This window comes from Lactuca virosa, chromosome 6 (assembly GCF_052849685.1).
Source record: "Lactuca virosa cultivar CGN04683 chromosome 6, Lactuca_virosa_CGN04683_v6, whole genome shotgun sequence".
NCBI classification, from domain to species: Eukaryota; Viridiplantae; Streptophyta; class Magnoliopsida; order Asterales; family Asteraceae; genus Lactuca; species Lactuca virosa.
In genome coordinates this window covers 259075405-259147493 of record NC_136431.1, presented here as the reverse complement: position 1 = coordinate 259147493, position 72089 = coordinate 259075405, and the positions used below count along the sequence as shown (strand labels likewise).

Genomic DNA, 72089 nt, shown 5'->3' with positions numbered 1-72089 from the left:
ATTAGAGAGCACTTCATCACAACATTCTCTCGCTGACTAGTGGGTACTACAGCTCCACGTAGTATCACAATGACCTCTCACTGAATAGTGAGTACTACGGCTCCGCGTAGCATCACCACACCCCTCACTGAATAGTGAGTACTACGGCTCCCCATAGCATCACCACAACCTCTCGCTGAATAGTGAGTACTACGGCTCCCAGTAGCATCACCATAACCTCTCACTGAATAGTGAGTACTACGGCTCCCCGTAGCATCAGCACAACCTCTCACTGAATAGTGAGTACTACGGCTACCCGTAGCATCACCACACCTCTCTGCACTGACTCATTGAAACTGCAGCTCCCCGCAGTCTTACCGCACTTACTCTTACCACTTCACAATCTCATCCTCAGGTTGACACCATACTGCGATCATTAACTCATGCTCTGCGGCCCAGCATAGATAGGTACACACACACCCATCCGGGCTAAGCATCACTACTTCGGACGACCACCATCGTGACAAAACCTCTTTTTCTCGCTGCAATTCACATTCTCAAATAAATCCATTTGATGTTAATTAGCTGAAGGGCCCCCACCGGAACCATAGACACTTGATACACCACTCGACATCTCGAACTCAAACTCAAAACAATCCGAGATTTTAGGACATTAAACTCGGATACTCCGGAATACCATCACAACGCCTCGCAGTGTCTCGACTCTACCACTGATCTCATACTCATGGCATCATACTCAGATACCGCATTGCTTCCTCGGAACCTCACAACCGGTCTTTCTCTCGTGCCACTTGTAACCCTGGAATACTCCATCCCCCAATTTAAAACACGGAGAAATTGCCAACGACTCAGAACATGTAGTTAACAATCCGAAAGTTCCTTCTCTATTGCTCAAAACTCATGCAAGAATACTCATAACGACCCTGAAGTTGGTTTCCCAATCGACTTCTTCGCTTCCCATACTGCGTATAATAGCCCATACTCTGAACTAGAAATTCTCAACCGCCGAACTAACCTCACAAGCCAACCACCTCGAATTCACCATTTAAACCTTGAAGGATTCCTAACCCCATAAGGTCTCCGACCAACGACCACTTGTCGTGGAGACACTCATCCTTTCTCAAGCACGTACCACATGCACTATCTCACTCTGCACCTCTCATTGACCACCAATAACCCTGGTCTCAGGAATCCATACCACAAGCCTCTTAACCATTTCTCTAACCGTTCTTGAACCAATCTCTTATCTCCTCAAAAGTACCCGGTTCTCCCCCACTCAGGGTTCAACCCATCACCAATTGCTTCGCCAACAATCTAACCCACAGACTGATTTTACCAATCCCATCGCACCTACTCTTGGAAGGTGATATGCAATGCTTGATGATCCCCCCGATGGAGGTCAAGCAATTCCAGATACCCCGAATCTCCGATGAAATCCTCAGAAACTTCTCATCATGACTACCTTTAGTCCTTCAGAATCTCGTACCATCCCACTACCGGACATCTCAACTGTCCAGTCGTAGCCCTGACTCTCAGTCTGAAAATAACGAACTATCATATTCCTCATCATCGACTCTTCAACCAACGTTCCATCACGTGGGTTGTAATAAGAGTGGAGTCCTCATTGCCACACTCGATACTAGTCATAAACAATCAGAGCCACCGCCCCAATATCTTCTTCTTGATCGTCTGCCGCTGCCGCTAATACATGCCCTACTATGCTCAAATAGGGTGTATCCTTGTCCTTAATCATCTCAGTCCCCGCTGACAACCTGCTAATGCTCTAACATTACCTCTCGGCAGACATACTGCCCAAATACTCTGATGAAAGATTGTAACCAAAGCTACCCCACAAGGCTCACCCCCAACCTTGGAAACCGAAAATCTCAATACCTCTCCTGTTTCCCGCAGGAACAGAAATAACACCGCTCAGGTCACAGAAAATAACATCTCCACCATCGGCTGAATCCTCAACTCATGCCGTAATCCTCCATAACCGCCATCTCTACTCATTCTTGAGTCTTGCGACTCCGATTGGCATCTCACCAACAATCCCTCGGAGCTAACTCGATTTCCCTTTTAAGGGATGCTTCACTAGAACTCGTTCATTATGGCCCTCTAGCCCCATACTCTTTCACCTCTGATCTCGGTCTAACCAATCACCACGGAATAACTGGTAGAACCAATAACACTAACAGCCACGGGTCATGGTACTCGAACCATGTGGCCACCTCTCGATCTGCTATGAATCATGGTACCCGAACCATGTTATCTCTTCTCAATCCGCTACGAATCATGGTACCCGAACCATGACATCGCCTCTCGATCTGCTGCAAATCATGGTACACGAACCATGAAATCACCTCTCGATCTGCTACTTAAAACCTCTGAAATGTTCCCTGTATCTATTATGGGTCCTCTGCTTTCAGTAGTACGGGCCCATACTACCTGCCACATCTACCCATACGTTCCACATGGACCATCCCCGAGTTCCTAAGTAGCTGCTCGACCTTCTCAATCACCAACCCCGTCATGCGTGTTCGCTCCTCTGCGGATTATCTAAGTCTGTCAGTGTACTCATCTGACTAGGGTCACCCTTTCCTAGGTTCTTCCTAGGTTCTCACACCTCTCCGCCATCAGCTGCTAAAGAACTCCTAATGATGCCAGCCATCTACCTCCTGAATATCGTCATATTCACTTGGTAGCTAACTCCCATCATCGAGATTTCCACAAAGCACGAAGCAAGCAGCATTCGGGCATCGAATAACCTCATAAAAACTCTCTAGGCTATTATCCTACTTGCCCTCCTCATACTCGTAGGATATCACCGAACTCAAGCAACTTCACCCTACGCGGGCCTATGACTACCCTCTTAGAGGATTCCACGAATGCTCATCCAGGTATCTCTCCTAGATTACTCTTCTACTCAATCCCTCTCTCAAAAGGATTCCCTCTGGATACTCTTACTCAGCACATACTCGAAAGCATATCACAGATAACCGCAACTCCTAGGCTAAGGCATAATAAATCATGCCACTCTAGTCCTAAAATATGACATACCTAGCCTATCTCTAGCATGCATAATATCTCATAGAATATCTCATAACACAAAATAAGGGTATTTTGGGAAATCACCGTTCGGGCTCTGGCTGATTGTACACACTGCTCCTTCTCGTTTTCTCTTAGAAACTCTTGTTTGCTTTAGAAAAGTCATTTCTTTGAAAAAATTTCTCAAATCCTAAGTTTGAGTCCAGATTTACCCGAAGGCGCATCCGAATCCCTCAAACCAAGGCTCTGATACCAAATTGTAACACCGTAATTTTTCAAACAGATTTTTCATTTTAAAATCGCATACTTTTCATAACAAAATGTATGGAAATCTCGTTTATTCAAATTACAAAACACAACTCCATTAAAAATCTAGGATCCTCAAAACATAACTCTTTCTCTGGTGTATACAATCAAGTCGGTGCCTTCCCGCGATTCCTGAGAACAACCTGAAACACATAACACATAACACGGTAAGCACGAAGCTTAGTGAGTTCCCCAAAATACCACATACAACACATACGCCACTCGAGGCTACAGTACGACCCTCCGGTCGATGTGCCTCAGCGGGACCCTCCAGTCCCGTAGCTCGTTGGACCCTCTGGTCCGGTCATAGCTCGTCGGACCCTTCGGTCCAGTCTGTGTCGTTGGACCCTTCGGTCCGGTCTATATCGTTGGGCCCTCCGGCCCGGTCTGTTCAACACATAGCATACATATAACACAATGCACATAATCTCATATATACATAGCATACAAGACCCTCTGGTCTACACATAAATACTACTCTAGGTAATGTATAGTGAGAAGACTCACCTGACAAGCAGCAAGTAAATACCCTTGCACCCGGAACTCAAACTTGCCTCCGCCTAGCACAAAAGATGAATATCTCTAATCAATACTCTTCACACGACCCCAATAAATGAGGGCTATTCTTCTTTCTCCAACTCTTGAATTGGGCAAAAGATCATTTTACCCCTCCATGGTCTCCATTACTCATGTTGACCAAACCCCAGAGTCAACAGAAGTCAAACTCGAGTCAACAGTCCATGTCTGACCCGACTCGCCGAGTGCACCCTTGCGACTCGTCGAGTCCACTTACTTTCCTCAGAAATCTCGTGACAGTCCAGCTCCGCTCGTCGAGTTGACCCCCAACTCGTCGAGCTATCGCATGTTAAAGCTCATCGGGACAAACCCTCACTCACTCGTCGAGTCAACTCATGGACTCGACGAGTCCCCTCGGTCTGATTCCTCATTCAGACGTCCAAAGTCATATCTCTCATTCCAAACCCTAGATCTAGCCCTTTAAGACACCAGAGACACATAAAGTCTCGACCTTTACATTCATGCATGGCATAAATGCCTCAAAATGCCAAAACAAGCACTTCTTAAGGTGTTAAGCACAACAAACCTCATTTGGACGAATAAAGTTGGGACCTTTGGACTCTAGGGACCTCACAAGGTCCAGATCTGAGGACTAGGCTTCTAGCTAATCCATTTTACTCAAAGTCCCAAACCAAAGGTGGTAAAAGCCCTAGAACTCCAAACACATGAGATCTAACCAAAATAATGAGAAAGGTGAAGACTTTTACCTTCCTCAGAAGCTCTGGACGATCTCTCACTGGATCCAACTTTCCCCCTCTTGATCCTTGCTTGATCTCCTTCTCTTCTTCTCAAATGATGGACTAAAAATCCCAAGATAGCTTCTCTCTCACTTTCTAGCTCAAATGACCTTTAGGGTTTGCTTCCAGGGAAAGGGTGGCCGCAAATGAGGCTATAAGTGCCTTTAAATAGATCCTAAACCCCAGAAATTAGGGTTTCTCTAATCAGTGCCTACTCGGTGAGTCCCTCTCCTCGGACTCGTCGAGTCCACTCATTAAATCCACGGGAGAAACCCGACTCGACTCGGCGAGTTGGACCCTTAACTCGTCGAGTCCCTCCTTTAATCACAAGATTAACCTACACCATAATACCTCTGAAAATCCGGATGTTACAATTCTCCCCCACTTGAATTAGATTTCGCCCTCGAAATCACTCCTTAACCACTCACATAATGAAATCATCAACCCAAAAGGCACCACCGAAAGGATCTCAAACTACCCCGATATCCTTCTCTATGGACACCTGAAACCACACAAAACTCCCAAGACCAGAACTGAACCAACTCTTTCGTCGCTAATATACTCCTCCCTACTAACCGGAAGCTCTAGTGGCCTGACCCGCCGCCAGACCGCCTACTCAAGCGATCACCATGATATTCGCTCTTCGAATATCAAACCCTGATAACTCACTGATCCTCTGATTCTCACAAGACCAAACCCAAAAGGCACCACCGAAAGGATCTCAAACTACCCCGATATCCTTCTCTATGGACACCTGAAACCACACAAAACTCCCAAGACCAGAACTGAACCAACTCTTTCGTCGCTAATATACTCCTCCCTACTAACCGGAAGCTCTAGTGGCCTGACCCGCCGCCAGACCGCCTACTCAAGCGATCACCATGATATTCGCTCTTCGAATATCAAACCCTGATAACTCACTGATCCTCTGATTCTCACAAGACCAAATCCAACAATCGGCTACCGCACACTCATATCAACATGCTAATGATCCAAATCACGCCCCAAGAAGCGGAAGGGTCCACACCCCACCAGGGATCTGTTGGATTAATGTCTAAGTCCATAACTATAATTGGTAAGACTTGACCCGACCCGGCATGATCCATTTGGGTTGAATGGCATCATGCATTTGGATAGACTAAAATGAGAGAAATAACACTTAAGGTTTATTAATATATTATAAGTTCTAATATATTAATAAGGTTATTTAATTAGTATTGATCAAGAATTAATTTGGAATTAATTAAGTGATCAAAAGGAGACTAATTAAATATATGGGTTGATTGTGTAGATCATTCATTCTTTTATATGTGGGCTTGTGATCCAAGATTCCTTATGTTGGACTAAGTCCATGGGGTGACCCATGGATACTCCATGGAGGTTAAAATCCATGGAGCACAAGGAATGGGTAAAGTTATGAGTTACATGGTGTAACCCTAATAGCCACCATATAAAAGAATTCCATGGCTCAAGAAATCGGGGACTATGTGTGAGGAAAAAAGGGCTAGCCGATTTTATGAAGTGTTCCAATTTCTCTCAAGTCATTCCATGTCCATTTGATGTTGTGTGAACCATTTGAGGTGTCACACTTGGGGCACTAGGCACTCAAGCTTCATGAAGACATTCTACATCAAAGAGGTATGTAATTCTAACTTGAGATATTCATTTGAATCAGTGTTATTATGCTAGTTAGGATGAATACCTTGGAAAGTTCATATTTGCATGTATAATAGAGAAAACATAGATCCAAGGTATTTAGGGTTGCATGTACACTTAGGAGTGTTAGAATGCTCAAAACCCAACAGTGGTATCAGAGCCTAGGCTTGTTGTCAATTATACTTGATGCAAATTGCTGAAAAATGCTGAAAAAGTCGAATTTCGAGCATTCTGGGCACTGGACTCGCCGAGTCCACTGATGAACTCGCCGAGTCCATGAAGAAAATCATCCTACTCGTCGAGTAGGTTCATACACTCGACGAGTAGGAGCCCCTGTCAGCATATCTTCGAGTTTTTTGGCTAGAAATGGACTAGGAACATTACCATAAGCTGTTTTTGAACCTATAAACCTGTTTTTGATGTGGTAATGTTCATTCTAATCCAATTTCAAAGATAATTTTCAATAGATTCATGTTTTGTATTAGTTTAATGGTTAGTCTAATTACATGAAAAAGTTTGATTAAATTATCTTGTTCTTATGAGTTGCTTAGATTAATAGAAAAATTATTAGAAATTGTTGTTTTCAATCCATTTTAATCTAAGAGATGATTCTAAAATGTGTTTGTGTAAAGGTTACAAAATGAAGAGTCGTGTCTTCATTGAATGGTTTTATGACTCCATAACTTGTCCTCAAGTTATGGAGGTTCAAGAGTCACTTCATTAAGTAATAAAATGTGTAACCTTAATTAGTTCATAAGTTAAAAAAATAAAGAAAAGTTACATTCTTTCATTAGTTTAAAGTCTTCCATAACTTGTCCTCAAGTTATGGAACTTGAAGAGTTTTTTAATTAAAACTACTTTAAACACATAAGTTATGGAATTAATTAGTTTTGAATAGTTTCAAAACTTGCCCTCAAGTTTTGGAATTTGAAAAGTTTTCTCTTATGAATACTTTAATTCCAAGTTAAGCCCTTAGAATTTTAAAAGTTAAAATTCAACCCTTATACTTTATAATATTATAAGTTAATAATATATATATATATATATATATATATATATATATATATATGTATAAGAGAAAGTCAGTCTTACCGTTAGTAGGCCTCATTCGCGAAGCCGGTCTATAAAGGGGGTATAAGGTTACTGCCTATAAAATGGCAGTTTAATGGGTGTCCACTCTCACACACCGCTTCCTTGACTGGTGGAGGGTCGTTAGCCGAACGGGTAGGACAAGGACTATAATTCTCCCTTCATTAAAAGTATTAATGATAAATACTAAGTAACTAAACATTTATAAATTCCCAATCTTAGTTACTTAGGAAAATGTGAATTTGGTGCTAACCCATGAAATTACACTTTGCACTTTGTTTAAGTCGGTTAGTGGAGCGTGTGTGGTTAACCGGCACACTAACTCGTATTTAACAAGGTAGGCAAAGGGTAACTTATTGTTTATCATAGTATCGATGGAGCGTGTGTGGTTAACCGGCACATCGATTGAGGGGTAAACACTTAAGGGTACCAAGTATATTTGCATGGTTATTCATACCTTGTTTTGTGATCCTCGGCATCCCAGTCACAAAACCTGAAGGGCACACTCGAGATTGAAACATGCCATTGAACAGTTCAATGAATTTCAAAAGAATCTAGGAGTTTCAAAACCAATTAAAACCTAATAATACATTTCGTTTATCTTGGTGGAAATTGGTGAATCGTCATTCACCTACCTTCAAATATTTTATAGCTTGGATTACAGCATCCCTCTTCCAAGTTATAAAAGTATTGTGTTGGGTCCTAGCCTTAATATTTCATATTGGGTGTTATATTATGGACTTTAAATCAACTATCTTGAATATCTCCCAAAAGATGATCTTCCCAAATCTCTTGAAACAAGTTTTCCTAAAATGAAGATGATGTCCCATGGAAATCATACTTCTTTCACCTCCTCCAATTATTCTCCCTAACCCACAAGTTCCTGAAAAGTTTAAGGTCACTCAAGCCCTATTGGCAAGCAAAGGTCTATGTGTGATCACATCTTGGAGATGTAGTCACATATTGACAAGCCGGGAGAGTTGGGTGTCAAAGTCTAGAGGAAGCTGATGATCAATCACTTTCTAAGTCACATAGTGAGTTCCTTTGGGACTCCTATGAAACAGACTATGACAAGACCCTTAATGATCTTATCTATTTGCTAAGATCAACTTCCTAAAACTTTATGGACATTGACAATGATGACATTGGATATCCAGTAAAGCTCTCTCTTCCCAATGGAAAGGGATCGGCCATAGTCAACTAGGTTGACCAAATGGTAAAGAGAAAGGCTAAGTCTGAGATAGTCCCATTATCAAGGGTCCATTGCCAAAGAAAGGGGCATTGGTTGCGAAGCTGCCAAATTTACCTAAGGATGTTAAAGTCAATAAGTTTGACTCTACTTCAGGTAAAGTCCACTATCTAACTCTGCTAAGTTTCTATTCTGAGATTCTTGATACATGATGTGACTGGGTCACATGGTGATGTTTTAAGAATCAAAGAAAAAGTGAAGAAACTTAAAGAAAGAATATGTTGAATCTGATCGCGTAGATGGATTTCTATCACATAGTTTGAAGATCGGATTCTTGAGCTACTTCTTAGGAGTTATGATATTTTGCTTAGGAATAGATAACAACAAGTTTTCATATGGATTGTAAGGATGAGTTTTTCCGCAAAGTTTTAAAATAAAAGGTAAATCTTTTGATTTTATTTATTTTAAAATATCCTTACAATGGCATTTGTGAAAAACTGTGTTGCTTATAAGATTCCATGAAGAGCAAGAGTGGAAATATGAATTTGATTCTTTCATTTGTGGTAGTGTCTAAATTTACCAAATAAGGAAAGATTCTCATCACCCAAGTATCAATTGGACCGAAACTTGGAATCATGCAATTTGTAGAGTATGATGAATGAGAACCTTCAAGCATTGGAAAAATTAAGACTAACTACTTGTTCACATGGATGTGTGAGTCAAGTAACGGACTAAGGGATCGAGTACACATTCTTGTGCACTGATTAAGTCCACCACAAAAGATCGATAAGACTATTCGTCATGATTTACTAAAGTTTAGTAAATATGGTTATACTTACAGGCTTAAGTATAATTCTGAAGCATTGGAAAAAAAATTTCAGTGTATGGCGGAACGAATGAGAAGAATCAAATTAGGCAGAAGGATAAAAGTTTCTCAAATCTGAAAAGATGGGAGAGTACTTTAGTATCATGTTTTAAGACCATCTTAATGATTTTGAGACCTTATCACAATTCATCCTCTAAGTGCATTCTGATAGTTAAGAAGAGGAGTTATGAATTGTTGAAGTGGTTAAATCAAGAAGATGAGTCATATTTCATTCCAAAACAATTCTTAGAGTCATACTCCAAGATTGTAACTGTTGGATATAGTGTCTAAGTCCATAACTTTATTTGGTATGTACTTGACCCGACCCGGCATGGTCCATTTGGGTTGCATGGCATTGCAATACTTAGATAGACTAAATGAGAGAATAAGGCACTTATGATTATTAATATATTATAAGTTCTAATATATTAATAATAGTATTATTTAATTAGTATTGATCAAGTATTAATCTAGGATTAATTTGGTGATCAAAGTGAGACTAATTAAATATATAGGGTTGATTATGACAATCATCAATTCTTTTATGGTGGATTAATGATCCATGGTTTATGGGTTATGGATGTAACCATATGGAGCTCCATGGATAGTCCATGGGAGTTACAAATCCATGGGTCATGGGAAATCAAGAGTCATGACAATTAAGGGCATTCATGTGTAAACCCTAATTGTGACAACACTATAAAAGGAACCCTATGGCTAGCAAAAAGTGGACCTAGATGACCTAGTGTTACTAGAGAGGGCATAACCATTTTTGAGGCTAAGTGACATTCTCTCAAGTTATTCCAAGTCTTGTGGTGTTGTGTGAAGCATTTGAGGCACAAAATTTGGGGTGCTAGACTCACAAAGTCTTGAAGGAATCCAAGCAACAACAAGGTATGTATTTCTACTAGTTTTTATGTTTTATGTAATCCCCATGCCATGCTAGTTAGGAAATAACCTTGAAAAAGAAATTTGCATGTATATAGAGAAAACATAGATTCAAGGTTATTAGGGTTGCATGTACACTTAGGAAGTGTTAGAATGCTCAAAACCCATCAGTGGTATCAGAGCCTAGGATTGTTTTCTGTATACTTGATGCAAAACTGCTTAAAAATCGAAAATTCTGCACGCTGACGACTGTACTCGCCGAGTCCATGGGGAGGACTCGCCGAGTCCATGAACAAATTCATTCTACTCGCCGAGTAGAATAGTGCACTCGGCGAGTAGGAGCGTGCTGGGCAGTTTTTTCGAGTTTTGTTGCTGGAAATGGATTAAGATCATTATCCCAATCTGTTTTGGACTTGTAAAATCTGTTTTTCAAAATGATAATGATTATGTTAACCCATTTTACATGACTTTTATCAATTTTCAAGTATTGTATATGTTTATATGATTTCTTGAAATTGCTTGACATGAATTTGTGTTCTTATGAGTTTTTAGAAGATCATAGGAATTATGTGTAACCACCATGTGTGTTTAATTCATGATCTTAATGGCTATGATGGTGTCCATAACTTGTTCTCAAGTTATGGATAACCAAAAGTCACTTCTTTTAATTGTGATTAAAGAACTAAAGAGGTTTCATAAAATGAAGAGTCTTCATTTTTATGAACCATTAAAACTCATAAGTTACAAATTGAAGAGACTTGGAATAGTTTCAATTCTTGCCCTCAAGTTTTGGAATTTGAAAAGTCTTATACTTTAATACTTTAATTCCAAATTAAACCTTAGATTTTTTAAAAAGTTTAAAAATCAACACTTATACTATTATTATAATTTTATTATATAGATATGTATAAGAATATGTCATTCTTACCGTTAGTAGGCCTCATTCACGAAGCCGGTCTATAAGGGGGGTATAAGGTTGTTGCCTATAAAATGGTGACTTAATGGGTGTCCACTCTGTAAGTCCCCAATCTGCTTGTGTATCAATCAGATCCGTTTGATGGTGCGGAATCCCAATCAAACGGATGATGTCAGATCAAAATAGAAGAGAAGGAGAAGAAGAAGATGATGAATCTTGTATGTATTGATATGAATGAAGATCCGGATACAAGATTCATACACACTAACACACACTCTCTTTTCTCTCTCTCTAGAACACCTTCAAATACACACACTTAAGCTCCTCTATGTGTTCATCAATCTACTCCTCACACCCCTCACCCCTATATATACTCGACTGGGCCGGCCTTGGGTTTACGGCCGTAAACGGAGTTTACGGTCGTAAACACCCATTGGGCCGTAAACAGAGTTTACGGTCGTAAACCTATTTACGGCCGTAAACACTATCTGGCCGTAAACCTGACCGTAAACACATATAATATTACAGAAAATTACAATCAACTAGAAAAGCAAAGTATAAACCATATTTTCGACCCAACAATCTCCCCCTTGGTTTATAGCTTTCTTTTTCTTTTCTTAATTGACCCAACAAGCTCCCCCTAAAAATTAGCTGGCTTTTCTTCATAATCTTCATTGGGAGCTTGGCTTCAGCTTTAATCTTCAAATTCTTCACGACTTCAAGATGAACTTGATGAATCTTCAATGAATGACTTCATCTTGAGCAGTTGGGCTTTTCTTCAGAATTTGGCATTGAACGCACGTTGGGTGAGGAGGCTTTACGTACTGATTCTTGAAAAATAGCGCTTTCAGCTTGAGAATCTTCAGAGAGAACATCAGAGAGAACAAATCTTTTGGATCACTTCAGCAGGTTCAAGATAGCAGCGGACTGATTGAGGGGGCTTCAATGCAATCTGTCATATAATCTTCAATTGCAGCTTCACCTTGCTTCTGGGGTTGAAGGATTGAATGTTGAAAGAATAATCTTCATTTCTTGCTCCTTCGAATGAGAATTCTTCGATGCTCACGGATGAAACTTTGATTCAGAAATCTTCAACACAAACTTCCATGAGTTTCATCTTCACCGGAATTCACTATTCAAGACAAAACAAAACTAAAAGAAAAATTTAGCACACAATATTTTTGGATTTTTCATATTTTCTGAAAAAGAAATAAAACAGAAATAACACTATTTTTGGCTTTTTAATTTTTGATTTTTGTTTGGTTTTCAAAATTTTTTAATTCTCCCCTAATATTTAAATTAGAAGAAAACTATGAACAAATTTAACAAAAATAAAATGATATCTAACTTTAAGAATGATTTGGGATCAAAGTTTTTAGACAGGCTTAATCCACTTGTCGGTACCTTCTATCTTCAAGTCTTTGTCTGGTCGATCGCCGGTATTGTGGTCCACTTAAACACGAAAAATTATGACAGATTTAGGACATACTATTAGTTGCAAGACAAGGTGATCCTAAGTTCCTAGATACTATATCTTAAGGACCATTCAGCTGACGACGACCAGGGATATTGTTGTCCACCTAAATTGAGCAGCGAGATCTATAGACAATCTTTGAGTGTTCAATTTTAATTGTACTGGAACATGTTTCCCGCTTCCTGATATGCCCCAGTAATCAAGAACTTCCAGAGTACTCCTTACATCGGGTGAGCAGACAATCATTAAGAGAGAGAATGGATTCAGATTATTATTAATTATAGTTCTTAGAGGGATTGAGATGTAGAAGGGTGCATATACTGTGTACCAGGTCGGATTATGAGTCACGCAAAGGAGACAGTATATGGCTAACAGATAGGAAGAATTTCATAGATATAAGATGCAGAGAAATAGAATTGCATATGTTGCTGTCCAGGTCGGATCTCTTCCAATCACGTAAAGGAGGCAACATATGACTGACAGATAAGAAGAGAAAGAAAACAATTTTCTACAGACCTAACTCATCGGAATTTACCAGTCGCCCCATCAATACCGGAATTAAGGACAAAATCCGCACATCGAGGAAAAGTTAATCCATGGTTCCAAGTACGGGTTCATTTAATGTGACGAGTAGATTCCCATATATATCTCCCTGCTCAACCTATCCGAGCGTCGTACTGTCAGGCTAAACGGATCTAACTAGGTCAAGATTTGTCAAGTCTAATAATTTCTTAAGTTCAACTATGCCTAGTCAAGTCCCCTTAGAATCTTTCGTGCCTACAAGCGCATCGAACACAGAGCCTAGACAATTCAGATTCAGTCCCTTACACAGATTCAGATTGCCTGTTATCACATGATTATATCACTTCCCAAAACATCTCACTCAAACTCATTTCATTAACCAACATATTTTTGGATTTTCTGATTTTCTAATGTTTTTGGATTTTTTTTTTTTTTAAAACTTTCTACATTTTTTGTTTTGTTTTTATTTCTCCCCCTAAATTTGTGCATAGGAGAGAAACGAAAGTAATGCGCAAATTTAAACTATCCTAAAACAAAAATTAGTCTTTGAAGCGAATCAGAGTAAGATAAACTCAGGAGTATAGAGAAGAAAACTCAAACCGTAAGTCACCGATTGAATTTGCATCCAGAAGATCTGAGAACAGCACGCATAATCTCAGAACAGATCCGAAAATTCTTCATGTCATTAAGCACTAACCCCATGTGTGATCCCTTCTTTTCTTCCTTTCCCACAAAGGACACATACTCCCAGACAATGTTCTGAGTGTTGTACAGTTGAGAGATGTCTCCTATCATGTGCCATGAACAGCCACTACCAACAAACCGAAGTCTGATGATATGCCTCCATAGCTGCTCCGACACAGAGCGGGATCAGTTGGTCTTTGGAACCCAGTCCATTTTGAAACTGGGTCGACCTTTGTCATCCTTGCACGGTACTCTCTCCCATGACATATCATGTTTATCACAAACAGAAGATGAAGAAATATTAGAGTCATTAGTTGATTTGGGAGAGTGAGCCTTTGGAACCCATTTGTAGTTGGGTTTAACCCATTTCTTTTTCGATCTGATGGGTGGCTCAGTACTTGATTTGGAACTTGAAGCCCATCTTCGAGATGACTTTGATTTTGGCTTCACGGGAGCATCTCTTGGATTTGGCTTCTTGGCCGGCATTCCCTTCTTGTCCTTGTGGGTTTGATTCTTGACCTTCTGCGCGTTCCAGTCATCATGGTCTGAACGTGACCTTGAGGGGTTTCTTTTGGAGTATCTCCCTCTTGGCGCGTTCTGCCAGCCTTGTGCGTAGTAAGGAACGTATGCGCTATTTGGACAGTTTCTGGAAATGTGTCCAGGTGTTCCACAGTGAAAACATGTCTTTTTCTTCACTGTGAAGTTGTTTCTTCCTGCCCCTGGTGGCATATCCTTGCCTTGTTTCTTGCTTTTCCCACACGCACAGTTACAACAGGCACTCTGTTTCACTGGAATTGGTGGTCTGTATTTCTGAACAGCAGGTTGATCAGAAGCAACTGAGTTCGAAGCAACCGATTCAGAGTTCAAGGAGATGTTGGTTTGTTCAATGGTGTTCTCCTTGTTCTCATCCTCTACTACTTTACCTGCACATGTAACAGAAACATCAGGAGCATCAGGATTATCAACATTAATAATGCCTCCTGATACAAAACCAACTGGTTTGCCATATTGAAGATGTGCCTCCCTGTCAATTTCTTCCTGTGTCGAAGGGATGGATGTGTAGTTATGATTGAAAGGTGGAGGAACACTATCATACCCTAGACCCTTGTTTTGATTATCTTTGAATTTTAATTGGGTTTCAAATAAGGAGTCGACTGTCTTACTTGACGCAGTATAATTTTTGAAACTAACATCAGTTTTTCCACACTTAATTTTCAAGGCGTCAAGTTCTTCGGTTACAGCATCAAGTTGTCTCTTAATATAGTCATAATTTTCACACTTGTTGCTGAATTCTTCCTGAAGCTTCCTAAAGTCCTTTATTTTTGTTTCTAACTGGGCCTTTAGGGGTTTCTGTCCTTTCCTGAGTTGATAACCTTCATATCTCAGGTCCTCAACTTCTCTTTTTAATAAATCATTATGTTCACGAAGAAGTTTAATTGTGGCTTCACATGATTGAGAACATGAAACTTCACATGATTGAGAACAAGAAACTTCATTGACCGGAAGGTTTGTGGAACTCATTGTTTTTCGACAATTCAAAGCGTCAAGTTCTTCAATTACAGCAGCAAGACTAAGACGATTGAGATCTTTTGTCTTCTTAATGTCAGCCACGTTCATATCCCATGATTTCGGAAGTGCATTCAATAGCTTTTTGTTTATCTCAGATTTGGTCAAGAAGATCCCAGCTATATTCATCTCAGTAGTGAGTGTGGTAAAACGCTGCAACTGAGCTTCCAGGGTTTCTCCAGGGATATAATCGAACATGTTGAAATTTTGTCTTAACATGTCCTCAAAAACCATTAAAAGCACAACTAGAAGTCAAACTTAAATTTAAAAATGCCCTTTGACTAAAAAGACTCAAAAGTCAACCTCAAAAGTCAAATTTAAAAAGTCAAACTCAAAAGTCAAACTTAAAAGTCAAACCGAAAAGCTAAATTTGAAAATTTAAAAGTTAAATGAGAAAGTCAAAGTTTAAAGTCAAAGGTCAAACTTTAAAAGTCAAAGTCAAAATTTTAAGTAAAAAGTTAAAAATTAAAAGCCAAAAATTAAAATCTAAAACTTTTGGTTGAAATTGGAATTTAAAATGAAAAGAAATTGAATTTTGGGCTGAAATTGACAAAAATCCGAAAATTGGTGCGAATGACAATGTATTTGAATTAAAATCGGAAGTGATGAACCAAGGAGTTCGCTAGCTGAGTTGGTAAAGCGCTGAGTGTATGAACCAGAGGTCCAGGGTTTGATCCCCGGCACCCCCAAATCCGCCTACCCTTTTTAATGTGCGAAGACGAAGGCTGCTACTTAGCCGGCTTCCCTAGCCGTTCACCAAGCCGCGAATCCACCAAGCCATCTGCCGAGCCGAGGCCGCACACCGCTGCCGTAAACCGCCGAGCCGTATACTCCGAGCCGCAAGCCGGCGACCGTAAACTCCGGCGACCGTAAACTCCGGCGACCGTAAACACGTTTACGGCCGTAAACTCCGGACCGTAAACACGTTTACGGCCGTAAACTCCGGGAAACTCTAGCCGCCGCCGCCGCCAACCGTAAACCCTTCAAAGACCGTAAAGTCTTCGCAGATTACGTGAAAAACAGCGTTTTCACCTCTTTTTGCTCCAAACTCGATCAAAAACTCGTTTTTATCAAAAACGCGAAGAACAAACCCCCCCTAATTTTCAGAGATCTATCCAAAAACGCAAGAATCTTTCCAAAATAAGATCAAATCAGCTCCAGATCTGACAAAGATGAGTGATACAATCCAAGCTCTGATACCAATTGTAAGTCCCCAATCTGCTTGTGTATCAATCAGATCCGTTTGATGGTGCGGAATCCCAATCAAACGGATGATGTCAGATCAAAATAGAAGAGAAGGAGAAGAAGAAGATGATGAATCTTGTATGTATTGATATGAATGAAGATCCGGATACAAGATTCATACACACTAACACACACACTCTTTTCTCTCTCTCTAGAACACCTTCAAATACACACACTTAAGCTCCTCTATGTGTTCATCAATCTACTCCTCACACCCCTCACCCCTATATATACTCGACTGGGCCGGCCTTGGGTTTACGGCCGTAAACGGAGTTTACGGTCGTAAACACCCATTGGGCCGTAAACAGAGTTTACGGTCGTAAACCTGTTTACGGCCGTAAACACTATCTGGCCGTAAACCTGACCGTAAACACATATAATATTACAGAAAATTACAATCAACTAGAAAAGCAAAGTATAAACCATATTTTTGACCCAACAATCTCCCCCTTGGTTTATAGATTTCTTTTCTTTTCTTAATTGACCCAACAAGCTCCCCCTAAAAATTAGCTGGCTTTTCTTCATAATCTTCATTGGGAGCTTGGCTTCAGCTTTAATCTTCAAATTCTTCACGACTTCAAGATGAACTTGATGAATCTTCAATGAATGACTTCATCTTGAGCAGTTGGGCTTTTCTTCAGAATTTGGCATTGAACGCACGTTGGGTGAGGAGGCTTTACGTACTGATTCTTGAAAAATAGCGCTTTCAGCTTGAGAATCTTCAGAGAGAACATCAGAGAGAACAAATCTTTTGGATCACTTCAGCAGGTTCAAGATAGCAGCGGACTGATTGAGGAGGCTTCAATGCAATCTGTCACATAATCTTCAATTGCAGCTTCACCTTGCTTCTGGGGTTGAAGGATTGAATGTCGAAAGAATAATCTTCATTTCTTGCTCCTTCGAATGAGAATTCTTCGATGCTCACGGATGAAACTTTGATTCAGAAATCTTCAACACAAACTTCCATGAGTTTCATCTTCACCTGAATTCACTATTCAAGACAAAACAAAACTAAAAGAAAAATTTAGCACACAATATTTTTGGATTTTTCATATTTTCTGAAAAAGAAATAAAACAGAAATAACACTATTTTTGGCTTTTTAATTTTTGATTTTTGTTTGGTTTTCAAAAATTTTTAATTCTCCCCTAATATTTAAATTAGAAGAAAACTATGAACAAATTTAACAAAAATAAAATGATATATAACTTTAAGAGTGATTTGGGATCAAAGTTTTTAGACAGGCTTAATCCACTTGTCGGTACCTTCTATCTTCAAGTCTTTGTCTGGTCGATCGCCGGTATTGTGGTCCACTTAAACACGAAAAATTATGACAGATTTAGGACATACTATTAGTTACAAGACAAGGTGATCCTAAGTTCCTAGATACTATATCTTAAGGACCATTCAGCTGACGACGACCAGGGATATTGTTGTCCACCTAAATTGAGCAGCGAGATCTATAGACAATCTTTGAGTGTTCAATTTTAATTGTACTGGAACATGTTTCCCGCTTCCTGATATGCCCCAGTAATCAAGAACTTCCAGAGTACTCCTTACATCGGGTGAGCAGACAATCATTAAGAGAGAGAATGGATTCAGAGTATTATTAATTATAGTTCTTAGAGGGATTGAGATGTAGAAGGGTGCATATACTGTGTACCAGGTCGGATTATGAGTCACGCAAAGGAGACAGTATATGGCTAACAGATAGGAAGAATTTCATAGATATAAGATGCAGAGAAATAGAATTGCATATGTTGCTGTCCAGGTCGGATCTCTTCCAATCACGTAAAGGAGGCAACATATGACTGACAGATAAGAAGAGAAAGAAAACAATTTTCTACAGACCTAACTCATCGGAATTTACCAGTCGCCCCATCAATACCGGAATTAAGGACAAAATCCGCACATCGAGGAAAAGTTAATCCATGGTTCCAAGTACGGGTTCATTTAATGTGACGAGTAGATTCTCATATATATCTCCCTGCTCAACCTATCCGAGCGTCGTACTGTCAGGCTAAACGGATCTAACTAGGTCAAGATTTGTCAAGTCTAATAATTTCTTAAGTTCAACTATGCCTAGTCAAGTCCCCTTAGAATCTTTCGTGCCTACAAGCGCATCGAACACAGAGCCTAGACAATTCAGATTCAGTCCCTTACACAGATTCAGATTGCCTGTTATCACATGATTATATCACTTCCCAAAACATCTCACTCAAACTCATTTCATTAACCAACATATTTTTGGATTTTCTGATTTTCTAATGTTTTTGGATTTTTTTTTTTTTTAAAACTTTCTACATTTTTTGTTTTGTTTTTATTTCTCCCCCTAAATTTGTGCATAGGAGAGAAACGAAAGTAATGCGCAAATTTAAACTATCCTAAAACAAAAATTAGTCTTTGAAGCGAATCAGAGTAAGATAAACTCAGGAGTATAGAGAAGAAAACTCAAACCGTAAGTCACCGATTGAATTTGCATCCAGAAGATCTGAGAACAGCACGCATAATCTCAGAACAGATCCGAAAATTCTTCATGTCATTAAGCACTAACCCCATGTGTGATCCCTTCTTTTCTTCCTTTCCCACAAAGGACACATACTCCCAGACAATGTTCTGAGTGTTGTACAGTTAAGAGATGTCTCCTATCATGTGCCATGAACAGCCACTACCAACAAACCGAAGTCTGATGATATGCCTCCATAGCTGCTCCGACACAGAGCGGGATCAGTTGGTCTTTGGAACCCAATCCATTTTGAAACTGGGTCGACCTTTGTCATCCTTGCACGGTACTCTCTCCCATGACATATCCTGTTTATCACAAACAGAAGATGAAGAAATATTAGAGTCATTAGTTGATTTGGGAGAGTGAGCCTTTGGAACCCATTTGTAGTTGGGTTTAACCCATTTCTTTTTCGATCTGATGGGTGGCTCAGTACTTGATTTGGAACTTGAAGCCCATCTTCGAGATGACTTTGATTTTGGCTTCACGGGAGCATCTCTTGGATTTGGCTTCTTGGCCGGCATTCCCTTCTTGTCCTTGTGGGTTTGATTCTTGACCTTCTGCGCGTTCCAGTCATCATGGTCTGAACGTGACCTTGAGGGGTTTCTTTTGGAGTATCTCCCTCTTGGCGCGTTCTGCCAGCCTTGTGCGTAGTAAGGAACGTATGCGCGATTTGGACAGTTTCTGGCAATGTGTCCAGGTGTTCCATAGTGAAAACATGTCTTTTTCTTCACTGTGAAGTTGTTTCTTCCTGCCCCTGGTGGCATATCCTTGCCTTGTTTCTTGCTTTTCCCACACGCACAGTTACAACAGGCACTCTGTTTCACTGGAATTGGTGGCCTGTATTTCTGAACAGCAGGTTGATCAGAAGCAACTGAGTTCGAAGCAACCGATTCAGAGTTCAAGGAGATGTTGGTTTGTTCAATGGTGTTCTCCTTGTTCTCATCCTCTACTACTTTACCTGCACATGTAACAGAAACATCAGGAGCATCAGGATTATCAACATTAATAATGCCTCCTGATACAAAACCAGCTGGTTTGCCATATTGAAGATGTGCCTCCCTGTCAATTTCTTCCTGTGTCGAAGGGATGGATGTGTAGTTATGATTGAAAGGTGGAGGAACACTATCATACCCTAGACCCTTGTTTTGATTATCTTTGAATTTTAATTGGGTTTCAAATAAGGAGTCGATTGTCTTACTTAACGCAGTATAATTTTTGAAACTAACATCAGTTTTTCCACACTTAATTTTCAAGGCGTCAATTTCTTCGGTTACAGCATCAAGTTGTCTCTTAATATAGTCATAATTTTCACACTTGTTGCTGAATTCTTCCTGAAGCTTCCTAAAGTCCTTTATTTTTGTTTCTAACTGGGCCTTTAGGGGTTTCTGTCCTTTCCTGAGTTGATAACCTTCATATCTCAGGTCCTCAACTTCTCTTTTTAATAAATCATTATGTTCACGAAGAAGTTTAATCGTGGCTTCACATGATTGAGAACATGAAACTTCACATGATTGAGAACAAGAAACTTCATTGACCGGAAGGTTTGTGGAACTCATTGTTTTTCGACAATTCAAAGCGTCAAGTTCTTCAATTACAGCAGCAAGACTAAGACGATTGAGATCTTTTGTCTACTTGATGTCAGCCACGTTCATATCCCATGATTTCGGAAGTGCATTCAATAGCTTTTTGTTTATCTCAGATTTGGTCAAGAAGATCCCAACTATATTCATCTCAGTATTGAGTGTGGTAAAACGCTGCAACTGAGCTTCCAGGGTTTCTCCAGGGATATAATCGAACATGTTGAAATTTTGTCTTAACATGTCCTCAAAAACCATTAAAAGCACAACTAGAAGTCAAACTTAAATTTAAAAATGCCCTTTGACTAAAAAGACTTAAAAGTCAACCTCAAAAGTAAAATTTAAAAAGTCAAACTCAAAAGTCAAACTTAAAAGTCAAACCGAAAAGCTAAATTTGAAAATTTAAAAGTTAAACGAGAAAGTCAAAGTTTAAAGTCAAAGGTCAAACTTTAAAAGTCAAAGTCAAAATTTTAAGTAAAAAGTTAAAAAGTAAAAGCCAAAAATTAAAATCTAAAACTTTTGGTTGAAATTGGAATTTAAAATGAAAAGAAATTGAATTTTGGGCTGAAATTGACAAAAATCCGAAAATTGGTGCGAATGGCAATGTATTTGAATTAAAATCGAAAGTGATGAACCAAGGAGTTCGCTAGCTGAGTTGGTAAAGCGCTGAGTGTATGAACCAGAGGTCCAGGGTTCGATCCCCGGCACCCCCAAATCCGCCTACCCTTTTTAATGTGCGAAGACGAAGGCTGCTGCTTAGCCGGCTTCCCTAGCCGTTCACCAAGCCGCGAATCCACCAAGACATCTGCCGAGCCGAGGCCGCACACCGCTGCCGTAAACCGCCGAGCCGTATACTCCGAGCCGCAAGCCGGCGACCGTAAACACGTTTACGGCCGTAAACTCCGGACCGTAAACACGTTTACGGCCGTAAACTCCGGGAAACCCTAGCTGCCGCCGCCGCCGCCGCCGACCGTAAACCCTTCAAAGACCGTAAACTCTTCGCAAATTACGTGAAAAACAGCGTTTTTCACCTCTTTTTGCTCCAAACTCGATCAAAAACTCGTTTTTATCAAAAACGCGAAGAACAAACCCCCCCTAATTTTCAGAGATCTATCCAAAAAGGCAAGAATCTTTCCAAAATAAGATCAAATCAGCTCCAGATCTGACAAAGATGAGTGATACAATCCAAGCTCTGATACCAATTGTAAGTCCCCAATCTGCTTGTGTATCAATCAGATCCGTTTGATGGTGCGGAATCCCAATCAAACGGATGATGTCAGATCAAAATAGAAGAGAAGGAGAAGAAGAAGATGATGAATCTTGTATGTATTGATATGAATGAAGATCCGGATACAAGATTCATACACACTAACACACACTCTCTTTTCTCTCTCTCTAGAACACCTTCAAATACACACACTTAAGCTCCTCTATGTGTTCATCAATCTACTCCTCACACCCCTCACCCCTATATATACTCGACTGGGCCGGCCTTGGGTTTACGGCCGTAAACGGAGTTTACGGTCGTAAACACCCATTGGGCCGTAAACAGAGTTTACGGTTGTAAACCTGTTTACGGCCGTAAACACTATCTGGCCGTAAACCTGACCGTAAACACATATAATATTACAGAAAATTACAATCAACTAGAAAAGCAAAGTATAAACCATATTTTTGACCCAACAAAAAATGTAGAAAGTTTTAAAAAAAAAAATCCAAAAATATTAGAAAATCAGAAAATCCAAAAATATGTTGGTTAATGAAATGAGTTTGAGTGAGATGTTTTGGGAAGTGATATAATCATGTGATAACAGGCAATCTGAATCTGTGTAAGGGACTGAATCTGAATTGTCTAGGCTCTGTGTTCGATGCGCTGGTAGGCACGAAAGATTCTAAGGGGACTTGACTAGGCATAGTTGAACTTAAGAAATTATTAGACTTGACAAATCTTGACCTAGTTAGATCCGTTTAGCCTGACAGTACGACGCTCGGATAGGTTGAGCAGGGAGATATATATGGGAATCTACTCGTCACATTAAATGAACCCGTACTTGGAACCGTGGATTAACTTTTCCTCGATGTGCGGATTTTGTCCTTAATTCCGGTATTGATGGGGCGACTGGTAAATTCCGATGAGTTAGGTCTGTAGAAAATTGTTTTCTTTCTCTTCTTATCTGTCAATCATATGTTGCCTCCTTTACGTGATTGGAAGAGATCCGACCTGGACAGCAACATATGCAATTCTATTTCTCTGCATCTTATATCTATGAAATTCTTCCTATCTGTTAGCCATATACTGTCTCCTTTGCGTGACTCATAATCCGACCTGGTACACAGTATATGCACCCTTCTACATCTCAATCCCTCTAAGAACTATAATTAATAATACTCTGAATCCATTCTCTCTCTTAATGATTGTCTGCTCACCCGATGTAAGGAGTACTCTGGAAGTTCTTGATTACTGGGGCATATCAGGAAGCGGGAAACATGTTCCAGTACAATTAAAATTGAACACTCAAAGATTGTCTATAGATCTCGCTGCTCAATTTAGGTGGACAACAATATCCCTGGTCGTCGTCAGCTGAATGGTCCTTAAGATATAGTATCTAGGAACTTAGGATCACCTTGTCTTGTAACTAATAGTATGTCCTAAATCTGTCATAATTTTTCGTGTTTAAGTGGACCACAATACCGGCGATCGACCAGACAAAGACTTGAAGATAGAAGGTACCGACAAGTGGATTAAGCCTGTCTAAAAACTTTGATCCCAAATCACTCTTAAAGTTATATATCATTTTATTTTTGTTAAATTTGTTCATAGTTTTCTTCTAATTTAAATATTAGGGGAGAATTAAAAATTTTTGAAAACCAAACAAAAATCAAAAATTAAAAAGCCAAAAATAGTGTTATTTCTGTTTTATTTCTTTTTCAGAAAATATGAAAAATCCAAAAATATTGTGTGCTAAATTTTTCTTTTAGTTTTGTTTTGTCTTGAATAGTGAATTCAGGTGAAGATGAAACTCATGGAAGTTTGTGTTGAAGATTTCTGAATCAAAGTTTCATCCGTGAGCATCGAAGAATTCTCATTCGAAGGAGCAAGAAATGAAGATTATTCTTTCGACATTCAATCCTTCAACCCCAGAAGCAAGGTGAAGCTGCAATTGAAGATTATGTGACAGATTGCATTGAAGCCTCCTCAATCAGTCCGCTGCTATCTTGAACCTGCTGAAGTGATCCAAAAGATTTGTTCTCTCTGATGTTCTCTCTGAAGATTCTCAAGCTGAAAGCGCTATTTTTCAAGAATCAGTACGTAAAGCCTCCTCACCCAACGTGCGTTCAATGCCAAATTCTGAAGAAAAGCCCAACTGCTCAAGATGAAGTCATTCATTGAAGATTCATCAAGTTCATTTTGAAGTCGTGAAGAATTTGAAGATTAAAGCTGAGGCCAAGCTCCCAATGAAGATTATGAAGAAAAGCCAGCTAATTTTTAGGGGGAGCTTGTTGGGTCAATTAAGAAAAAGAAAAGAAAGCTATAAACCAAGGGGGAGATTGTTGGGTCAAAAATATGGTTTATACTTTGCTTTTCTAGTTGATTGTAATTTTCTGTAATATTATATGTGTTTACGGTCAGGTTTACGGCCAGATAGTGTTTACGGCCGTAAACAGGTTTACGACCGTAAACTCTGTTTACGGCCCAATGGGTGTTTACGGCCGTAAACCCAAGGCCGGCCCAGTCGAGTATATATAGGGGTGAGGGGTGTGAGGAGTAGATTGATGAACACATAGAGGAGCTTAAGTGTGTGTATTTGAAGGTGTTCTAGAGAGAGAGAAAAGAGAGTGTGTGTTAGTGTGTATGAATCTTGTATCCGGATCTTCATTCATATCAATACATGCAAGATTCATCATCTTCTTCTTCTCCTTCTCTTCTATTTTGATCTGACATCATCCGTTTGATTGGGATTCCGCACCATCAAACGGATCTGATTGATACACAAGCAGATTGGGGACTTACACACTCTCACCCACCGCTTCCTTGATCGGTGGAGGGTCGTTAGCCGAACGGGTAGGATACGACTTTAAATACTTGTTAAAAGTATAATGAATTATAAAGTAACTATACATTATAAATTCCCAATCTTAGTTACTTTAGGAAAATGTGAAATTTGTGCTAGCCCATAAAATTACACTTTGTACCTTACCAAGTCGTTAGTGGAGCGTGTGTGGTTAACCGGCACACTAACATGGACTAGTAAGAGTGGCAAAGGGTAACTTGACTTTATTATAGATCGGTGGAGCGTGTGTGGTTAACCGGCACATCGATTAGGTAATATTGTTAAGGGTACCAAGTCAATTTGTATGGTTATTCACACCTTGTTTGTGATCCTCGGCATCCCAGTGACAAACTTGAGAGGGCACAATCGAGATTCAAACATGCCATTGAAAAGTTCAATGTATCTCAAAAGATCTAGGAGTTTCAAAACCAATAAAACTTAATAATAAAATATTTCGTTCTTATGGTGGAAATTGGTAAATCGTCATTTACCTACCTTCAAATATTTTATAGTATGGATTACGGCATCCCTCTTCCAACTATAAATAGTTTGTTGGATCCTAGCCTTAATATTTCATTTGGGTGAATTATTAAGGATTCCTAATCTAATGAAACTTGTCTTTCTTTCCTTTCAGATGTCTTCCAACAATGCTTCTGGCTCAAACCCAACAGGCTCCTTTTCCCTTATGAACTTGTGTGGTAAGGTCATCTTTGATGGATCCAATTTCAATGAGTGGATCAGAAACATCAGAATGATTACCCGCTATGAGGACAAAGAATATGTCCTCGATAGGGAGCTTAAGGTTGTGATTGAAGCCACTGCTACTCCTGAAGAGTTTGCGGAGTTTGTTGCACATGAAAAGGATGCTACTAAAGTAGCATGCATCATGATGGCCACCATGACTCCTGAACTTCAAAAATCCTATGAAGATTTCTACCCCTATGAGATGCACCTGGATCTGATGGAAAGGTACCATCAGAGCGCGCGTCAAGAGAGGTATGAAATCATCTCCTCCATGATAACCGCAAGGATGAAGGATGGTGAACCCATCACCGGTCACTTGCATAAGATGCAAAGGTTCGTTGACCGGTTGCTGAAGCTAAATGTTGACTTTCCTGAGGAAATGGCGATTGACATCATTCTCCATTCCTTACCTCCAAGTTATGATCAGTTTCATATGACTTGTCATATGAACAAGGAGGAAGTCACACTTAGCAAACTTCAAGGACTCTTAAGGACAGCTGAAAATGGCCTTAAGGGTAAAGCGGTTGCTACTTCTACTCCTTCAACAGCCCCTGTTCTGGCTATTGGGCAGGGAAATGGTGAGAAGAGGAAAAGCCCTTCGAAGGGTACCAAGGGTAAGACTCTTGATGGTTCCTCTTCAAGTGGGACAAAGAAAGGTCCCATTACTCCTTCTTCAAACCCAAAGGAAGCACAGTGCTTTTATTGCCAGGATAAGGGACACTTCAAGCGAAGCTGCCCCAAATATCTGCAAGATCTAAAGGATGGGAATGTTAAACCCACCCATGCAGGTATTTACACAATATTGTCTAACAACTCATCTAATGCTAATTCTTGGGTGCTTGATACAGGGTGTGGTATTCACATTTGTACTGATTTGCAGGCACTAAGAAGAAGTGAGCAAGTGGAGCACGGGAAGATAAACTTAGTCATGGGCAACAGGAAAGCATCACCTGTTACCAAGATAGGAGTTTATTCTTTATTGCTTAATAATGGGTTAATGTTAGATTTGAATAAGTGTTGTTACTCGCCCGAAATGGCGAGAAATATTATTTCCTTTCATGGCTTGTACAAACAAGGTTTTACATTTTCATTTGATAATAAAAATGGTGCTATTAATGTTTATTACAATGATGTATTTCACTTTAAAGCATTACCTTGTGATGGTGTATATGAAGCCGTGAATGTTGTAGACAATCTAGGAAATAATGTGTTGTATATTGATTCTTCAGATAGCTTGGATAAAGCATCCTTGTGGCATTGTCGTCTTGGACATGTTAACAAGAAGCGCATAGGCCAACTCCAAAAGGCTGGAGTCTTGGAATCATTTGACCTCAAATCAGATGATAGTTGCGAGTCTTGTTTACTTGGAAAAATGACAAACTCACCCTTCACAGGTACTTGTGATAGGGGTGAAGGTTTGTTGGACCTTGTACACACGGATGTGTGTGGGCCCTTCAGAGTTGCTACAAGGGATGCTAATCGCTATTATGTGACTTTTACTGATGATTACAGTAGATATGGATATATTTACTTAATCAAGCATAAGTCAGAAACCTTTGAAAAGTTCAAAGAGTTTAAGCAGGAAGTTGAGAATCAATTGGGCAGGAACATCAAGATGCTCCGATCCGATCGAGGAGGAGAGTATCTTAGCATTGAGTTCCTTGACTATCTTAAGGAATGTGGGATTGTCTCACAATTGACACCTCCCAGGACACCACAGTTGAATGGTGTAGCTGAGAGGCGCAATCGAACCTTGTTGGATATGGTTCGTTCCATGATGAGTCGAGCTTCGTTACCAATCTCTTTCTGGGGGTATGCCTTAGAGACTGCCGCCCATATCCTTAATCTAGTCCCTACTAAAAAGGTTGCCAAAACACCTCACGAGACGTGGACTGGGAAAGTTCCCAATTTGGACCACATCAAGATTTGGGGTTGTGAAGCTTTCGTGAGGCGTGAGACTCATGATAAGCTTGAACCTCAAAGTGAGAGGTGTATTTTCATTGGCTACCCATAGAGATCCTTTGGTTACCTCTTCTACAGACCCAGTGATAATGTGGTTTTTGTAGCAAGAAGAGGAGTCTTTCGTGAGAGAGAATTCATAAGCCAAGGGGACAGTGGGAGGCAAATTGACCTTGAAGAGCTTCAAGAGTCAAGCGGTGAAGGAACCTCAAATGCTATCGACCAACCTGAGGAGGAAACTCCTGTTGATCCGATAGATGAGTCTGTACCTCCAAGACGTTCCACTAGGGTGAGGAAGACACCTGATTTTTATTATGGTTATCACATCACCACTGAAGGTGATACATTTATTAGTGATAGTACACTAATAGATTTGGATGAACCTAATAATTACAGGGAAGCCATGGCAGGCCCTGAGTCCGCTAAATGGAAGGAGGCTATGGACAGCGAGATTCAGTCCATGTATGACAATCAAGTTTGGAACTTGGTTGACAATGTACCAGGTCGTAAGACAGTTGGGTGCAAATGGATCTTCAAGAAGAAGACCGACATGGATGGGAAGGTACACACTTATAAAGCGCGACTGGTTGCGAAGGGCTTTACTCAAACTCCGGGAGTTGACTATGATGAGACCTTCTCACCAGTAGCTAAGATTAAGTCTATTAGAGTATTGTTAGCCATAGCTGCATTTCATGATTATGAAATATGGCAAATGGATGTCAAAACCGCTTTCCTTAATGGAAAGTTGGCTGAGGATGTTTACATGGCTCAACCAGAGGGTTTTGTCGATACAAGATACCCTAATAGAGTGTGTAAGCTTGATAAATCCATTTATGGATTGAAACAAGCATCTCGCAGATGGAATCTTTGCTTTGATAAGAAAGTCAAAGAGTTTGGCTTTTCTAGGAGTGAGGATGAGTCTTGTGTGTATGTCAGGGCTAGTGAGAGCATAGTTAGCTTCTTGGTGTTGTATGTGGATGACATACTTCTCATAGGAAACGACGTCCCAACCTTGCAGGAGGTTAAGTCCTGGCTTGGGAAGTGTTTCGCTATGAAGGACCTTGGGGAAGCTGCCTATATCCTAAGGATAAGGATATTGAGAGATAGGAGTAAGAGACTAATTGGACTTAGTCAAAGTACTTATGTGGATAAGGTACTGAAGAGGTTCAGTATGCAAGATTCCAAGAAAGGAGAATTACCAATCCAGAGTAATGCCAAGCTAAGTAAGACTCAGAGTCCGAGTACAGAGGCTGAGATAGCTGAGATGAGTCATATACCATATGCTTCCGTTGTGGGCTCGATCATGTATGCTATGACTTGTACTCGCCCTGATGTGGCCTTTGCTTTGAGCATGGTCAGTAGATATCAAGGGAACCCTGGCAAGGCACACTGGACAGCGGTAAAGAGCATTCTCAAGTATCTGCGGAGGACTAAGGACTGGGTTCTTACCCTTGGAGGCAGTGATGACTTGAGAGTGGAAGGGTATAGCGATGCTAGCTTCCAGACTGATAGGGATAATTTCCGCTCTCAGTCGGGCTGGGTCTTTATCCTAAATGGAGGGGCAATTACTTGGAAAAGTTCCAAGCAGGAGACAGTAGCTGATTCTACTTGTGAATTAGAGTACATAGCAGCAAGTGAAGCAGCTAAGGAGGCGATATGGCTAAAGAACTTCATCGGAGACCTTGGAGTTGTACCAGCTATAAAAGAGCCAATGGAAATTTTCTGTGACAGCGAAAGTGCGGTTGCTTTGGCTAAGGAACCAAGAGATCATGGGAGATCTAGGCACATTGACAGAAAATACCATTTCATCAGACATCGAATAGAAGAAGGACTCCTCGTTGCTAAGAGGGTATCATCAGATGAGAACCCGGCAGATCCCCTCACGAAGGGACTGAGCAGGGTTAAGCATTTACAGCATGCAAGGCGCATTGGGCTGAAGGATGATATTAGTTTCAATAATTAGATTCCTGAAACTTGTAAAATGTAATTGACATTTGATGATAAATAAAAGTTGTTATTTATTTATGAGTAAGGTGTTACTATCTTGTGTTGATTGTTTACTATGTTTCAATTTTGCATGTTTTTACTTCCAGAATAATTATGTTATTATTCAAACCATCCACAGTCAGTCAAACTTTGGAAGTAAGTATTGATTTAAGACTGTCATGAATTTGGCTTGTATGATTTGTCTAAAAGTGTTTTGGACAATGCAATGGTTGCTACAACATTCATGAGTACTCATAAGGGCTGAGTATTGGATCCAACCCACGCTCACTTGCATCACTTCATGGAATTTATCTCGAGTGATCGTGAGACGGTAATATCATATAAATCTTTAAACCTAGAGATATGAGTTGTTGACTATGAGTTGGTTATTCATTGATTGTACGAAAACGCATTGGTAACTCGATGTTATAAAACGTGCCTTTGTGAATAATTCAACAAGTAGTTAGTACAAGCATATCAGTCGAAGTTTATCTGTTCCTTCTAGAAATAGAAGCGATATCTGGGCCCCTCGATGATTTGGTTTTGACCTATGTACCGGGCCCGGTCAGAACCTAATTGATGTGTTCAATTTAGTTCTATGTCGAGACAAATCAGAGATCGAGAAACAAATGTTGGACAATAAGTAAGACCATGTTCCATGTGTTTGTCCGGCTGATATCATGAGAACAGAGGATTATATGATCACTTATCTGAAATGGCGTATCATCATCATCTCAGTTCCGAGAGACTTTGAAAGAGCTACGATTGCTAGTCGGATTATGAAGTCATATTTGCAAATATAGTTATTAGACTTATCCAAGTGAGAGACTGTTGGATATAGTGTCTAAGTCCATAACTTTATTTGGTATGTACTTGACCCGACCCGGCATGGTCCATTTGGGTTGCATGGCATTGCAATACTTGGATAGACTAAATGAGAGAATAAGGCACTTATGATTATTAATATATTATAAGTTCTAATATATTAATAATAGTATTATTTAATTAGTATTGATCAAGTATTAATCTAGGATTAATTTGGTGATCAAAGTGAGACTAATTAAATATATAGGGTTGATTATGACAATCATCAATTCTTTTATGGTGGATTAATGATCCATGGTTTATGGGTTATGGATGTAACCATATGGAGCTCCATGGATAGTCCATGGGAGTTACAAATCCATGGGTCATGGGAAATCAAGAGTCATGACAATTAAGGGCATTCATGTGTAAACCCTAATTGTGACAACACTATAAAAGGAACCCTATGGCTAGCAAAAAGTGGACCTAGATGACCTAGTGTTACTAGAGAGGGCATAACCACTTTTGAGGCTAAGTGACATTCTCTCAAAGTTATTCCAAGTCTTGTGGTGTTGTGTGAAGCATTTGAGGCACAACATTTGGGGTGCTAGGCTCACAAAGTCTTGAAGGAATCCAAGCAACAACAAGGTATGTATTTCTACTAGTTTTTATGTTTTATGTAATCCCCATGCCATTCTAGTTAGGAAATAACCTTGAAAAAGAAATTTGCATGTATATAGAGAAAACATAGATTCAAGGTTATTAGGGTTGCATGTACACTTAGGAAGTGTTAGAATGCTCAAAACCCATCAGTAACTTGAGTGACATGTCTTAAAGAAGGTTTAAAAACACTTGTCAAATGTAAGAGTAAAAGGTTTCTACTCTTGTACATTTGAAATTGGTAAGTTGTGATGTTTTGGATAAAACAAAGACCAACTAAGGCCAATTGTGTGAAGTGTTTGTCTTGATTAGAATCCACACTATCTCTTGAATATTTGACAAGAGAGTCTTATATGTCAAGAGGACAGTGGGAGTCTTAAAAGGTCTTGAAAGTATCAAGAACTAATCAAGAGTAAAACCTAAAGTTCTTCACTAGCACACGACTTGAGGTTATTAAACTATCGTGTTGACTATTTCTGTGTCCATTCCAATTAAAGTTGGCTTTGCATATGAGTTCTTAGAGTTCTCAATTGGTTGCACAACAACTTGGAAGCAATGACAGACCCTTGAGCTGCCAGATGGCAAGAAATTAAGATTAAGTTCAGTCCATATGAGTTTGAATTTGTCATTATCCTTGTCTTGTGACTATGGTTTTGACAATTCACGTGGATAAGAACACATACACCATTAAATCTAAGTGTAATAAGGTTTCTCTCCGATTCATGAAAATGATGGTGAGGAAACACTTTCACTAAGTAGATTTTAGCTAGATAGCAATTGTGATATTTGCATTCTCAAAGTCGTTAGTGGAGCATGTGTGGTTAACCGGCACACTAACATGGACTTGTGAGAAGTGGCAAAGGTCTAAACAATTGAGACTATGATTACGGCATCCCTTTTCATAGTTCTTAAAATTGTTTAAACACACAAGTGTGCTATCTAAGGCAATGTGTATGATTTTGATAAAGTTTTATCAAAGCAATCTAGTATCAGAAATCTGAACTTTGGTAAGAAAGTCAATAAAGTATTGTTTTTCTAGAAGTTCAGCTGATTTCTGAGTACATGTCAAAGCTAGTGGGAACATAAGTGTTATGCTAATAATCATCGTGTTAGTGGGAGCATGATAATTATGATAAAGGTTGCAAGTTAGCAATGTTAATTATAGAAAACAAAAGGTTTCAATTGGTAAAAAGTTGTTTTGCTATAATTAAGGGAGAGGAAATTATACTTCATCTCAAATCTAAAAGTTTAGATTGAGGTTTTAAATCGTATTTAGTCAACGATATATATATGAATTTCATGTTGGAATGGCTCAACATAACGAAATTCTATATATGGGTCCATTATTTGCGTTCTAAAATTTGATTATGATTACGGCATCCCTTTTCATAATCTGAATTATGAGAACTTGGCAAATTGAAATGGAAATATTATAGCAAAAGATTGGTTTAGTCTTTATGTGAGACATCATGAATCGTGTCCCATATGCGTCGGATATAGGATCGATTACATGTGCTATATTCATCCTTTCTAAAATTTTCCAAATGTCTGGGGCATTAAGAAGGGAAAAGGTCTAGAACTGGATATGACTAAAAGGATTAAGCAATTGTCGAGGACAATCTAAGGTTTACCAAAGATTGGTTGCTCAAGGACAGTTGGAAGTATAGTGTTAATTCTGGAAGGACCATATTGACATAATCTGTAAGGAGGCAACTCTTGTTCGGAAGTGATAGTCAAAATGGAATATGGAAATGTTTCAAAGTTAGAAATTATTCAATCTGTGTAAGATTAGGAAACTTAATGCAAAAATGATGTTTCCAAGGAGTTGATCTCCTTGGAATGCTCTGTAATGTTTGTTGTCAAGTCCTTGTGACTTTGTGCATAATCATTACAAGAGGATCAATGCATATAAGTTTAGAATCTAACAGATTTCAGTAAATGGCATGAATTTGGAATTCTTGCATTTGCAGTAAGGATTTGGGACTGTGAAAAGAGAATCATTGAAGTTATGTTCAATTGATCTATTTCACAAAGTAAAGATCATAGACAAACATAGTATGCATACTTGGTGTATGGCAGGACTAGTGTTTAGAAAACATAGTGTACATGCTTGGAGCATGGGACAACTATTGTTTTAATTCAAGTATAAAGTTGATAGTTTGAAACAGTATACAATGAATAATGTGTAATCATATGGTGATAAATAAAAGGTTTTTTATTTTTTTTCATAAGTTTTGAGACCATATTGGATTCGATTATTATTGTGTTTCACTTTGCATGTTTTGACTTCCAGAATAACTAGGTCATTCTTCCTGAATGATTAAGTTATTCAAACCATCCATAGTCGGTCATATGTTGGAAGTAGATATGAATCAAGACTGTCATGGGTTGGGCTTGTAGAGGTCTAATATGTGGGACAAGGTGGTGCTACAACACTCATGAGTGCTCATAAGTTCTGAGTATTGGATTCAACCCGCGCTCATTGGAATCACTTCATGGATTTTATCACGAGTGATCATGAGACGATAATATCTTATATTCTTCAAACCTAGAGATATGAGTTGTTACTATGAGTTGGTTATACATTGATTGCACAAAAACGCATTGGTAACTCGATGTTATAAAACGTGCCTTTGTGTATGATTCAACAAGTAGTAGAACAAGCCATATGAGTCGAAGTTTATCCATTCCTTTTACCTTCAGGATAAAAGCGATATCTGTGGGCCCCTCGATGATTTGGTGATGACAAATGTAAGTGCTCGGCCGGGCCTGGACTGATTTGATTTGTTCAATTAGTCAGTCGTCATAAATCGGAAATCGGGAAACAACAAATGGACAGAGAGAATGATTATAATCCATGTCTCAGTCCATATGATATCTAGAATGGAGGAATATATGATCCCTTATCTAATGGACAAGTCATTGACAAAGGTCAGAGATCATCGGCAAGGTCAGAATTCGACAGAAGCTTTTGAGAGCTACGATTGCCAGTCGGTTCTTGAAGTCGTACGCTATAATAGTTTTAGACTTATCCAAGTGGGAGACTGTTGGATTAATGTCTAAGTCCATAACTATAATTGGTAAGACTTGACCCGACCCGACATGGTCCATTTGGGTTGCATGGCATCATGCATTTAGATAGACTAAAATGAGAGAAATAACACTTAAGGTTTATTAATATATTATAAGTTCTAATATATTAATAAGGTTATTTAATTAGTATTGATCAAGAATTAATTTGGAATTAATTAAGTGATCAAAAGGAGACTAATTAAATATATGGGTTGATTGTGTAGATCATTCATTCTTTTATATGTGGACTTGTGATCCAAGATTCCTTATGTTGGACTAAGTCCATGGGGTGACCCATGGATACTCCATGGAGGTTAAAATTCATGGAGCATAAGGAATGGGTAAAGTTATGAGTTACATGGTGTAACCCTAATAGCCACCATATAAACGAATTCCATGGCTCAAGAAATCGGGGACTATGTGTGAGGAAAAAAGGGCTAGCCGATTTTATGAAGTGTTCCAATTTCTCTCAAGTCATTCCATGTGCATTTGATGTTGTGTGAACCATTTGAGGTGTCACACTTGGGGCACTAGGCACTCAAGCTTCATGAAGACATTCTACATCAAAGAGGTATGTAATTCTAACTTGAGATATTCATTTGAATCAGTGTTATTATGCTAGTTAGGATGAATACCGTGGAAAGTTCATATTTGCATGTATAATAGAGAAAACATAGATCCAAGGTATTTAGGGTTGCATGTACACCTAGGAGTGTTAAAATGCTCAAAACCCAACAGGATCATACACTAAACTGCTATCAGAACCCATCCGAACAAAGAATCCTCAACACTCTGCCCTTCAGACACAAGAGAATAACCAGGCTCTCTCAGAAGTGTCCTCAGACATCACAATCACAAGTCCCAGCTTCGTTCCTCATACCCCTTTTTAATACTGAGCACTAGGTCAAATTCTGACTTCACAGTTGAACCTCCAAAGGTCACCCATAACATATCCCGAAATGTCTTACTGACTTCCTTCTCATAACAACTATCTCGGCCCAGTGACACCCAAGTCACGAAGTTCTCTTTACCCCACGGATTCCACAATCCTACAAAATTGTTTCACCCTCGACCCCCGCCGAACACTACTCCCTAGATACGAGCGCCTCGCGGTACCTCCCGCACCAACGAACTGACCCACTCCGGTCCAAAACATCTGATGACAAACAATATTCCTCAAAATGGAACCCATCTCAGAATCCGGAGTCTCATTTCGCCTACTCAATGCACCACTAGAGTCAAACTCAATATCGAGAGTCTGGTCCGATCCAGAATTGGAACCACTCGTCCCAATGAACCACTCAACTCATGACTCATGACCCGCAACCCATGCGTACCTCACTGATTCACTTCCCTTGGCCACGAAAACCACTACTCCATTCGGAATACAACGACTTCCGACAAACATGGAGACCCCAGTCTCGCCCCTGGTTTTACTCCAGGCTTCCACAAGTCAAATATTAGAGCTACCCAAGCCTAAAACTCTCTTACGTCAAGCTCTGATCAGAGAGCACTTCATCACAACATTCTCTCGCTGACTAGTGGGTACTACAGCTCCACGTAGTATCACAATGACCTCTCACTGAATAGTGAGTACTACGGCTCCTCGTAGCATCACCACACCCCTCACTGAATAGTGAGTACTACGGCTCCCCATAGCATCACCACAACCTCTCGCTGAATAGTGAGTACTACGGCTCCTAGTAGCATCACCATAACCTCTCACTGAATAGTGAGTACTACGGCTCCCCGTAGCATCACCACAACCTCTCACTGAATAGTGAGTACTACGGCTCCCTGTAGCATCACCACACCTCTCTGCACTGACTCATTGAAACTGCAGCTCCCCGCAGTCTTACCGCACTTACTCTTACCACTTCACAATCTCATCCTCAAGTTGACACCATACTGCGATCATTAAATCATGCTCTGCGGCCCAGCATAGATAGGTACACACACACACCCATCCGGGCTAAGCATCACTACTTCGGACGACCACCATCGCGACAAAACCTCTTTTTCTCGCTGCAATTCACATTCTCAAATAAATCCATTTGATGTCAATTAGCTGAAGGTCCCCCACCGGAACCATAGACACTTGATACACCACTCGACATCTCGAACTCAAACTCAAAACAATCCAAGATTTTAGGACATTAAACTCGGATACTCCGGAATACCATCACAACGCCTCGCAGTGTCTCGACTCTACCATTGATCTCATACTCATGGCATTATACTCAGATACCGCATTGCTTCCTCAGAACCTCACAACCGGTCTTTCTCTCGTGCCACTTGTAACCCCGGAATACTCCATTCCCCAATTTAAAACACGGAGAAATTGCCAAAGACTCAGAACACGAAGTTGACAATCGGAAACTTCCTTCTCTATTGCTCAAAACTCATGCAAGAATACTCATAACGACCCTGAAGTTGGTTGCCCAATCGACTTCTTCCCTTCCCATACCGCGTATAATAGCCCATACTCTGAACTAGAAATTCTCAACCGTCGAACTAACCTCACAAGCTAACCACCTCGAATTCACCATTTTAACCTTGAAGGATTCCTAACCCCATAAGGTCTCCGACCAACGGCCACTTGTCGTGGAGACACTCATCCTTTCTTAAGCACGTACCATATGCACTATCTCACTCTGCACCTCTCATTGACCACCAATAACCCTGGTCTCAGGAATCCATACCGCAAGCCTCTTTATCCATTTCTCTAACCGTTCTTGAACCAATCTCTTATCTCCTCAAAAGTACCCGGTTCTCCCCCACTCAGGGTTCGACCCATCACCAATTGGTTCGCCAACAATCTAACCCACAGACTGATTTTACCAATCCCATCGCACCTACTCTTGGAAGGTGATATGCAATGCTTGATGATCCCCCCGATGGAGGTCAAGCAATTCCAGATACCCCGAATCTCCGATGAAATCCTCAGAAACTTCTCATCATGACTACCTCTAGTCCTTCAGAATCCCGTACCATCCCACTACCGGACATCTCAACTGTCCAGTCGTAGCCCTGACTCTCAGTCTGAAAATAACGAACTATCATATTCCTCATCCTCGACTCTTCAACCAACTTTCCATCACGTGGGTTGTAATAAGAGTGGAGTCCTCATTGCCACACTCGATACTCGTCATAAACAATAAGAGCCACCGCCTCAATATCTTCTTCTTGATCGTCTGCCGCTGCCGCTAATACATGCCCTACTATGCTCAAATAGGGTGTATCCTTGTCCTTAATCATCTCAGTCCCCGCTGACAACCTGCTCATGCTCTAACATTACCTCTCGGCAGACATACTGCCCAAATACTCTGATGAAAGATCGTAACCAAAGCTACCCCACAGGGCTCACCCCCAACCTTGGAAACCGAAAATCTCAATACCTCTCCTGTTTCCCACAAGAACAAAAATAACACCGCTCGGGTCACAGAAAATAACATCTCCACCATCGGCTGATTGCTCAACTCATGTTGTAATCCTCCATAACCGCCATCTCTACTCATTCTTGAGTCTTGCGACTCCGATTGGTATCTCACCAACAATCCCTCGGAGCTAACTCGATTTCCCTTTTAAGGGATGCTTCACTAGAACTCGTTCATCATGGCCCCCTAGCCCCATACTCTTTCACCTCTGATCTCGGTCTAACCAATCACCACGGAATAACTGGTAGAACCAATAACACTAACAGCCACGGGTCATGGTACTCGAACCATGTGGCCACCTCTCGATCTGCTATAAATCATGGTACCCGAACCATGTTATCTCTTCTCAATCCGCTACGAATCATGGTACTCGAACCATGACATCGCCTCTCGAGCTGCTGCAAATCATGGTACACGAACCATGAAATCACCTCTCGATCTGCTACTTAAAACCTCCGAAATGTTCCCTGTATCGATTATGGGTCCTCTACTTTCAGTAGTACGGGCCCATACTACCTGCCACATCTACCCATACTTTCCACATGGACCATCCCCGAGTTCCTAAGTAGCTGCTCGACCTTTTCAATCACCAACCCCGTCATGCGTGTTCGCTCCTCTGTGGATTATCTAAGTCTGTCAGTGTACTCATCTGACTAGGGTCACCCTTTCCTAGGCTCTTCCTAGGTTCTCACACCTCTCCGCCATCAGCTGCTGAAGAACTCCTAATGATGCCAGCCATCTACCTCCTGAATATCGTCATATTCACTTGGTAGCTAACTCCCATCATCGAGAGTTCCACAAAGCACGAAGCAAGCAGCATTCGGGCATCGAATAACCTTATAAAACCTCTCTAGGCTATTATCCTACTTGCCCTCCTCATACTCGTAGGATATCACCGAACTCAAGCAACTTCACCCTACGCGGGCCTATGACTACCCTCTCAGAGGATTCCACAAATGCTCATCCAGGTATCTCTCCTAGATTACTCTTCTACTCAATCCCTCTCTCAAAAGGATTCCCTCTGGATACTCTTACTCAGCACATACTCGAAAGCATATCACAGATAACCGCAACTCCTAGGCTAAGGCGTCACAAATCAGACCACTCTAGTCCTAAAATATGACATACCTAGCCTATCTCTAGCATGCATAATATCTCATAGAATATCTCATAACACAAAATAAGGGTATTTTGGGAAATCACCGTTCGGGCTCTGGCTGATTGTACACACTGCTCCTTCTCGTTTTCTCTTAGAAACTCTTGTTTGCTTTAGAAAAGTCATTTCTTTGAAATTTTTTCTCAAATCCTCAGTTTGAGTCCAGATTTACCCGAAGGAGCATCCGAATCCCTCAAACCAAGGCTCTGATACCAAATTGTAACACCGTAATTTTTCAAACAGATTTTTCATTTTAAAATCGCATACTTTTCATAACAAATTGTATTGAAATCTCGTTTATTCAAATTACAAAACACAACTCCATTAAAAATCCAGGATCCTCAAAACATAACTCTTTCTCTGGTGTGTACAATCAAGCCGGTGCCTTCCCGCGATTCCTGAGAACAACCTGAAACACATAACACATAACATGGTAAGCACGAAGCTTAGTGAGTTCCCCAAAATACCACATACAACACATACGCCACTCGAGGCTACAGTACGACCCTCCGGTCGATGTGCCTCAGCAGGACCCTCCAGTCCCGTAGCTCATTGGACCCTCTGGTCCGGTCATAGCTCGTCGGACCCTTTGGTCCAGTCTGTGTCGTTGGACCCTTCGGTCCGGTCTATATCGTTGGGCCCTCCGGCCCGGTCTGTTCAACACATAGCATACATATAACACAATGCACATAATCTCATATATACATAGCATACAAGACCCTCTGGTCTACACATAAATACCACTCTAGGTAATGTATAGTGAGAAGACTCACCTGACAAGCAGCAAGTAAATACCCTTGCACCCGAAACTCAAACTTGCCTCCGCCTAGCACAAAAGATGAAAATCTCTAATCAATACTCTTCACACGACCCCAATAAATGAGGGCTATTCTTCTTTCGCTAATTCTTGAATTGGGCAAAAGACCATTTTACCCCTCCATGGTCTCCATTACTCATGTTGACCAAACCCCAGAGTCAACAAAAGTCAAACTCGATTCAACAGTCCATGTCTGACCCGACTCGCCGAGTGCACCCTTGCGACTCGTTGAGTCCACTTACTTTCCTCAGAAATCTCGTGACAGTCCAGCTCAGCTCGTCGAGTTGACCCCCAACTCGTCGAGCTATCGCATGCTCAAGCTCATCGGGACAAACCCTCACTGACTCGTCGAGTCAACTCATGGACTCGACGAGTCCCCTCGGTCTGATTCCTCATTCAGACGTCCAAAGTCAAGATCTCTCATTCCAAACCCTAGATCAAGCCCTTTAAGACACCAGAGACACATAAAGTCTCGACCTTTACGTTCATGCATGGCATAAATGCCTCAAAATGCCAAAACAAGCCCTTCTTAAGGTGTTAAGCACAACAACCCTCATTTGGACGAATAAAGTTGGGACCTTTGGACTCTAGGGACCTCACAAGGTCCGAATCTGAGGACTAGGCTTCTAGCTAATCCATTTTACTCAAAGTCCCAAACCAAAGGTGGTAAAAGCCCTAGAACTCCAAACACATGAGATCTAACCAAAATAATGAGAAAGGTGCAGACTTTTACCTTCCTCAGAAGCTCTGGACGATCTCTCACTGGATCCAACTTTCCTCCTCTTGATCCTTGCTTGATCTCCTTCTCTTCTTCTCAAATGATGCACTAAAAATCCCAAGATAGCTTCTCTCTCACTTTCTAGCTCAAATGACCTTTAGGGTTTGCTTCTAGTGAAAGGGTGGCCGCAAATGAGGCTATAAGTGCCTTTAAATAGGTCCCAAACCCCGGAAAGTAGGGTTTCTCTAATCAGCGCCTACTCAGCGAGTCCCTCTCCTCGGACTCGTCGAGTCCACTCATTAAATCCACGGGAGAAACCCGACTCGACTCGGCGAGTTGGACCCTCAACTCGTCGAGTCCCTCCTTTAATCACAAGATTAACCTACACCATAATACCTCTGAAAATCCGGATGTTACACACCATTAGTATGAATCATAGCCGGTGATAAAGTTGTCTCCCTTTCTTGTTCTATCGAAAAAGTTTCTCAACATCTGTAGTTAATATAAAAAAAATCAACAAAAATAAAAGTAAAACTTAGCATTGTCGTGGAAGTAATGAAAAATAATTATGAATATATCAAGTTTAGAGACAGAACAAAGATGATCCAAATCTATTCCTTATTTTGTGTATGAATGTATAGAAACAGTGAGATAACAAAAAAGAAATAACTCAAAAACTTTACGTTGGTACCGTCTAAATGTGGTGTAAAGCCATTTTTTCTTTATTTACAATTGGCCCCTAGACTATAGTAATGTTGGCCAATTTAACTAGACTTTTAATTTTACTATCACATGTATCAACACTTTGAAAATTAATATACAAGATTTTTATCAATACTTTGAAAACCAATATAGAAAATTAGTTTTCAATACCTGGGTGTTATCTCTGTGTGATTTTTAATGCCATTGACTTCAACTTCTAAGTATAGATCAATATTACTTAGTTCTTGATGGAGACTAAATGCATCAAACATGATCTCAACGTCATTGTCATCCGTAATTGAGAGAGGAATATATTTCATTACTTTTCCAACAACCGATGGATATCTGCAAATTACTTTAATGAGCTTTTTTTGCTTATCAATCGACTTAGCAATATGGATTTGATCGATGAGTTCATTGAATTGTATTCCGCATTGAACCTTGATAGCTTTATTCGGAGACTTGTTGTAAGTTATACCTTCTTCTCCGTCACAAATTTTTCCATCCCAATAACATAATAATGTAATAAATTTTGATGTCATGGCAATAAAAATCTATAAAAACAAAAGTATTTATTTCAAAGGATTTAACATCATATTAATATATAAAACACATGCATCGAATACAAAACCTACTACCCTAAAAAAGAACAGGTATTATAAGAATCGCATAAGTTACTTTTGCAAGATCTTAAAGATATTATATAGTAAAAAAAACTAAATACAAAAGAAATGAAACTCACGCACAGTAGCAACATGTTTGAAGTGATGAAAGAACCATTAACATACATTACAGTGGAGTAAAAGATATACAAGAAACCTATAACAAGAAGGAAAAGACACATATTATGCAATAAAGCATTAACCAACAGAAGCCGATGAGAAGGACTTACCTAGGACTGGCAGACTTAGGGCGGTTGTAGGGTATTCCGGCGGTGGAAGAAGAGTCGTAGGCGATTCTTGCGATGGAAGCACAGTGAAGACGAGTACAACGAAGAAGGAGGGAACGCGTAAGAGAAAACCGTGTGAAGGAAACGGAGGCTACTAGTTTTTTTTTATTTTTTATTAAAAGTACAATTAGTTGGTAAATAAAGTTGAAACTACCTTTACTTGGTAAATAAAATTTTCGATAACTATGTTTATGTAAAAAAAACTCTGCATTTGCTTGGCACAATTAAAATTAGATAACTTTATGTTTCTAATAGTTAGATAATTTTGTTGATTTTCTATTTAACTTATTTTAATACAAGGGTATTTTGGTCTTTTATAAAAAATAAAAAAATTCCACCTTCCCATCTGAATTGTGAAGGATTCTAAATTAGATTTTTTCCATTTCACAACCAACCGTATCATGGAATGGAATCACGCATTCCAATTGTATTGGATTATATTGGAATCCGGAAAGTGGAAAAGGAATTGCCATTGAACTCACAGAGTTAGGATCAGAATTCTTTTTGGGAGCATCACCGGAATTGTTATTCCCCGGAAGAGCAATATACACGACCTTAAGCTTGATATCACTTTTCTTTTAAAGAGATATTTGTCTTTTTTAGCATTTTCTTTTGACTTATTTGGTCTTGCCGGATTCTTTCCCTTGCCGGAAGTGTCAGCAAACACCTGCCGCCCACTTAAAGGGGCTGTAAAAAATATAACATCACCAGACATAAGTAGAGATTTTATTTAGCCTCTTTATAAAGAATTTACAAGTGTGTTATAACTTATAAACCAATTGAATATTTTAGGAACAACAATTCTATTCCATTATAACATCCATCTACATTGTTTGAAAGCATAAATTACAAATCACAACATGAATTGGAATTGTACACTTCATATGTAATATGTACTTCTTCTGTATAATATTTAGTACTCAACAACATAAACTTTAATTGAAGAATTCATGGTAAACAAAAGATGCATAAATTGTGGTTTTTCTTGACTCAAACTAACGAGTAGAGGTAATGACAAATGAGAATTGTGATACTTAATTCTGCACAAATGATACAGGTGCTTGACAAAAAACTAAAATTCATAGAACAGTTTATTGTTGTGGCCTTTAAGTTCTAAAAAAATCACATCTAAATGCTCAAACGATACTGTAGGTTTCCAAAAGTTGTCATGTAATGATAAGAAACAAAGAACAAGGACCCAGAAAAGAAAAAACAGAAATGAACATAAATAGTATATGAATTGATTACCTTTAGCTGGAGAAGGGCGATCTAGTTCGTGACCAAATGCCTAAGCATAAGTGTCATCAAATTCCTAATAAAATCCCCTTCTATAAGAAACAACCCTAGCTTTGTTCTTTATAAGATCGATACCAACATGCTCAATGATAGGCTCCAAAGCTAGCTGCCTAATAAAATCAAGAGTTGAACTTGGCTGGAAACTAGCCCTAGATTTCTCAATAGCATTGATTGAGTATACAGCTCCAGGCTCATAATCAGCTACATCAACAGCATAATACCCTTTAACATCTGTCTTCCTGAAATTCTACTTACTCCTACACATACAAGACAAACCAAGTGCATTCCTTCTACTCACCTCATCCATTGCCTCTTCCACAGCTTTGACAAAAGTTTTTGAGTTAGTCTGTCGAGACTTTTCAGCAAAATTTGATTCAAATGGCATAAGTTCTGAAGGATCAAACCATCCATAACTACTATCTCCAAAGAAGGCAACCAAGAGAAGACCCTCCCTCTTTGATCTTCGCACAGAAGTGGTTGCAAACTCTTCACTGAATACATGACCAGGCCACCAAGGGTGGGGCTTCACTTTTCCCCAAACCATATCCCCCACTTCATATCCATGACCAGGCGATCCCAATCTTGATCCCTCCATTGATGACCTAACCTCGGTGGCCACACTCCCATTTGCAGCAAAATAATCAAACATCGAGAGCATTGAATCATATGCAAGCGATACTAATTCTTTTGACTTCGTCTCTTTTCTCCGTTGTCCCTTCTTCTGCTCATGGAAATTACCAGCTAATGGAAATTGGCAACTCGATAACATAACGGAGGCCATCTGGAACAGTGGGGTGGTTAGAAAATTCATATCGAGATGGAATCAAACAAACAACAAAAGAAGGGAATAAGAACAACAATGACCATACACTAGAGCACGCGCGCCAACACGCTCGGAAATGTGGAGTTTTCTAATTTTTGGGTTTCTAATCGGAGGTCGATAGATGTTTTCAGACTAAAATCGGAGATTAGACAGCCGAAGAAGAGAGAGTCACAGAAGCGTGAAGTGTGGATTGAGTTTTTAAGGTTCAATGGCGGTGGCGGTGGCGATGGCTTAGGGTTTACAGAGAGAAGGAAGGAGTGAATGAAGGGAGATACTGAGGAGAGAGGGTAGAAGCGGGGTTCTTCAAAATTTTAGAATTTCAGACGATTTCGTTTTCCCCCTTTAAAAACGTGCGTTTAAGCAAAAAAAATATAAAGCGACATTTGAAGAGGACACATATTTAAGATAAGCGCCCTCCGTGTTTGTATTTTTTTTCCTTTTCTGACACTAATTTCAGGGCATGCACAAATGTGTGTCCTTTATCCTTCAAATTTTAGAAGAGATGCCATTATTTTGAGGGTGCACGCTTTTGCGTATCGTAAATCATTGCGTATCATTGTTTGCGCGTCGTAAAAGGTTGTTTTTCTAGTAGTGTGTGCCTATTATATGTGTATCAGCTTTATGAGAACTACATGCTAGATTAGGACTAAGGATCTAGGGAGGATGCCATATGTTCCTGTTATGTGTATCTCAGCTTTATGAACCGCATGCTAGTACAAATTAGTCAGTGATGGCCTGAATGTGATATGCTTGATTATTTTTACTCGATGCTCGAATGTTGCTTGCTTTGTGCTTTTAGGAGTTCTAGTTATATTTTACTAACTAGTAAACGAATATTTTAAGCTACATAATTCAAGGACTAAATAATTTCAGAAGGTTAGGTTTAGCCTTATTTCGCAGCTCTCGTTTGAGTCTAACCGTTGTAGGGTAGAACCTCTTATTCGAAGAATTATATAGTCTTAGCGATATATAATGGTATTTGTGAGCTAGTGAGGGGGAGATAGCAGGGACTTCCTATGCAGTTGATGGCGGAGAGTGGGTTGGTGATTACCCTAGGGCAAGCCTAGGATGAGTTTAGCATGAGATCAGCAGTAGTAGTATAAGGTACTTGGTGGAGTCGAGGTAGTTCTTGAGGAAAGTACGCATAGATGTGGAAGGTAGTATGGGCCCGTACTAGTGAAAGCACAGGATTCGTACTTGAATCAAGGAAGGCTTAGATGAACCCAGAAAACTTGTAGAATGTAAGATCCCTCGAGTTATGATGAGTATACTGATGTTTGTTATGGTGTATTTTCAGTGTGGTGACGCTACGCACTAGGCCAATTGGAACTTCAGGCACTGGTGAGGGATCAGGCTTGGGCTCTAGAGCCAAGCAGATGGATGAGCAGACGAGGGAGTTTATTTCGTCTGAGATCACACGCAACATTCTAGATTAGACTCCTGTGATCTTTGGATCGGTCAAGGAGGATATTTTGGAGCTTCTGGATGAGATGTTGAGCGCTTTCCGCACTGAGGTGGCGGCCATGATGGGGTCGCGCACACTGACTTTCTAGGAGTTCAGGGTGTGTGGAGCTCCCGACTATCATGGGGCACGAGACCCCATTGCTAGCAACAGATGGTTGGCTGATGTCACCAACGCGTTCCGTACGAGCAGATGTCCTGAGGGGGACAAGGTCCGACTTGCATCCTGTCTTTTGAAGAACAGGGCACAAGACTGGTAGGACGAGGTCGGACGAGCCATTGGGGACCTGGAGTGATTTTCGGCCAGGTACAGGGCCGAGTTTGCACCTGTGATTGAGGTGCAACAGCTTGTGAGGGAGTTCCAGGATCTTGAGCAGACGACAGAGTCAGTGGCGGAGATCACCGCCAAGTTTAGGGAGAGGGCCCTTCTTGTTCCGCAGTACGCAACGGACGAGGAGATGAAGAGGGTCTGATGCCATGAGATGTTGAGGAGTGATATCTGCCAGTTTATGAGACGTTTCAGCTGCAACACGCTGGAGGATATGATTGCCACGGCTCGATAGAGGGAGTTGGATTTGGAGATGGAGAGGAAGAGGAAACCCAGATGGGGTTCAGACAGGCAGTTTGGGCAAGAAGCCCAAGTTATCAGATCACAAATCGAGGAGCCAGCAGGGCCACAACCGGTGTGGCAAGTGAGGCAAGATGCACGAGGGGGCGTGCAGGGCGGGGAGTTCAGGTTGCTTCAAATGCAGCTGAATTGGTCATATGAGTAGACCTGGCAATCCGTGTCTGCGTGTCGTGTATTCGTGTCAGACACGAATTTACACGACACGAATTTGCTAAACACAAACACGACACAAATTATAAAATGTGTTTGGGGTATCAAACACGAACACGACACGTAAAAAAATCGTGTGATACGTGACACGACACGAATAGACACGTTTTTTAGCCATGTTACATAAAAACACAAAAAAACACGAATAGACACGTTTTTAATGGCTTTTTTAAGCTATGGCTATAAACTAGTTATTGACTATTACAAAATTGGTCCATAATATATTATAAATACAAAATTTAACCCTAAAGTATATATGTGTATATATGTGTTTATACGTGTTTGTACGTGTCACGTGTCAACACGAATATGTATCGTGTCTTATACGTGTCTAAACAGGTAAATTTGTGTTTGACATGTGTAAGACACGAAACACGAATTTAAAATACGTGTCAGACACGAATAAACACGAAAAACCAATTTATAAAACACATACACGGAAAACTCGTATCATGTTCGTGTCGTGTTAATCGTGTCGTGTATGAAATTTCCAGGTATACATATGAGTAGGGATTGTACAGCTACCACCACCACCACAGTAGTTTCAGATCTGATTTCCTTCCAGTGCAATCAGAGGGGCCACAAGAAGGCCCAGTGTCCGAGTCTAGCAGCAGCAGGACAGGTGGCGACACCCGCTCCTACCACGTTGAGGATTACAAATGGCCGTCAGGGCCGGGCAGAGGTGCCTACGGCGAGGAGCAGGGCTTTCCAGCTTACTGCGGAGGAGGCACATGCAGCTCCCGATGTTGTGATAGGTATGTATCTTCTCCTTATCTCCTTATTTCGTACTGATTATTGCTTATTTTTATGTGTTTGTTATAGGATCGTTCTTAGTGAATGGTATACCAGCCTTGGTACTGTTTGATTCGGGTGCAACCCGATCTTTTGTGCCGTTCGCGCTCAGCAAGCGATTCGTAGGAGCTCTGGGGGGAGCTAGATTGCCCAGTGGATGTGGAGATAGCAGATGACAGGACCGTTAGGGTTGCGAGGGTTCACAGAGGTTATACACTACAGTTATTCTATGAGCAATTTTTAGTGGATCTGGTTCCTATTCCCCTGCGAGGGAATAAGGTTATAGTGGGTATGGATTGGTTGAGCCCCAATGGGGCAGTGATCGACTGCAAGCAGCAGCTAGTGAGGGTTTGGACTCCTAGTGGGGGAGGGTTATTGATTCAGGGTGAGAGGCCACAACGCGGACCGGTTTTATGTTCAGCAGCGAGGGCGATACGTTACCTTCAGCAGGGTTGCACAGGTTATGTCGCTTATGTGATGGATACCCGGGATAAGGGTAAGGCGACAGTAGATGATGTACTGGTCGTGCGAGAGTACTTGAATGTATTCCTAGAGGATTTGCCTGGGATACCTCCGGAGAGACAGGTTTAGTTCAGGATCGACTTAGTCCCTGGTGCGGCTCCGATAGCCAACGCACCATATCGGTTGGCTCCTCCCGAGATGCAGGAGTTGTCTACGCAGCTGCAAGAGCTGCTAGACAAGGGATTTATCAGGCCGAGTAGTTCTCCATGGGGAGCACTGATCCTTTTTGTGAAGAAGAAGGATGGTTCGCATCGGATGTGCATAGACTACCGGGAGCTGAATAAGGTAACGGTGAAGAACCATTATCCCCTCCCGAGGATCGATGATTTGTTTGAATAGTACAGGGTGCATCTTGGTTCTCCAAGATTGATCTGCGATCGGGTTATCACTAGATGCGAGTCAGAGAGGAGGATGTCCAAAAGACAGCTTTTAGGACTCGCCACGGGCACTATGAGTTCGTGGTGATGCTGTTTGGGCTCACCAATGCTCCAACTGCGTTCATGGACCTCATGAACCGAGTGTGCATACTGATGCTGGATCGGTCTGTGATTGTTTTCATGAATGATATCTTGGTCTATTCCAAGACTCAGAAGCAGCATGAGGAGCACCTGAGGGAGGTGTTGGAGACACTGAGGAGGGAGAGACTTTTTGCAAAGTTCTCCAAGTGTGAGTTCTGGTTGCGCGAGGTGCAGTTTTTGGAGCACCTTGTCAACCAGAAAGGTATTCTGGTCGATCTGGCCAAGATAGAGGTCGTGATACAGTGGGAGGTTCCGAGGTCTCCAACTGAGATTCGAAGTTTTCTTGGTCTACCGGGTTATTACCGGAGATTTATCCAGGATTTCTCCAAGATCGATGTTCCTTTGACCCGACGGACCAAGTAGTCGGTGACATTCCGATGGGGGCCTGAGCAGCACGCAACCTTCAAGACTCTTAAACAGCGGTTATGAGAGGAACCGATTTTGACTCTGCCCGAGGGAGTTTATGACTTCGTAGTTTACTGTGACGCGTCGATTACGGGCATGGGTGCACTTTTGATGCAGAGGGGTCATGTGATAGCTTACGGTGGGGGTTGTGGTTTTCGCCCTCAATATTTGGCGGCATTAGCTCTATGGGGTTCGTTGTACCATTTACACGGACCACAAGAGTTTGAGGTACCTCATGGATCAGCCGAATCTGAACATGAGGCAGCGTCGGTGGTTGGATGTGGTGAAGGATTATGACTGTGAGATCCTTTACCACCCGAGCAAGGCCAATGTGGTGTCCGACGCCTTGAGCCGCAAGGTAGTGGCGGCTCCGATTAGAGATATATGTTTGAGGATGACAGTGATTACTCCACTATTGGAGCAGATTAGAGAGGCGCAGGTTGAGGGCCTGAAGGAAGAGCGCCAGAAGTGTGACTGGATCGTAGGCCGGGTGGCCTCGTTTGATTTTGACAGCCGAGGGCTGTTGACCCTGCATGGCCGGGTATGGGTTTCGTACTTGGGCTGAGTACGACAGGTTCTGATGGATGAGGCCCACAAATCGAGATTCTCCATCCATCCCGGGTCAACGAAGATGTATCGAGATCTTCGCTCTGACTACTGGTGGCCCTGCATGAAGCGGGACGTTGCTTGGTACGTGGAGCGGTGCTTGACCTGCAGGAAGTTCAAGTCTGAGCATCAGAGACCACACGACAAGATGCAGTCGTTGGATATTCCCGTATGGAAATAGGAAGATATCACTATGGATTTCATTACCAAGCTTCCTAGGACCGCACGTGGGGTAGATTCGATATGGATCATTGTGGATCGGTTGACCAAGAGCGCTCATTTCATCCCAATCCAGGAGAGCATATCGGTCGAGAAGCTGGCCGAGATATACGTACGTGAGATAGTGGCAAGACATGGGGTGCCTGTCTCGGTGGTGTCAGACCGAGATGTCTGTTTCACTTCCAGATTTTGGAATCGGTTTCACGAGGAGATGGGTACTCGTCTCCACTTCAGCACCGCTTTCTACCCCCAGACAGACGGACAAAGTGAGAGGATGATACAGACTCTCGAGCACATGCTACGTGTATGTGTTTTGGATTTCGGTGGCAGTTGGGATACGTATCTTCCATTAGCGGAATTTTCGTATAACAATAGTTACCACGCCAGCATAGATCGACCTCCCTTCGAGATTCTCTACGAGAGGAAGTGTAGGACCCCAATCTGTTGGGGTGAGGTCTGTCAGAGAGTCATGGGGAGTACTAAGGTATTACTCAAGACTAGAGAGCGGATCCAGTAGGTCCAGAGCAGGCTCCAGACTGCTCAGATTCGGCAGCAGAGCAACGCCGACAAGCGGCGTTCAGATTTAGAGTTTCAGGTGGGCGATATGGTCCTCCAGAAGGTGTTACCTTGGAAAGGTGCCATCCGGCTCCGGAAAAGGGGAAAGGTGGGCCCCATGTAAATTGGTCCTTTCATGGTTACAGCCCGGGTGGGTAAGGTAGCTTATCGGTTGGATCTACCGGCAGAGCTCAGTCAGATCCAAAACACTTTCCATGTTTCCCAGTTGCGGAAGTGCTTATTGGATGATTCAGCGATTATGCCCTTGGAGGATATTCAAGTTGACGAAAACATGAACTACATCGAGAGACCGGTGGCGATCCTGGATCGCTAGACGTAAACTTTGAGGAACGACGTTGTTCAGTTAGTGAAGGTGCAGTGGCAGCACCGCAAGGATTCAAAGTGGACATGGGAGCCCGAGGAGGAGATGAGGGAGCACTACCCAGAGTTGTTTTCGGATGCAGCAGCCTTCGAGGACAAAGTATAAGACAAGTGGGGAAGAATTGTAACGCCTGGTTCCTGGTATGCATTTAACTTATTTATTTATTCATTTTAAGAGAGGGACTCGACGAGTTGGTGGCCCTAACTCGTCGAGTAGAAGGCAGACTATGCACAGGGTTTGAGCTATCTACTCAACGAGTCAAGAGCCCTCGACTCGACGAGTAGATCGGCCAGAATGAAACCCTAATTTCGGGGTTTTGCACCCTATTTAAGCTCCTTAACCCCCACCCCTTAGCCTCATTTACAGCCTCCTTGTCCCAAACCCTAATCCACGAAACCCTAGAGCATCTTGTGAGTATGTGAGCCATTTGTAAGCAATCTTTTGTGTTCTTGAATCTTGAAGAAGAAGAAGGAGTTAGAAGGCTCAAGAGGAAGAGAGTAGATCCATAAACTACACTTCTTTGGCTACATTTTCTGGTAATCAAGTTTCTATCTTGACCTCCAGTTCATTAGATCTCTTCCTTCCCCTTTTATGAAGGTTTTGGCCCAAGAATGATAACCTTTGGAGAATGGACAACCCAGGTGGATAATCTTCCAGATCTAGGACCTAGAGGGGTTGTTATGTCATAAAGGTGGAAACTTTATGCCATTGGAGCCCCCATTCAAGCCATAGAGTATCATATTGGCCTTTTTAGCCCAAAAGGTCGTGCATGTGGGGAAAATGTGGGAACTTTACATGCCCAAGTAGTGTTAGGGGTTTAGATCTGAGGTTGTAAGCTTTAGTTTGGTGTATGGAGGGCTTAAGGACCAAGTTATAGGTCCCAAGGAATTAGGGTTTGAGCAAAACCTTTTAAGAAGTGGTATTAAGGGGTAAAGTGAGAAACTTTACCCTTAAAAGGACATTTTTAGGGTTTATGTGAAGTATGAAGCTTGGATCTGAAGTGTAGGGGCTTAATCCATTAAGATAGACCAAACAGGCAGGAGAACTTGGCAAGTCCAGTAAGGGACTCGATGAGTTGAAGTCGGGTTGTCCCAATTGTATGTCAGGAAGAACTCGACGAGTCTGTGAAGGGACTCGACGAGTTGACTCGGTTGACCACGAGTTTGAGTAGTACAGGAACTCGCCGAGTTGGTAGATAACTCGACGAGTTGGGTTGACTAGGAGTTGAACTTGACTTTGAGTTTCACCAGGATGTTGACTTTGACCAGGGTTAAAATGGTCATTTTACCCTAAGAAGGATTATCAGATTTTGATTAAGTGTTATTGTGAAATTGATAGTCGGGGAGTCGTTGGAGCAGCCGTTAGAGATTCCTCACACGAGATTTCACAGCTAGCATTCGAGGTGATTTTCCTCCAGTAGGAACGGGTCTAAGGCGCCAAGGTCGGCCCGTATAGCTAATAGTAGTACCGGACTATGGTCTGATGTCGGGCGGGGCCCGATGTAGGTTTATATGTTTTCCGGATTTCGATCCGATGTCGGGGAGGTCCCGAGGAATGTTTTTATGCTTGATGTTTTTGTGATTCTTGCATGTGTTGTATTGCATGTTTCCGGACATCGGTCCGATGCCGGGGCGGTCCCAAGGAATGTTAGTATGTTAACAGACTACGTTCTGATGCCAGGCGGGGACCGAGGTATGTTTAAGTGTTAATGATATGTGCTTAGGTTTATGTGTATTACTGATTATGCTCTTATGTATTTCGAGATTTGCTCGATGTCGGGCGGGGCCCGATGCCGGGAAATCCGATGTCGAGCTTGACTCGATGTAGCAGGGGCGGGGCACAAGATATGTTATGTGTTATATGTATGGTATGTGATAGTTGGGGAGACTCACTAAGCTTCGTGCTTACAGTTTTCAGTTTTGGTCTCAGGTACTTCCGCTAGCAAGGGGAAGAGCTCGAGATGACTGCATGGCACACACCATTGTTTATAGCCTGAGATATTTACTCTGATATTTTGACAGATGTTTTGATATGAAATACTATTACTTATGTTTTGATGTGATGGCTTTGGATAACTATGGTTTATTTATTAATTAAAAATGAAATTTTTGGACTATATTTTTGGGATGTTTCACAAAATCCTGAAGATCCTTAGTCTATCGCTAGCATGTTGTTCTAACATATCACAATATCAAATAATAGTATGGTATTTTGGGGTCTACTTACTGGCTCCGGCAGATCGTACACATCGCATCCTCCTTGATTATTTTGAAAACCATTTGAAAATCATTTTAAAAATCGTTTTCCTTAGTTTGAGACTAGATTCACATGAGTGTTCTTCCACTTAACTCAAACCAAGGCTCTGATACCAACTTGAAACATCCATAAAATTCTTGAAAATTTTAAACTGTTAAAACAACCCAAAAATGATCGTTGTTTACAAATAGTTTTCAAAACAAGTTCAATATCAGAGTAATCCCAAAATCATGAAACAAGATATGAGGAGGTGCACGATCACCCATTCTCCTTCCTGCGATCCTCTGGGGTAACTGAAACATAATCCAAAATTGTAAGCCCAAAGCTTAATGAGTTCCCCTAAAATACCAATACACAAAAAATAACAAAAACATAATAACAGCATGCAATGGGTCCATAACTAATACACCGGATTACGCATGAGCCCACAGCATAAGTCTGGCTTTCCCTTGGCCCACAGTTTATGACTAGCTTGCTCCCCGACCTGATCAGTCCTCGGACTGAATACCACTAAGCCCTCAGTACGAGTCTGCATGCCCTTCTCGGCCCTCAGCTCGTATCTGGAATGCTCATGAGTCCTCGGTATGAGTCTGGCATGCCCTCCCCGATCCTCAGCTCATATTTGGCTTGCTCCAGGGTTTGTTGGCTACAGCACGAAGCAGTACAACCTCAACCCAACCCACACAATATGTCGACAAATAACAAATAATATCATATACAGATAAATAGATGTAACAACCCAAAAATCAAGGGTAAAAATTTCATTTTAAATATAGGTAAAACATTGATACCATTTATTTCGAACATTTCAAATCATCATTAAGTAAAACATTTATCAGAGTTCATCCCAAAATCATTCATTGCGGAAATCATAGGTGTGTGCACTGCGATCAATCCGAGCCCTTCTTTTCCAAATCGATGATACCTGAAACCAAAACTGTAAACCGTAAGCAAAAAGCTTAGTGAGTTCCCCAGAGCATACCCCACACAATCCATATAACCACATAATCCATATCAGCTATAACAGCTACATAAACCATATCAATCACATATCCATATCAATCACATAGCCATTCATATAAACGTATACGGATGTTGTGGGCTCCCCTCAGGGTCTTACTCCAGGATGCCATGGGCTCCCCACATGGTCTTACACCTAAGTGTCATGGGCTCCCCCCATGGTCTTCAATAGGAAATCCATGGGCTCTCCACATGGTATTACATCCAAATGCCATGGGCTCCCCCATGGTCTTTCATAGGAAAGCCATGGGCTCTCCACATGGTCTTACATCCGGGTGCCATGGGCTCCCCCGTGGTCTTCCATGCAAGTATCACAAAGACAACTAGCATACCACATACCACATAGTCAATAGCATACCACATAATCACTAGCATACCACATATACATGCATACAAGACATATCAGTAGTGAATCTACAATAAACACTACAACTAACTGAATGGGCCGGCCTTGGTGCCTTACACCCATTGGTATGGTCAGGATACTCACCTGGCACTGCTGAAGTCCCGTGGATAAAACTCTAGCTGCTGGTTGACAGGTTCCCGAACTGTCAATCATCAAAACGACACCCAATTAATAATCGGGTTCCAATACATAACCATAAATCTACACTTGGGGTAAATGGACCATTTCACCCCTAACCTAGCTTGGTTCCAAAACCAAGGCCCAAACTCACACTCTAAAGGCCCAAAAGCCCAATAATCAACTAAGGCCCAACATATGACCCAATTTTCCAAATTGGGCCCAAACCTCTACATGGGCTTATCTTAAGGCCCAACCATTTATTCTAGTCCAAACACTTGGCATTCTGATGGCCCAATAGCTAATAATCCTCAAGGCCCAATTATGGCCCACTTATGGCCCAATTTTCTAAATTGGGCCCAAGCCTCTCTAATTGGTCTTATCCTAAAGCCCAATAATTTCCTTAGTCGATAAATATGTTCCCAATTGGCCCACAAAGGCTCACAACAGCTTAGTCCAATAAATGGCCCAATAAGAACCCAAACCCAATTAGGGTTTTTTCACATAAAATAACGATTAGGGTTAAGTGTCCTACTTAATCCATTAAGTCCAAACATACGATGAAATCAGGCTTGAGTCATAACTTCACTCCAATGGTCGAAAATGTGGGTCCCGATGAGTCCAAACCAATAATTCAAAAATTAGGGTTATCTAAACCCTAATTAGGGTTTCCAAACCATCACAACCTAATTAGTCCCAAAAGCTAAGTCCTTAGATCCAATAGGGTTTTGTTAGGCCCACTAGGGTTTCATTAGGCCCACTAGGGTTTCGTAAGTCGAGCACCACCCACTACCACCTCCGGTAGTGGTGGTCTACGGCGGCTCACGGAGGCAGCCACCACCTCACGATGGTGGTTATGGTTCTAGTCCATTTTTGTCCAAGCATCCCTAACGAAGTCTAAACACAAACAAAGCACACCGCCACCCAACACGGTGGCTGGTGGCGGCAGCCACCACCTCACGGTGGTGGTTAAAAGTTTTCTTTTGATTATGCTACAACCGATTACAATTTACAACACAAATCCCAAATAAACACACACACACACACACACACACTAAGATAAACACACACACAGCCACCCTTGTTGTAGCCGACAGTGGTACATGGTGGCAGCCACCACCTCACGGTGGTGGTGGTGGTGGCTTTTCTGAGAATTCCAGCCAACAAAGCACACACACGCGCTTCCATTCGCAACAAAATCCAGCCACCCATCTGGTGGCGTATGGTGGCGGCGGTAGAGAGTGGCAGCAGCACTAACGGCAACAGTGGCGGCACCACCGGCGGTCACCGCATTTGGCAGCAACTCACGGAGGAACAACAACACACGGACACGAACAGCACCTCCGACTGAGCCATCCACGAGAAACCGGCGACAACCTTGTCCTCAACGGAAAACGGGCAGCGGTGGAGCGGCACCGCTACAGCCAACGTTAACTGCGACTGGTGGCTTGTTCTTCTTCATTCTCGACGTCCCAACGTCAGTCTTCATCCTCGGCCTCAACAGCAGTGGCGACAATGGCGCATCGACAGTGGTGGTAGCGCTCCGATGGCGAAGTAGCAGGTGGTGGATGAGGCCTCACATGGCGGCGACTGAAGAAGGAGAAGGAGAAGAATGGCGGAAGTCCGGTGGAGTAGCTGCTCAGCGGCCTGGTTTGATCGGAAAATGAACGGAGAATGGTGGCAACGACGCCGGAGACGAAGGGGGGGGGGGTACAAGGTGGTGGCGGCTGGAACACATGGCTAGGGTTAGGGTTTACCCGGGTGACGGGTTATATACTCCGAGCCCCATAAGCATTATTTCCATAACGACAGAATTAGTCCCTCCTTTCCCTTTTTCTTTCAAACTAAATCCATAATTTACCCTTTTAACCCCAGCCATCCAAAATCCCTTCAACTTAAGTCCCACTAATTACCATGCAGTCCCTCCCTCTAAAAAACCTTTTCAACTGAAGTCCTTATGTTACCAAATGGCCCCTGACTTCTAAAAATCTCTACCAAATAAATCCTGAAATTACACTTTAACCCTCGAAAGTCTAAATTATATTATTTGGCTCCCCGAAACAAGCACCCTGCTAAATATTATTGATTTTAGGGCCATTATAATATAAATTATAAATTTACATCTTGGGGTTCCAGGTTTATTATTTAATTACTCTATTTCAAACAAGATGTTACAACTCTCCCCCACTTAAATTAGATTTCGTCCTCGAAATCATTCCTTACCAGTCCCCACACGCGAAATAACTTGCGCAACATGGCCATAGTCCCGGGCATACCATAGCCTCTCCAAGGCAACCAAAACCAACCCCACAGGGTTCTAAAACCCGAAGATGAAACGAATTCCTTTCAACATGATTACATTCACTCAATCTGATACTTGAAGCCTCGAGATGGTCTGTCTCCCTGATAGACCGCTCACCCTGAATCATTGCCGAATTCATTGCACTTATCTCCCAACTGGCTACTCAACCTCCTGATATCATTTAGTCCAACTGTAAACAACTTAGTATCTACCCCGAATACAAGCAATTCCACACACGGACCCCAAATCACAGAAACCATTCCAACTCATCTTGTTACCACATAGCTGCTTTCTTGAAGAACAACTGGGACCTCCTTGGTCCCAACTTGTCTGCCAACTGTCCGGAACACCGGACACCTAACCGATTTTTGGGCCAGAACACACGCACAACATTCCCACATGACCTCCGAAGGATACCTCGTCTGAAAATAACTGCCCTATCTATACCGCCACTCATGGCTCCTTCAATCCTTTGATCCATCCGATCATGATAGGCTGACAACCTGTCGCCACTGAATCCGATGCAAAAGGTGAATGCTACCAGAACAACTGTAGTCTTACATCATACCCGATCTCCTTCGACCTACCGTTTCCTGATTCCAATAATGTTGTGACCTACTCACAACCTTGCGAACTGGACCACCCTGGCCTAAGTCATCTGAACGAATCCGTGAATGCCACAACTACCCTGCAGTCTTTCTACACTTCCCGCCTATCTGACCGCTTGTGAATGCTACGACTCCCCATCTATCTTACAACACTCTCTACACTATCTGACTACTAGTGGATGCTACGGCTCCCCCGTAGTCTTACAACACTTTCACCCTACTGACCATGAGTGAACGCTACGGCTCCCCCGTAGTCTTATAACACTTTCATCCTAACTGACCATTAGTGAATGCTACGGCTCCCCCGTAGTCGTACAACACTTTCACCCCAACTGACCATTAGTGAATGCTACGGCTCCCCCGTAGTCTTACAACACTTTTACCCCAACTGACCATTAGTGAATGCTACAGCTCCCCCGTAGTCTTACAACACTTTCATCCTAACACAACCGCAACCCAATGCCTTACCCCTAATCTATCAATTTGAAATGCATACAGAGTCGAGCACGCACTCGACTGAACACCCGAACTGAACACAATTCATGACTGGAGTCCCAACCCGCTTTTCCAAATTATGCTATCAAGCCCCAAGAAGATGCGATTAACATGCTGGGGAGTTTTATAGAACTCCAAACTCACACAACCCTCAAACCAAATAGTCACTTGGGCTGCCATTTTCCTCGATGAGGATGAGAAATTCCATCCCGGTCTCATACCTGCCCCTGTCCTGAATACCCGCACGATTCTCCCCCACTTATATTCGACCAAGTCTTCGCATTACATGAGATTTGAAGGATTCGCAATCCTTTTTACTCTTTAATACCCAAACTGTTGACAACCTGTCGCTTACCTGTGCTGGTGTTCTATTACTGGCCCAAACCCCTAAAAGACCACACAACTCCTAAATATCAGACAAACATTTCCCGAATCCTAACGAAACTAATAATCTCAGACGCCTTGAAATGATGCCACACTTATATCTTGAAATCCAAATAACCGATACCCAGACCAAAGCCTCCGCGGTAGACCACTTCCTTTGGCGCTTCCAAAAACCGACCCAAGCACAATGGCTGAGTCACCAATCCTGACCGTAGACCTTCCGCATCACTTCTCTGAACCGATCTCGACCATAGACCCAGATAACATTGGACGCTCCAAACCAACAAAGAGGGAAACGACTTTTTACGAACCACCCCATAACTCACGGTATGTAAATGACAAATGACAATGTTTGAAGGTATAAACCAAACACAAGCAGGGAAACAAACCCAGAGATACACTTGTTAAAACCTTTGAAACGAAAAACTCCCTCGTGCATTTTCCCGCAAGTACTGCACTGAACTCTTGGGTCTCTATCTGGGACCCTCTAATATATGCATCTGATCTGGTACCCTCTTCCCAATGTGCTCCAAGTCAATCCCTCGCTCTCGGCTCCAGAAATCATATCATTCAGGGTCTCGCACCCTGACACACCCACCAACTCAATCGTCAACGGATGAACTGCAATAGCTGGAGCAACCCCTGCCCCACCCGGGCTACAACTACTCCCAAGTCATAGTCTCCAATCCCAAAAGCATAATAGAACGCAAAATCAATCCATGTCGTCCGATACACGAGATCCACGGCGAACTCAAAAACCTGGCAGTCCTTCCACTAACTGGCTCACCACTGGAGTCGGGACCAAACCCTGGTCCTTCCTCATGTCTGCTCATCCTCGTCTGGCAAAGCAGCTATCTCCACTATTAGAGCATAACCAAGAATTCTCCTTCCCATAATCTTCTTAGATTCTCCAAGACTCTCACTGATTCGAGTATGGATCTTGTGCTTTCAGTAGTATGGGCCCATACTACCTTCCACACCTATCCATACTTTCCTCAACAATCCTCCTGAATCCTCTAAGTCACCTACTCCACTGGTGCACCAAATATCCGCTAAACAGCAACACAATACCCACCAAGCAACTCCTTGGCTCCCCCTAGGTACCCAACTTCACCGAACCACCCCACTAACTCATTGGAGCATATCCTAGACTTCCCTAGGTTCCCAACCTCACCCTGCCATCAGCTGCTGAAGAACTCCCCATGATGCCAGCCATCCACCTCATGGATATCGTCATATCCACTTAGTAGCTGAATCCCATCACTCAAGAGTTCCACAAAGCACAAAGCAAGCAGCATCCGTGCAGTAGCACTCCAATCCAAAGGACTATCAGAGAACATTCAGCCTACATATCGCAACTCGTGCTATCCACATCCATTCATCCTCACTATCGGCTACCTTATGCATGCAAATTATACATAGAACAAGATCTAATAGACTGTCGAATAATAGACTCTACCCTAGGACCACAACCAGAAAAGGAACAGGAAATAAGGCCAAATCAATTATTCTAAGGCTATAAGATCGTAACCGTATACAATTTTAAAAGCATACACTTAGCAGTTACGAATACCAATAATCATTCTCATTCTAGCATGGCATACAGTATCTCCAAGGCTACAGGCATCACATACCAGGTCAATCTATCGTTGACTACTCTGCACTAGCATGCAAGTCTACCAGCTCATACAACATATAAAGGCATTTCTCCTAGCCCTAACTAGCATGCGATTCTCAGATTCATAAATCAAGTCATAACAGATAACATATATGGGTATTCTGGGGAAACTTACTTGAGCTCGGCTGATTGCATGCACTACACCCTTTCTTGTTTTAGAAAACTTTTTCCTTGAAATCATTTTTCTTTTGAAAACCTTACAGATCCTCATTATGAGTTCAGACGCACCCGAAAGTATGTCCGAATCCCTCAAACCAAGGCTCTGATACCAACTTGTAACAACCCAAAAATCAAGGGTAAAAATTTCATTTTTAATATAGCTAAAAGATTGATACCATTTATTTCGAACATTTCAAATCATCATTACGTAAAACATTTATCATAGTTCATCCCAAAATCATTCATTGCGGAAATCATAGGTGTGTGCACTGCGATCAATCCGAGCCCTTCTTTTCTAAATCGATAATACCTGAAACCAAAACTGTAAACCGTAAGCACAAAGCTTAGTGAATTCCCCAGAGCATACCCCACACAATCCACATAACAATCCATATCAGTTATAACAGCTACATAGACCATATCAATCACATATCCATATCAATCACATAGCCATGCATATAAACATATACGGATGCCATGGGCTCCCCTCAGGGTCTTACTCCAGGATGTCATGGGCTCCCCACATGGTCTTACACCTAAGTGCCATGGGCTCCCCCTATGGTCTTCAATAGGAAAGCCATGGGCTCTCCACATGGTCTTACATCCAAGTACCATGGGCTCCCCCCATGGTCTTTAATAGGAAAGCCATGGGCTCTCCACATGGTCTTACATCCGGGTGCCATGGGCTCCCCCGTGGTCTTCCATGCAAGTATCACAAAGACAACTAGCATACCACATACCACATAGTCAATAACATACCACATAATCATTAGCATACCACATATACATGCATACTAGACATATCAGTAGTGAATCTACAATAAACACTACAACTAACTGAATGGGCCGGCCTTGGTGCGTTACACCCATTGGTATGGTGAGGATACTCACCTGGCACTGCTGAAGTCCCGTGGATAAAACTCTAGCTGCTGGTTGACAGGTTCCCGAACTGTCAATCATCAAAACGACACCCAATTAATAATCGGGTTCCAATACATAACCATAAATCTACACTTGGGGTAAATGGACCATTTCACCCCTAACCTAGCCCAAACTCACACTCTAAAGGCCTAAAAGCCCAATAATCAACTAAGGCCCAACCATTTATTCTAGTCCAAACACTTGGCATTCTGATGGCACAATAGCTAATAATTCTCAAGGCCCAATTATGGCCCACTTATGGCCCAATTTTCCAAACTGGGCCCAAGCCTCTCTAATTGGTCTTATCCTAAAGCCCAATAATTTCCTTAGTCGATAAATATGTTCCCAATTGGCCCACAAAGGCTCACAACAGCTTAGTCCAATAAATGGCCCAATAAGAACCCAAACCCAACTAGGGTTTTTTCACATAAAATAAGGATTAGGGTTAAGTGTTCCTACTTAACCCATTAAGGACTTAATCCATTAAGTCCAAACATATGGTGGTGGTTAAGAGCTTTCTTTTGATTATTCTAGCACCGATTACAATTTACAACACAAATCCCAAATAAACACACACACTAAGATAAACACACACACACAGCCACCCTTGTGGTGGCTGGCGATGGTACATGGTGGCAGCCACCACCTCACGGTGGTGGTGGTGGCTTTTCCGAGAATTTCGGCCAACAAAGCACACACAAACACACGCTTCCCATTCGCAACAAAATCCAGCCACCCACCTGGTGGCGTACGGCAGGCGGCGGTAGAGAATGGCAGCAGCACTAACGGCAACAGTGGCGACACCACTGGCGGTCACCGCGTTTGGCAACAGCTCACGGAGGAACAACAACACACGGACACGAACGACACCTCCGACTGAGCCATCCACGAGAAACCGGCGACAACCTTGTCTTCAACGGAAAACGGGCTGCGGCGGAGCGGCAGCGCTACAGCCAACGTTAACGGCGACTGGTGGCGCTCCGATGGCGAAGTAACGGGTGGTGGATGAGGCCTCACATGGCGGCGACTGAAGAAGGAGAAGGAGAAGAATGGTGGAAGTCTGGTAGAATAGCTGCTCGGCGGCCTGGTTTGATCGGAAAACGATTAGAGAATGGTGGCAACGACGTCGGAGACGAAGGGGGGGTATAAGGTGGTGGCAGCTGGAACACATGGCAAGGGTTAGGGTTTACCGGGGTGACGGGTTATATACCCCGAGCCCCATAAGCATTATTTCCATAACGACATAATTAGTCCCTCATTTCCCTTTTTCTTTCAAACTAAATCCATAATTTACCCTTTTAACCCCAGCCATCCAAAATCCCTTTAACTTAAGTCCCACTAATTACCATGCAGTCCCTCCCTCTACAAAACCTTTTCAACTGAAGTCCTTATGTTACCAAATGGCCCCTGACTTCTAAAAATCTTTACAAAATAAATCCTGAAATTACACTTTAACCCTCGAAAAGTCCAAATTATATTATTTGGCTCCCCGAAACCAACACCCCGCTAAATATTATTGATTTTAGGGCCATTATAATATAAATTATAAATTTACATCTTGGGGTTCCAGGTTTATTATTTAATTAATCTATTTCAAACATGATGTTACAATAGACAATATTACAGGTAGTCCTACAGATCTACTAGACTAGCAAATCAAAACTAGCATGCATATCTACTCCATACTCAGCATATCAACAATATCAGGTTATCAAAGCAATGGGACGGCCTTGGTACCTTCGACCCGAAAGTACAGTGAGGAAAACTCACCTCACAAGCAGCATATAACTGATAAGGCACGACTCCGAATCTCAGCTCTCAACTCAAATGCCTACAACCACCAAGTGACCAAATCCATCAAAATTCCAACAATACCCAAAATACCCTCAAGGTCAAACTTGGCCAAAGTCAAAGTCAACGGTCTAGGTCAAAAGTCCATGTCGACCCAACACGCCGTGTCTACTAGCAAACACACCGTGTTTCGATAGCATTCAGACGGTCGGGAAAACCCCAGCCAACACGTCGTATTTGCTCGCAAACATGCCGTATTTGCTCGCAAATACGCCGTGTTTGCCCGAGTTCCAGCAGCTTAATACATTCAACTGTTTTCTTCGATTCCAGGGACTCCAAGGCTCAGATCTAGACCCAAATGCTATCAAGAAGGATAAAGTTTCCAACTTTATCCATTGGAACTACTCCAAGGGTCCCAAAAACCCAACCACAAGGCTTGAAGGTTCAAGGGCTTAACCACGAAGCACTAAATCCTTGAAGTCTGAAACTCATCCTTTCTAGAAGAGATTCTAGCACCAAAACCATCTCAAAGGTCGGTGCTTTATAGACATGCATGTCTTGAACCCAAAATAGGTCAAAAATAGGGATTGACCTACTCTCCATGCATGGCATAAAATGTAACATCCCGACTCCCAGGTATAATATTTAATTAATTTGCATTCATGATGTCAGAGCAACTCGACGAGTTGGATGCCCCAACTCGCCGAGTAGAGGAGTTAATGGTCGCGTGATTTTTAGAGTCTACTCGACGAGTTGGAGGACCCCAACTCGACGAGTAAGTGCTGAGTGTGAAAACCCTAATTTTTAGGGTTTCTATACTATTTAAAGGACCTTAATCCTTCATTTCCGCCTCCCTTATCATCTTAGCACTCTGAGAGAAACCCTAATCTAGCTGTAACCTTGTGTGAGAGGAAGAGAGGCTAACACTTCATACTTTGGTGCATTTTTGGAGGAAGATTGAGGAGCAAAAGGCTTGGGACTAGAGGGAGCTCTTGGATCCGGTGTTCATTCATCCCTAGCTTCTGTTTGAAGGTAAAAAGTTACCACCTTGCTCATTGTTTGGTTAGATCCCTTTTCTAGGGAGATTATGGCCTTTTTCCATCCTTCTTTGAGTTCTGGAGTTATTTGAGCTTGCCATGGAGTTGAGACTTCAGATCTGGACAATAGGAGGTCCCTTGAGCCCAAAAGTCCAAGCTTTATCAAGATAGTGGCAAGCTTTTATGCATTAAACCCTATATAGAGTTTGTTTTGGCATTTCGAGCCCTAGGTGCCATGCATGGACGTAAAACTTGCAGCTTTACGTGGTATTTCAGCCTTGGGAGGCTAGATCTAGAGTTAGGGACCTTATTTCTGCTTAGAATCATCTGAATGAGAATTTGGTCTAGAGGGACTCGGCGAGTGCATGAGCCAACTCGACGAGTCAGCTAGGGTGTTCCCCGGTAGTCTGAACGCGCTACAACTCGACGAGTTGATGAGACAACTCGACGAGTTGAGTTTGAGTTTTCTTGATTCTTCTGAGGACAGGAGGAACTCGACGAGTCACATAGGTGCACTCGTCGAGTTGGGTCAACAGGAACTGTTAACTCGAGTGTTGACTTCCGTTGACTTTTAGGGTTTGGTCAATTGTGGAGTTTGGAGACCATGGAGGGGTAAAATGGTCTTTTCACCCTTTTGAGACCTAGTAGAAGAGTTAGCTTGGTGGTTATTACAAATTCTTGATTAGAGATAATTATACTATGTAGGCGGAGTCTAGACTGTTCGTGGGGTACTAGATCTACTTGCTTACATACGAGGTGAGTCTTCTCACTATATTACCTGAGTGGTAATAATGTGTGACCGGAGGGTCTTATTTGAGTTATCGACCAGAGGGTCCTATGTGCTTATATTGAGTTATGTGATATTATGCATCTTGTCTTTGTGATATATGATATATTATTCTGCGCCTTACTGAGTAGGACCGGAAGCTCCAAACCGAGTTGTGAGACCGGAGGGTCCTCACTGAGATACAGGACTAGAGGGTCCGACCCGAGCTGTGAAGACCGGAGGGTCTTCACCGAGACACACGACCGGAGGGTCCACACTGAGCCGTGAGACCGGAGGGTCCTCACCGAGACGCATGACCGGAGGGTCCATGCCGAGCTATAGCCATGAGAGGCTTATTATTTGTGTATGTGGTATTTTGGGGAACTCACTAAGCTTCGTGCTTACTGTGTTGTGTGATATGTGTTTCAGATACTTCTTAGGATCGCGGGAAGGCGTCGGCTTGATTTTACACACTTGTTCGAGATTATGTTTGAGGATTCTGGGATACTATCAGTTGTTTTGTTGATTTGTGATTTCGACAAATGATACATTGTGGTTTTGAGAAAATGTGATATTGAGTTTTATGTGATTTAAAAATGAAATTTTTGTTTGAAAATTTACGATGTTACATCAAAACTCGACTATAGGCCAGATCCAAGACTCTACAAGGTCACCTAGATCCGGAGATTCATAAAGTTATTGACTTTATGAGATCCAACCATTCCCTTACTTAAGAACAACAAGTTAAAGGGAGAAAAACTCAAGATCTAGCAACATAGAGGAATAAAAATCTGATCTTGGACACTTACAAAGGTCCAAAAGAGTGCCAAACTGAAAGATGAGGGCTTCTTTGCTGGATCCTTACTTCCTTCTTCCAACTACTTTCTTCTTTGGCTCCAAAAACACCACACTAGCTCACAAATGAGAGGGAAAGATGATTAGGGTTCTCAAGGGTCGATATGGGGAGTTGGAGACTGATAAAAGACCACCCATTGGGACTTAAGGAGATTATATAGGGTGCAAAACCTTAAAAATTAGGGTTTTCTCAACCAGCCGCCAACACACCGTATTTGCCCACCAACACGTCGTGTTGGTCCAAAAAAACACGCGGCCCAAAAGTTCCTCAACACTATATATATATATATATATATATATATATATATATATATATATATATATATATATATATAGGGTGAGGTTCAATAGTGAACCATAATTAACCAAGGAACCAATCTTTTTTTCAACTTTTAGAACTTATTTTTTATCAAAAAAAAAAACTAAAAATACAGAAATTCATAACTTTTTATCATTTTTCCAATGATATCAAATTCGAATTTTTTTTTTTACGTCAAATTCACAATGTGAATCTTTGAAAATTCACAATGTGAATCCGGATTCACACGGTGAATCCGAAAAATATTTTTCACATTGATAATGTTAATATATGAATTTAGATATTTTTAGATTTTTTTTTCGATAAAGAATAAGCTCTAGAAATTGAAAAAAAAGATTTGGTTTTTTGAAGAACCAATAATTATGGTTCTCTATTGAACTTTTTCATATATATATATATATATGATGGAACTTATTTTATACCGTTTAGATTATGTAGACATCTGTGTAGTATTTATCTTTTATGTGGATGATAATTATCTTTTCCTTGAAGTCAGTTAGGTTTGTTATCTTTGTTTGGCTCACGTATAAAAGGTCATTCCCCTGTAACTTTTATGATATATATAAAAACAATTGAAAAACTCCTTGATTCATCTCTTCCACTGTCAATTTTATTATGGTATCAGAGCAAACGATCTAGAAGAAACTCTAAAATCCGTCATAGATCATGGCGGGAGACAAACTAACAGGTTCAGGAAAAGAAACCAGTGGGGAGACGATTGATGTCAACTCGCCATACTATACTCACCCGTCTGATTATCCCAAACAGATGCAAGTGAATGATGTCTTGAACGATCACAATTACAACGAATGGAAACAAGAGATGACCAATTTCTTGTTGGCGAAAAACAAGATGGGACTAGTCGACGGAACCATCGAGAAACCAGGAGCCAGATCACCGATGTCTCTTGCATGGGTGAGGGCTGATGCTATGATAAAAGGGTGGCTGACGACTGCAATGGAGCGAGAGATAAGGACCAGCGTGAGGTATGCGAAGACCTCGTCGGAAATATGGAGAGATTTGGAGGAACGTTTCGAGAAGGAGGGAGCCCCACGAGCATACGAGCTTAAGCAGACCCTAAACGCCATAAGACAAGGAGGTACGACTGTTTCTAATTACTATACCAAGTTGAGATCGATTTGGGATGAGTTGCAACTCGTTCTCCCGACTCCTTGTTGTGCCTGTGAAGGATGTAAATGCAATATTGGAAAGATGTTAAACGACCTGAAAGAAAAGGAAAGGACATATGACTTTCTTATGGGTCTGGATGACGTTTTTTCGGTGATTCGTACCCAGATCTTAGCGATGAAACCCACACCCCCGTTAAGCACTGTTTACCACCTTCTCGCTGAAGATGAGCAGCAACGAGCAATAACAACAGGGTCAAAGAGGCCGAATGCCGAAGCGACTGCATTTCAAGTTAATCACTCAAATCGCAAGGGTGCTCAACAAAATCAAGGGAGGCAGCAATATCAGTCATCACAGTCATCACAACAGCCCTCTGACAAAGGCACTTCAAAGTATCAAAAATCAGAAAATGATAAAAAGCAGTATTGTACTTTCTGTTCGAAAGAAGGACACAACAGAGATGGGTGTTTCAAGATAATCGGCTATCCCGACTGGTGGCCCGGAAAGAAAGACAAACCACGAACCAAGGCAGCATGTGTTGAGCTTGGGCCTAGCCCCATCGCAGGTTTGACTGACGAGCAATATCACTTGTTCGTGAACCATTTTAAGGAGGAGAACATTGTGGACGGTAAAAACACTCAACCAATGGCACATATGGCAGGTAAAATTGATTCTAATGGCGAATGGGTTGTGGATTCAGGAGCTACTGAACACATCACCCATCGAATCGATTTTTTAGAAAATGTCACTAAAAACCCGAAAGAGACACTTGTTGTCATCCCTAATGGTGAAAAGGTGTCTGTTGAGGGAGAAGGTGTTCATTTTTTGCCCGGTGGTATTAAAATAAATCGTGTTTTACACGTGCCAGATTTCAATTATAACCTTTTGTCGGTTGGGAGACTTACAAATAGCCTCAATTGTGCCGTTACCTTTTTTCCACGATTTTTTGTGATGCAGGATCTGTCAACGAAGCACTTGATTGGTGCGGGTAACTTTTCAGAAGGGTTGTACCGGATGGGGGAGGCAAAGAAGCATCAAGCTCTTATGGTCAATTTTGAAGTTTGGCACAAGCGACTTGGACATCCCTGAAATAAGAAGATTTCTACTTTAGATTTTATTAAAGATGTTTCAAATAAGACTACGAATTGTGATGCCTGTTACAAAGCAAAACACACAAGGCTACCTTTTCCTCTTAGTACAATAAAGACGATTTCTTGTTTCGAATTAATTCACTGTGATTTGTGGGGAAAATATAGAACTCCTTCGTTAAATAAAGCTTTTTATTTTTTAACCATAGTGGATGATTTTAATCGTGTCGTGTGGACCTTTCTTCTTAAACACAAAGATGAAGCTAGTACATGTCTAATAGACTTTTGCAGGATGATCAAAACCCAGTTTAATAAACAAATAAAACGCATACGTTGCGACAACGGGGGAGAATTTGTATCTAATGCCATGCGAGAATTTTATGCAAAGGAAGGGATGGTTCTTGAAACGTCGTGCCCTTACACTCCACAACAAAATGGAGTTGTGGAGCGCAAGCATCGTCATCTTCTCGAGACAGCGCGAGCTCTCAGGTTTGAGGCAAATTTACCAAAGCATTTTTGGGGAGAGTGTATTTTAACTGCTACTTTTGTCATCAATAGAATTCCATCAAAGGTCTTGAATGGGTTGACACCTTATGAGATTCTTTATGGTCAAAAGCCTAGCTATGATAATATGCGAGTATTTGGATGTTTGGCATACTACCGTAGCACAGAAACTGGCGGAGATAAGTTCGAGCCTCGTGGGAGACCGGGAATATTTGTGGGGTATTTACAAGGTGTTAAAGGCTATAAGATTTATGATTTGGAAAGCCATAAAATTGTCATATCTAGAGACGTTCGTTTTTTGGAGGATACATTTCCCATGAGCAATTTAGACTATAATGTGGAGTCTGAGGAATGTACATTTGAAGCAGGCTGCAGGACGCATGAACCCAGCCCAATATACAACAGTGAGCCCATTGTGGAGGAGCCGGCGGATCAACAGGTGGCCATTCCGCCTTCGCTGGAGTCGACGCACGAGCCCGATACAGCGCCGTCAGCCCATAATGCTGCATCAGTCCAAGATACCTCGCAAGCCCATGATAACGAAACTGACACAGAGTTAAATATTGAAAGTTCTGCCAGCCCAGATAGAACGGCTCGCCCCGACAGAATCAAAAATCCACCAGCTCGCTTCAAAGATTACAACGTCACACTGCCCCCATCCGTCAATCACTCACAAAGTACTCCCAATCAAGTCGCTTCCACAGTACATCCTCTCACTAACTATGTTTCATATGAAAAATTTTCTAACTCTCATAAAGCTTTTCTAGTGGCCATTGTGGCACACAATGAGCCCAAAACTTTCAAACAGGCCTCTCGTGATCCGGAATGGAGAATGGCCATGCACAAAGAAATAAAAGCTCTTGAGTTGAATGAAACATGGGCGGTAACATATTTACCAAAAGGTAAACGCGCCATAGATTCCAAATGGGTGTTCAAAATCAAGTACAAGCCTAACGGTGAAGTTGAAAGATACAAAGCAAGGCTCGTGGCTAAGGGCTATACACAAATGGAAGGAGTAGATTTTCACGACACTTTCGCACCTGTGGCTAAATTGGTTACAGTCCGTGTCCTTTTAACAATTGCCATCAAGAATGATTGGATAATTAATCAGCTAGATGTGAATAATGCCTTTCTACACGGAGACCTTGAGGAAGAGGTTTATATGAAAATGCCTCAAGGGTTCGGACAGAAAAATGACAACCGAGTTTGCAGACTCAAAAAGTCCATATATGGACTCAAACAAGCCTCTAGAAATTGGTTCTACAAGTTTACCGCTGCTTTACAAATTCTTGGTTTCGCTCCATTTCATGCGGATCCTTCGTTGTTCACTTTCAAAAGTGGGACTATTTTTGTTGCAGCTTTGATCTATGTTGATGATGTCATTGTTGTGGGCAATGATTGTACAAAAATTGAAGAAACGAAACGATATCTTGATGAACAGTTTAGTATTAAAGATCTTGGGCATCTTAAATACTTTCTCGGCATCGAAGTGGCTCGAACAAAAGAAGGTCTTGTCCTAAGTCAACGCAAGTATTCTATCGATATTCTTGAGGATGCAGGTTTACTTGGTTGTCGTCCTAGCCGGTTCCCTATGGAACAACATTTAAAATTAGATAAAGGTGATGAAGAAGAGCGTGTGGATGTAAGCAGGTATAGGCGTTTGGTTGGACGATTACTTTATTTACAAGCCACTCGCCCAGACCTTTCTTATTCGGTGAGCATACTCAGTCAATTTGTTGCTGACCCACGACAAAGTCATTGGGATGCTGCCATGCGTGTGCTACGTTATCTAAAGTTTACGTTGGGGCAGGGAATCCTTCTATCTAAAGATGAGGGAGATGATATCATGGCTTATAGTGATTCGGACTGGCTAGGATGTCCGTTCTCGAGGAGGTCAAGAACGGGTTATTTATTGTTGCTGGGTGGCGCTCCTGTTTCTTGGAAGTCAAAGAAACAGTCTGTGGTATCTCGTTCGTCTGCAGAGGCTGAGTACCGAGCTATGGCCACCACAGTTAGTGAAGTGTTGTGGATGCGATGGTTGTTGTCTGAGCTTGGCTTTCCTGTTTCTTCACCTACCAAGCTTTTCTGTGACAATCAGTCTGCTCGCCACATTGCTCATAATCCAGTTTTCCATGAGCGTACCAAACATGTGGAAATGGATTGCTACTTTGTTCGAGAAAGAGTCGAGTCTAAAGAGATTGAACCAGTTGCCATTCATACAACAAATCAGTTGGCAGACCTTCTTACTAAACCACTTGGAACTGAAAGACTTCAAGCCTTGGCTGTCAAGTTGGGCATTCGTAATCTACATGCTCCAACTTGAGGGGGAGTAATGGAACTTATTTTATACCGTTTAGATTATCTAGACATCTGTGTAGTATTTATCTTTTATGTGGATGATAATTATCTTTTCCTTGAAGTCAGTTAGGTTTGTTATGTTTGTTTGGCTCACGTATAAAAGGTCATTCCCCTGTAACTTTTATGATATATATAAAAACAATTGAAAAACTCCTTGATTCATCTCTTCCACTGTCAATTTATATATATATATATATATATATATATATATATATATATATATATATATATATATATATATATATATATATATATATATACACACACACACGTAAAAAAATCGTGTACGACTTGAAAAGTCAGCTGTGTTCTTTTCTTTTAAGCATTATTACACATCTATACCAAGGTGCTGTTCACGTAGCTCATGTTTCTTTTCTCATGATTTTTGTTTTATAAATTGCCATCATTATGAAGTGTTGGACAGACGAAAAAACCAGTTTGCGTACAAGAAAGAATTCAAGCTAAACAAATGCTATGAATTCTTTAAAATCCTATGGGAAAGTGCATGAAGCCGATCAAATGCGGCTTGACGCTCACAGGAAAACACGAAAAAGGATGGCTGTTGTAGCAATATCATCTCTTATTCTTGTTATTGTCGTGGTTTCAGCTGTTGTTGGAACTACACAGAGCAAAAACCACAGCCAAATGGATGGTGATTCACAATCTCCATCAGCCATGGTTTCCATTAAAGCCGTTTGTGACAGTACATTGTACCCTGATACCTGTTACAGCTCTCTAGCTCCTCTTGTGAATTCCACCAATATCCATCCTGATCAGTTACTCAAACTCTCTTTTCTAGTCGCCATAGAAGAGCTATCCAAAGCATCCACACTTCCGGAGCTCAAGAACTGCAGCGAACTATTGGAGCTTGCTATTGATCATCTCAACGATACATTGTCGACTGATATTGATTTGAAGTCAATAGGATCTCTGTTAGATGATCTAATGACGTGGCTAAGTGCTGCTGGAACATATCAGCAAACATGCATAGACAGTATTCAAGAAAATGGTGTAGGCTACCTTAAAAAATCCACGGAGTTAACCAGCAACAGCCTTGCGATCACCAAGGGGTTTTCAAACGCCGCAAGTTCGTTCAACCAAAGAAGAAGATTGATGAGCATTGCAGAAGGAAGCGATGAAATGCCAGAATGGTTGTCTGTAAAAGACAGAAAACTCCTACAGAAGACAAATTTACCGGCTGGCATGAAGGCCGATGTGGTGGTGGCTCAAGACGGCACCGGAAAGTATAAGAAAATTTCTGACGCTCTCATGGCAGTTCCTGATAAGAGCAAGAAAAGATTCGTGATATACGTGAAGAAGGGCGTTTACTTTGAGAATGTTAGGATCGAAAAACCTAAATGGAATGTCATGATGATCGGTGATGGTAAGGATTCTACGATTGTGTCAGGAAGATTAAACGTTGTGGATGGCACTCCAACATTTCAGTCGGCAACTTTTGGTAATTATATATATATATATATATATATATATATACAACTGCTTAACACATACTGTATTTACCTTTTCTTAATTTAATTTTGTGTCTGTAGCTGTGTTTGGTAAGGGGTTTATAGCTCGCGAT

At 41.5% G+C, this 72089-nt stretch overlaps 1 protein-coding gene and 1 long non-coding RNA gene across 3 annotated transcripts in view; one reads left to right on the top strand and one right to left on the bottom strand.

Moving 5' to 3' along the window:
* Positions 1–16886: 16886 nt before the first annotated feature.
* LOC145121143 (uncharacterized) lies at positions 16887–41498 on the bottom strand. 2 transcript variants are annotated; one of them, XR_013714516.1, is made up of 4 exons: positions 41121–41498; positions 40263–40739; positions 39486–39538; positions 16887–17772 (listed from the first exon to the last, which is right to left on the bottom strand). It is a non-coding gene; the product is annotated as an uncharacterized LOC145121143 (long non-coding RNA). The 2 variants fall into 2 exon arrangements; XR_013714515.1 differs by lacking the exon at positions 16887–17772 and adding an exon at positions 38981–39121.
* A 29427-nt stretch (positions 41499–70925) lies between these two features.
* LOC145120469 (putative pectinesterase/pectinesterase inhibitor 24) overlaps positions 70926–72089 on the top strand; it is a 2133-nt gene continuing 969 nt past the window's right edge. Inside the window, exons 1-2 of the mRNA XM_079056291.1 lie at positions 70926–71966; positions 72058–72089. The exon at positions 72058–72089 is cut by the window's right edge and continues 969 nt beyond it. Of these exons, the coding sequence (XP_078912417.1) occupies positions 70982–71966; positions 72058–72089 (1017 nt within the window). The 5' untranslated portion in view covers positions 70926–70981. The remainder of the gene's footprint in view (positions 71967–72057) is intronic.